At 46.0% G+C, this 72,089-nt stretch overlaps 3 protein-coding genes across 3 annotated transcripts in view; 2 read left to right on the forward strand and 1 right to left on the reverse strand.

Moving 5' to 3' along the window:
- The first annotated feature begins 16,694 nt into the window (after positions 1 to 16,694).
- LOC141129600 (histone H1.5-like) lies at positions 16,695 to 17,431 on the forward strand. Its single transcript, XM_073617698.1, has one exon. It carries the CDS (start codon positions 16,723 to 16,725, stop codon positions 17,383 to 17,385), a length of 663 nt encoding a protein of 220 aa, XP_073473799.1. The 5' UTR covers positions 16,695 to 16,722; the 3' UTR covers positions 17,386 to 17,431.
- Positions 17,432 to 18,703: 1,272 nt separating this feature from the next.
- On the reverse strand, positions 18,704 to 19,178 carry LOC141129601 (histone H3). Its single transcript, XM_073617700.1, has one exon. It carries the CDS (start codon positions 19,150 to 19,152, stop codon positions 18,742 to 18,744), a length of 411 nt encoding a protein of 136 aa, XP_073473801.1. The 5' UTR covers positions 19,153 to 19,178; the 3' UTR covers positions 18,704 to 18,741.
- Positions 19,179 to 72,032: 52,854 nt separating this feature from the next.
- The window catches only part of LOC141129602 (histone H1.5-like), a 923-nt gene continuing 866 nt past the window's right edge, over positions 72,033 to 72,089 (forward strand). Inside the window, exon 1 of the mRNA XM_073617701.1 lies at positions 72,033 to 72,089. This exon is cut by the window's right edge and continues 866 nt beyond it. Within this exon, the coding sequence (XP_073473802.1) occupies positions 72,061 to 72,089 (29 nt within the window). The 5' untranslated portion in view covers positions 72,033 to 72,060.

Raw genomic sequence — 72,089 nt, forward strand, 5'->3', positions numbered from 1 at the left:
CAGCATGGTCAGCTTCTGCATTATAGAGATATTAGCTGGGGGTGGCAAATATACTCCCACCACCACCATGTCTACCGTGTCTATGTTAGCATGTATCAACACATACCTCCCCTCCGGGTCCGTGACCACATCCAACAATTCAAAGCTAGGGGTTTTATGTACCAGGACACTAACTCCTCTAGAATAGCCGGAGTAAGTGGCATGGTAGTGACGGCTCACCCAGGGTCTCTTTAACCCCATCACTTTCCCACCAGATGCGTCTCTTGAAGGATGCAGATCTGAGGGGCATATTTTTTTTGAGGTATTCAAAGACCAGGGAGCGCTTAATTTTGTGGTTTAAACCCCTAACATTCCAGGACACAATTTTAATAGGGGCCATCATGGAGTATAATGGAGTGGATTATCGGAGGGTCCTGGAGGAGAGAATACCCCACACATCCCAGGGTTTAACAGAGATATCCATATGTCTACAGTTACCAATCCCAAAGTCAGCAACCACTGAAAGCAATCATAGCAGACGTAGTAAAACAGTATCATAAAGTATAAGGCATAAAGGTAGGCAATTAAAGAAAAAATTATATAAAACTGGGGCGTGGCCTGGCCGCGGAAGATGATGGCCGCTTGATTACTGAGCTCTGCTCCTCCACGATCCTCCTCAGCCTCACCAGCCACAGCACAGCCTCCATCTGCCCTCCAAGTAGGAGGGGGACATACAGGACATCATACGGACTATGTCCAAAGTGAAACCGAAGCTCAGGGGTCCCTGCAGACTGCTCGATTTCTACATGCAGCCCTTGCAGAAGAATCAAAATGGCGCCGGCCGGGAGTGTGGAGACTCGGAGCGCCCGCCGGATTATACAGCGGCAACAGAGAATTCCTCCATTGACATGGAGGACCCAGCAGATCTCCTCTCTGAGCAGCTACCTTCACCAGGGGATAGAGGTAAGCGGATTGCCGATTCCTCTGCACACTCCCCTGACAAGCAGCCCCCTTTGAAGAAGCAACATGGCGCTGGGACCTGTAGTCCCACAGCAGAATGTCCAGTCACTCTTCCCCTAGCTGCCTACCCCACCTCTGACAACCCAGCTTCTGAACACTCCATCAAAGCTATGCTGCTCTCCCTTCAGGCAGATCTCCACCGTGAACTGAAAGTGTCCATTAACCAGCTGCAGGACAAAGTCACCTGCCTAGAAGACCGTACCACCCATATTGAGCAGCATTTATCTGAGGCCACTAAAGCTCATAACACAGTAGTGCACACACAAGATGACCACTCTGCGACTATTCAGATGCTCCGCCTAAAAGTCGCAGACCTAGAGGATAGGTCGCGACGTAATAACATTAAAATCAGGGGGGTTCCTGAGTCTCTGGCACCCCCTGAAATAGTCCCATATCTGCATCAGCTATTTCGCAAACTCATTCCATAACTGACGACGAATGATGTGCTGATCGACCGTGCACACAGGATACACAAGCCACAGCATCTACCGGCTTCAGTCCCCAGAGACATATTGGCGCGCATTCACTTCTTTCACATTAAGGAAAACATCATGCGTACAGCAAGATCTCTGCGCACCCTCCCGGAGCCCTTTGCTAAAATCTCGCTGTACAATGACATATCGGCAGCTACTTCCCAAGCACGCAAATCCTTTGCTCCAGTAACCTCAATACTCAATGAGCATAAGCTACCATATAAATGGGGTTATCCTACCAAGCTACTGGTCACGTACCATAATCAGCAAGCTTCCATACACACCCCCAAAGATGGGCTCAAGCAACTGAATAACTGGGGCATTCTATCTCGTGATCTCCCATCTACTCCAAAATCAGGGCCACCATCCAGAATCTCCAACCCCTGGGCATCGAAAGCTCCGCCATAATGGTAACAAGTCTTGATCCAACAACCTCCATAGAGGAGGGATCTTTCTCAGGCTGGTTTATACTGTCGCTCAACAGATTTTACTAGTGGAGGAGTAGAACCACGTTTGGAACTCTCTCCACGCTTCCCAGTTTTAGTGTGTTAGGCACACTTATTTGCCACACTCATACAGTTTTGTATTAACAGTTTTATAAGTTACCTGTTTATAAATATGTCTAATCTTCACTGTTATTGAATAGTTGAATTGGATCTTCTGTATTTTACAGACTCCAATCCAGACTATTTCTATTGTATCAACTCTTTGCGTATCCACAGTAAACTTTCCTTGACCTCTTTCCCCCCTTCCTATCACCCTTGCTTTAGACAGAGACAGTTCACCTCGGTACCAACAAGACATAAGCGTCTAGTCTCTCACTATGTCACTGACAATTACCTCCTTGAATGCGAAGGGGCTTAATAGCCCTTTTAAGCGCTCACTATTATGGCAAGAGGCTATATCACAAAAAGCAGATTTACTCTGTGTTCAGGAGACACATTTCTCAGAGGATAAGTCTCCCCAATGCTCCCACAAATTGTTCCCTCACTGCTTCCATGCACGTGCTGATAAGAAAAAAAGAGGAGTCATGATAGCAATTCGATCCTCCATAGCATTTACCCTCAATCATCTCGATCAAGACCCTTCGGGGAGAAACCTAATCTTATCTGCCTCTTTCAATAATCAACACCTTATTATTGTAAATATATACGCTCCAAATATCCGACAAAGGTCCTTTTACAAATCTATAATCCAAAAAATCCAACACTATCCCAGAGACCGAATTATAATATGTGGAGACTTCAACGAAGTCATAGACCCCCAGTTGGACTCCTCCAATATCAAACGTAGAAAATCCACGGCCCTGTCATCTCTAATCTCCCTTGAAGACCATTTTTACGACCCCTGGAGATGTCAACATGGTACGGAGAGGGACTACTCTTTCTTCTCAAACACCCAAAACTCATACTCCAGGATAGACTTGTTCCTGACCTCCAAGGCACTATTACAAAAAATCTCTCGATCTAGGATCGGAGTCATTACCTGGTCAGACCATGCCCCGGTATCCATTACTTTGTCCATACCCCCAGAACATTTGGACACACTCCATGGCGCTTGAATGCATCATTACTTGGTGCCGCGGAGACTCTGGAACAGGTACGTTCTGAGATTTCTGCCTTCTTTAACTCTAACACAGGGTCCGTTTCCAACCCTGCGACCCTTTGGAATGCCCATAAATCAGTATTAAGAGGTATATTCCTAAAGTTGGGTGCCCAGGAAAAAAAGAAAAAAAACTATGACCGTTAACTCTCTCCTTGACCGTATCAAAACACTTGAAGCCCTGAACAAACAAAACCCTACACAAAACACCATAGACAAAGTCAGGAAAGTTAGAAACGAATTATGCTCCTACGTACAAAGAGGCTATGATTTCTATCTTAGGCGCCTTCGCCTCTCTTGGTACTCCCAAGGTAATAAACCCGGTAAATTTCTAGCACAGCAATACAAACGTAGGGTTGCACAAACCAGAATTCAGTTCCTTTTAGACGAACAGGGACGTAAAATGACAAACCCAAAAGACATAGCTGACGGCTTTAGCTCATTCTATTCTAGGTTATACAACCTCTCGCAGTCCGCATCCGAGCCCAATCCTACCTCCCAACAAATCAATGATTTCCTAACCCCTCTCCAACTCCCTACCATTACCCCGACACAGCTTAAATACCTTTCCCAACCATTCTCACATCAAGAAATCTCTAAAGCTATCAAAGATCTCCCCTTTCATAAAGCACCAGGACCAGATGGCTTTATAAATGAATATTACAAATCCTTCCAAGACCAATTAGTACCCCATCTATGTAATACCTTTAATAAATTTCTAACAACCGGAGAAATACCATCAGAATCTCTTGAAGCGGTGATAACTACCATACATAAACCTGGTAAACCCTTCCAAGATCCAGCTAACTATAGGCCCATTTCACTTCTAAACACCGACCTCAAAATTTACACCAAGTTATTAGCCACGCGTCTTGCTGAGTATATGCCCACCCTCATCCACCCAGATCAGGTGGGATTTATTCCCTGTAGACAAGCCTCCGATGCCACTCGTAGGTTCATAGACCTCATACATTGGGCAGAGCATCGTCGGACGCCTTCTCTGCTGATCTCTTTAGATGCAGAGAAGGCGTTTGATCGAGTTAACTGGCTATATCTAGATTTGGTCCTTCAGAAATTTGGCATACAGGGCCCCTTTCTCCAAGCAATATTAGGCCTCTATTCTACACCTAGAGCGAAGGTATTGACTTCTGGCATGCTTTCCACCCCTTTCCCTATTACTAATGGGACTAGGCAAGGGTGTCCCTTATCGCCCCTAATATTTGCACTTATCATTGAGCCGCTAGCTCACGCCATACGAGCACACCCCCGCATCTTTGGATTACCAATCGGCCAACACTCACATAAGATCGGCCTATATGCCGATGATATAATCATATGGCTCACAGACCCTTTGAAATCTCTTCCACCTCTTTGTGATCTCCTACACCAGTTTAGTCAGGTCTCCATGTATAAATTGAACAAATCTAAGTCAGCTATGTTGGGTGTTTCTTTACCGCCACATCTCAAGAAGGCTATCACCACAGTCTCTCCCTTTTCCTGGGCCCCCAACTCATCCATGCCGTATCTGGGTATACAATTAACATCCCCTTCAAGTGTACTTCTATGCACCAATCTCTCTATCCTGATCCAGAAACTCCAGGATATATCCAAATCACTACTCAATGTCTGTACCTCTTGGGCAGGACGCATAGCCCTGTCCAAGATGTTTCTACTACCCCACATTCTGTATTTCTTCAGGACGCTTCCATTACCTATACTTCAATCGGATGTAGCCAACCTACAAAGGATCATTAATCACTTCATCTGGGCAGCCCGTAAGCCCCGCATTAAATCCTCCTTACTACAAATCCCCAAAACATATGCTGGACCGGGAGTACCAGACCTCAGATCCTACTACAAGGCAACTATACTCGACCAGACCAAAAAACTCTGGGACTCTACATCTACACAGCTCTGGACTCAAATTGAAGCTTTAGCCCTGACCCAAAGCCCTTCATTGATACTAGCAGCCACGTGGATTGGATACCATCCACCTCGCTCCTTTTTGCCAACTGTTAATGCTACAATATCCACGTGGAAAGCAATCATCCAAACGTCTTTGGGGCTGCATACTCAAGCACTGCATCAGCTGCCGTTAACTTCCTTGTCTCTCCTCTCAACGGACTTGCCTCTGCACAGATGGGTCTCACTAGGTATCCAAAAAATAGGTGACCTATACCAGAACTCTCAGCTTATATCCTTCCAACAACTTAAAGAGAGCTTTGCTCTCCCCAATAAGGATTTCTACATCTACCTAAGAATCCGCCACATCCTTGCACCTATCTTGACTTCACTCAACACTCTGACCAAGGACCTCTTATCCTTTTTCAACCTAACCAATAACAAAACGCGTGGTATCTCATACCTCTATAGACTGCTTATAAAGCCTAAACAGGATGAAAGGTCCTCAGCTATGTCTTTCTGGGAATCCACCCTCAGATGTGACCTTCCTCCCTCTCTCTGGTATCAAGCTATAAGAACCCCCAGCATATATTCCAGAAACATTTCTCATTGGGAGACCCTATTAAAAATCCTCTACTGCTGGTATTATACCCCAGTGAAATTAGCCCGAATGTTCACATCCCATTCGAGGAAATGTTGGAGAAACTGTGATATGGACGGACATATCTTTCATATTTGGTGGGAATGCCCGTCCATTACTATCTTCTGGACGGACGTCTCCAACCTCATTAAAGATATAACTAATGTATCTATCACATTAACTTCGCGGATGGCTCTCTTCGGACTGGGACTATCGAACTGGCACCCAAAATTTCACCCCATTATCACACATATCCTAATTGCTGCTCGCCTCTCCATTGCTAGGTTCTGGAAACAGGCCAGTGCACCCACTCTGAACCATACCACTTACATCCTAAATGATCATCTCTCTATGGAACTCCTATTTGCCAAATCACAGATGAAAGTGAATACATTTTATGATCACTGGCAATATTGGCTGTCAGATCCCCGAGCTGCACTGTGTTCTTAATAACTTGCATAGCCACCAGTTCCTTTTTATTATCTGATGGCCCTCCCTATAGAGGGTCATCTATCTGCCTATTCGCCCATCATGAATTGAGTCATCCGGGAAGGACCACTGCTTACTGTACACTGTAGAACATAAGATGATACTGCTAAAATTTCTACACACTGTCTCACTCTTTTCCATTACCACTTTCCTGATCTCCTTCTTTCCCCTCCCCTATCCCTATTACCCCTCCCGTTAAAGGAAAACAAAAAAAAAATTACCCTACATATTAGACCCTTACTATTTTGGGTCAGACCTGATATTGTCAATCTCCTTGTATTTTTTTGCAACTTCTCCGCTACAATTGTTGTACCATAACTAAGTGTCTCAATAAAGATTACTTGCAAAAAAAAAAAAAAAAAAATATATAAAACTGAAACAAACCAAACCCCCCCCCCCCCCCCAACCCACCCCACACCTCCAATTGTAACTCATGGGGTGTTTGTATACCCAAACCGAACTTGTTAAACATTTTAGATAGGAGAAATCTCCCTTGGGGGGTGGTGCGTAATACTAAGCGCACCAAGGACCTAGAGCCCCAGCCGGAGCTAGGGAGCCCCGCCCAGAACCGGTCATAAAGACCACTACCACCAAGGGAGCCCGCACAGAATTATCTGTCCAGGAGTCCCCGGCGGCAGTTTCACCTAAACTATCTAGGGGCACATTCTTAATAATCTATATAAACACATCGTTCACAGTCACCTAGGGTCATATGGAGAGCTATGGTCCACCCCTCCATCCCCATACCAAAATCAACTTCCGCTTCTGTTAGACAGTCTAAGGGCACAATCTTAGTTACAAATACATCCTTCACCCCTATTTACAGGGAGAGAAAGAGGCATGGACCACAACCCAACCTAAGTACCCATATCTTCCCTCCATTTCACCCATAGCTGGCAGAGGGTACAGTCTGAGAAATGTATAAATCATACCTAACCACCCACAGGGAGAGAAAGAGCTACTGCTCACAATTCAACTTAACTTAAGTATAATAATCCCTTCTCCGCTTCACTTAGAACAAGCTAAGGGCACATTCTTAGTTACATCCCTCCCCCACGACCAGAACCAGCCACGGGCACATTGTTATTCATTTATAACCCTCAAACTCCTCTTTAAGTGGAGAGAGGGCCAGAAGTATTACGTCAGCCAGACATGGGGGACTGTCTTTCCCGTTGTTAGTTCAAGACCTGAGTTCTCCAAGACAGAATAATAAGGCCCTTTTTAGTCCCTTCTATGATTGCCAGGAGAAATATGTCAGCCGGACAGTTCAATCTTGATAGCCTTGGGGAGGGGACCCGAGCCGTCAAATTCCGGTCACATAAGTACACCCCTCCTTGAGAACAAACATATATCTCACCCCGAAAAGTCGTCTCCAGAGGGAAATATTAAAACATTTCAGAGAAAGAGTACGTACCCGTGAGGAGGAGAGGCGAAGAAGCCTCCAGTAGTAGATGTTGTGAGTACCTAGGGGTGGTCCATATTTCAATCTTGAGAGGAAAATTATCTGGCTGCCATATGGATATGAGCTCAGGTACCTCCAGACTTAGGGGTATGCACCCCCTCCCTCCCGCCCCCACAACAAACAATGTGCCCTTCAGAATAGGCCTCAGGGGAAGCCTGTGTGTTAAGCAGCCAACAGGATAAATTTGTAGAGGAGCAAGCACTCCACTTGTAACTGCGCATTTCACTGGAAACTTCCAAAGCATTCAAAAAAACAAACAAACGGTAAGCAGCTTAGCGCTGCCTAGGAAGGGTATCAAACCATCTGGAAGCCTCCTCTGGAGAAACAAAAAACTTGGTGGTCTCGCCATCAATCACTCTGAGGCGCGCTGGAAACATCATGCTGTACTTGAGACCTTTGCTCCTTAGTTGGGCCTTGATCTGGTCGAACGATCTGCGTTGTCGTTGTGTTTCAATGGAGAAATCCGGAAATAACATAATCTTCACATTTTCATGTCGTAGTTCTCCGATCTTCTAGCCTCTCTGAGAACGAGATCCCGGTCTCTAAAATTCAAAAGGCGGAAAATAAATGTACGTGGCGGAGCTCCAGGCGGGCCTGGAGCCGACGGCTTTCTGTGAGCCCGCTCGACTGCAAAGTGAGGGGAGAATGGCGCCTGCGGGAGGAGCGTACGCAGCAACTGCTCTGCATAGGTCTCTCCTTTCAGCCCCCTCCAGGAGACCCACCATGCGTAAATTGTTCCGCCCGTTCCTATTTTCCTGATCTTCTGCTCGGGATTTGATCGCCTTCATTTTAACCTGTAACGTGCGGAGGGAGGCAGAATGCTCCCTGACCGTGTCTTCTGTCTCCCCCACTCTCCGCTCCGCTTCATTTAATCTATCCCGGTGCTTATCCATGTCCCGCCTAATTAGGCCCATTTCAAGCTGCATCTGCTCGATCTTAGTGGTCAGTGTTGTTTGGCAGCCCGTGATAGCTTGCATGAGCGCCTGGAACTGATCGACTCCCAGCTGGGGAGACTCAGCCTGCTCCGTCTGGGACGCCATGTTGGTGTAGGCCGTCCCGCACGCACCTCTGGTTGTTGGCGGGGTCCTAGGAGCCTGCTGCCTCTTCCTTTGGGAACCGGAGCTTCCCCTTCTCATACCCGCCTGCTTTCTCTACCTCCCGGTAGTGTTAGAGCGAGGATATGTCCCCTATAAACGGATGAATTGTCGGCTGAGAACGGAGCTCCCTTCCCACACGTCCTATCTGGTCGCCATCTTGACCACGCCCCCGGCTGCTACAGTATTTACAATTAGTGTACTGTGTCCTCTGCACAGTGTGCACCTAAAGCTACCTGAAGACAATTGCTGGTGTTCTCATACTAATAATACTACAGGCAGGCAGTTGATTCTGCTAGCTGCAGTATCAGTATATATATATATGCATCCCAGCTTTGTGCAGCTACATCTCACTGCAGGCCATTAGTATGTCTGGAAGGCCAACAAAGAGAGGCAGACTGTCACAAGCCAATAAAAGAGGGCAAGCAGGCTCTGTGTCTAGAGGCAACAGTGCTGGTCGTGGAGACGGTACATCCTCATCAGCACGTGGCCGTGGGACACGCGTGTCCTTTTTTTCAGCAGCTGGCCGTATTAAGCCGCAACACGCGGAAGACTTGGTAAAGTGGATGACCAAGCTGTCCTCATCCTCCTCATCCTCTCTCACCCAGGCTCAGAGTACTTTGTCTGGCAAAGCAGCTGCCAATGCGGCCTCTTCCCTTGGCTCAATGGCATCAGTCACTCCTTCTCTAGCCCCACCATGTCCTCCTGAGGAGTCCCCCGAACTGTTTGACCACAGTGTTGGGTACATGCTCCAGGAGGATGCCCAGCATTTTGAAGGCTCCAATGATGGTACCCAGCTAGAGGAAGGCAGTAACGTGAGCCCAGAGAGAGGGGGTGCCCAAGAAGGACAGCAATCTGCCAGTCATGTTCCCCCAGCTGCAGCATACTGCCAGCTTTGCTCCAGTGATGAGGAGGGAGGGGATGATGAGGTCACTGACTCCACATGGGTGCCTGATAGGAGAGAGGAGGAGGAGGAGGAAGCACATCACCAACAAGGCAGGATGCCCTCCAGGGGCCAGCTTAAGGGCAGCACACTGACTGCATCACACTGCAGAGCTCCACATGTGCAGGGCGCTGCTGTCTCTGCGCGTTATTCCAAAAGTTCTTTGGTGTGGGCCTTTTTTGAGACGAGTGCATCAGATCCCACCGCTGCTATTTGCAACATATGTCTCAAGCGTATCTCTCGTGGCCAAAACATCTCCCGCTTGGGCACCACATGCTTGACCAGACATATGTTGACCTGCCATGCAGTTTGTTGGCAAGCGTACCAAAAGACCCACACCAAAGAACAAAGAGGACCTCTCCTTGCTCCTCATCAGCTGGGATCTCCAACCCCACTATACCTTCAGTCCTCTCTGAGTCCTGCACTGAGAGAAATGAAGGTGTAGAATTAGGTGTGTCACAGCCAAGTACTTGGGGGCAATCTGCTATTGGTACACCAACGTCAGATTGTACCAGGCAAATTTCCCTGCCCCAGCTGCTGCACCACAGAAAGAAGTTTGCTCCCAGCCATCCACATGCCCAGCGGTTGAATGCTAGCTTGGCTAAATTGCTAGCACTTCAACTGCTGCCTTTTCAGTTGGTAGACTCTGCCCCCTTCCGTGAGTTTGTGGAATGTGCGGTTCCTCAGTGGCAGGTTCCCAAACACCACTTTTTCTCACGGAAGGTGATTCCAGCTCTCTACCGGCATGTGGAAGGCAATGTCTTGGCCTCGCTGGGCAGGGCGGTCAGCGGTATGGTGCATATTACCGCTGACGCATGGTCCAGCAGGCATGGACAGGGACGTTACCTATCTTTCACCGTGCACTGGGTGACTCTTCTGGCAGCTGGGAAGGATGCAGGACAGGGTGCAGTAGTGTTGGAGGTTGTTCTGCCACCACGCCTCCAAAATACTACTAGTAGTGATTCTGCCACACCTCTCTCCTCCACCCCCACCTCTTCTTCTTCCTACATGGCATCTTCCTGTGATTTGACTTCGGAACCAGCGGTGCTCCGTAGGCGTTCAAGGGGCTACGCAAGCACGCAGGCCAAAAGATGCCATGCGGTGCTTGAGCTGGTGTGCTTGGGGGACAGGAGCCACACTGTGGCAGAGATCCTGTCAGCTCTGCAGGGGCAGGTTCAGAGGTGGTTGACGCCACACCAGCTTAAGCCAGGAATGGTGGTTTGCGACAATGGCACCAACCTCCTCTCTGCCCTCCGACAGGGACAACTGACCCATGTGCCCTGTTTGGCTCACGTCCTTAACTTGGTGGTACAGCGGTTCTTGGGCAGGTACCCGGGCTTACAGGATGTCCTGAGGCAGGCCAGGAAAGTCTGTGTGCATTTCCGCAGGTCATATAATGCCAGTGCTCGGCTGGCTAACCTCCAAAAGGAATTTAACCTGCCCAAGAACCGCCTAATCTGTGACATGCCCACCAGGTGGAACTCAACGTTGGCCATGTTGCAGCGGCTGCACACGCAGCAGAGGGCCATCAATGAGTACCTGTGTGACTATGGCACCAGGACAGGGTCAGGGGAGCTTGTTTTTTTTTTTTCCCATGCCAGTGGGCCATGATCAGGGATGCATGCACTGTCCTGTCACCATTTGAGGAGGCCACGAGGATGGTGAGCAGTGACAGTGCATGCATTAGTGACACTGTCCCCCTTGTCCACCTGTTGGAGCACACACTGCATGGAATAATGGACAGGGCACTTGAGGCAGAACAGAGGCAGGAAGAGGAGGACTTTCTTAGCTCTCAAGGTCCCCTTTGTCCAGACAGTGTTCCTGCGTGCCCGCCGATCACACAGGAAGAGGAGGAGGAGGAGGAGGAAGAGATGGATTGTGTCAGCATGGGGGTGGAGCCTGGCACTTAGCATCAGCAGCAGTCTTTAAGGGATCATTTACAGTCCCAAGAAACCCATGGAATTGTACATGGCTGGGAGGAGGTGGCTGCGGATCATGTCGTCCTTAGTGACCCAGAGGACTCCGGACCGAATGCCTCAGCAAACCTACGCTGCATGGCCTCCCTGATCCTGCAAAGCCTGTGGAAGGATCCTCGTATTTGTGGTATCAAGGAGAGGTATCAATACTGGCTGGCAACCCTCCTTGATCCACGTTACAAGGGTAAGGTTGCGGACCTTATCTTGCCGTTGCAGAGGGAGCAGAGGATGAAACATCTTTGGGAGGCCTTGCAGAAAGGTCTGTGCAACGTGTTCCCAGAGACTGGGAGGTTACAAACTCCTGTTCCTGGACAACGTGTTGCTGAGGCTTCGGTCAGTCAAAGAAGGAGCGGTGGAGAAGGTGGCCGTCTGACCGATGCATTCAGACAATTTTTTAGTCCTCAGCCCCAAGGTATGATCGGTTCCAGCAACCATCACCAGCGTCTGTTTTACATGGTGCAGGAATATCTAGGGGCAAGATCTGACTTGGACACTTTTCCCACCAAAAATCCTCTGGGTTACTGGGTCTTGAGGATGGATCACTGGCCAGAGCTTGCACAGTATGCAATTGAGCTACCGGCCTGTCCTGCATCCAGCGTTCTTTCGGTACGCACATTCAGTGCTGCTGGAGGTTTTGTAACCGATCACAGGGTGTGCCTGTCCACCGACCCGGTCGATCGACTGACCTTCATAAAAATGAATCAGTCTTGGATCACCACCAGCTACCAAGCACCTGATGCTGATGTAACCCAATATATATATATATATATATATATATATATATATATATATATATATATATATATATATTTTTTTTTTTTTTTTTTTTCTTTGATTAGTCAGATCCCTTCAAGACTGCATATTCTGATGCTGAGTGACAATCCTGTTATGCTGAGTGACTATCCTCTTCCTCCTCAATGATCATGCTGATAGCTTGTAAGAATATTTTTGGTTCTGGGCGCCACCACCAGTGGCTAAGGCCCAATTTTTCAGCCCCTGTTTAACAGGGGCATGTAATTACAATTTTTGATGCAATACTTTGCAGCAGGGCTCGTTCCTGCGCTCCAACTAGAGTATCTGTGAGGGGTTGCAGTGTTGTGGCACCAGCATCAGTGCCTCTTCCTCCTCAATGATCATGCTGATAGCTTGTAAGAATATTTTTGGTTCTGGGCGCCGCCACCAGTGGCTAAGGGCCAATTTTTCATCCCCTGTTTAACAGAGGCTTGTAATTACAAATGTTGATGCAATATTTTACAGGAGGGCTCATTCCTAGAGTATCTGTGAGGGGTTGCAGTGTTGTGGCACCAGTGCCTAAGGCCCAATTTTTCTGCCAATTTTTAATATTTTGCAGCTGCCCATTTCTGCGCCCACCAAGAGTAACTGTGAGGACTTACAGTATTGTGACACCAGCACCACCGCCACCAAAGGCCCAATTTTTCTGACCCTGTTCAACAGGGACATGTAATTACAATTCTTCATCTAATATTTCACAGCAGAGCCCGTTCCTGCGCCCACCAAGAGTAACTGTGAGGGCTTACAGTGTTGTGGCAACACCAACACCTAAGGCCGCAATTTCTGCAGAGTATATAGGGCAGGCCCCTACTTTCATACATCCAACTTACAAACGACTCCTACTTGCAAACGGAAGGAGACAACAGAAAGTGAGATGAAATCTACCCCTAGGATAGGAAATTCTCTCCTGTAAGAGTTAATATGGGAAAAACATGTCTCCTCTCCACTGATGCTTTATCACCAATCCTTGTTTAACTAAAACCCCCAAATTGTCACAAAACATTTGTCATTGGGACAGAAAGTGAGGTAAAATCTTCTGAAGAGGTGCACAGACAGCAAAACAAATGTCACAGGGGTGATAACCCTTCCCTATGTTTTACAAAAAGCTAAAAAATAGATTTTTAGTCTGGAGCTACACTTTAAAAATGCACCTGTTCAAAATTACAAACAGATTCTACTTAACAACAAACCTACAGTCCCTGTCTTGTTTGCACCATCTGCATACTGCTGTTCAGAAGGCCTGGGGCCTCACACCTTTCCTTTTTTTTTAATTGGGTGCGGGGTTCCCCTTAATATCCATACAAGAACCCAAGGGCCTGGTAATGGACTGGGGGGTACCCATGCCTTTTATCTCACTGATTTTCATCCATATTACTGGGACCGGACAATACATTAAAGCCGTAAGCAGTTTTAAATGACTTTTATTCCTTTAAAAATGTCATTTTGTGCTGGGACTGTACTAATCACGGGAAACACGCGCCACTTTACAGGCATACTATAGACACCCCCCAGGTACAATATTTAAAGGAATAGTTCACTTTTTTTTTCACTTTAAGTATCATTAAAATCACTGTTCCCGAAAAATCGTCCGTTTTTAAAACTTTTTTTTGCATTGATACATGTCCCCTGGGGCAGGACCCGGGTCCCCAAACCCTTTTTAGGACAATACCGTGCAAATTAACCTTTAAAATTAGCACTTTTGATTTTGAACGTTCGAGTCCCATAGACGTCAATGGGGTTCTAACGTTTGTGCAAATTTTCGGTCCGTTCGAAGGTTCTGGTGCGAACCAAATCGGGGGTGTTCGGCTCATCCCTAATGGAGAGGTGTGTGGTCATTATCACATTGTTCTCCCATAGAGATCAAACTTTCTGTTATCTATATTTACAATCAGATCTCCCGATAACAATGTATGTGGGGCTCTTTGTATGGAGAAGTGGATGTCTTTGTGTTGTATAGTGGAAATGAGCCACCCACATACCACACATCAGAGCTGTGACTGCATTCTAACCATGTACAAAATGATTCTGGATTATTCGATGGGCTTTGCTAGCCAGGTACATCTACCCCCCCCCCAAAAAAAAAAAACAAAAAAAAAAAAACACAAAAAAAAACAAAATAACAAACAAAAACAAAAACAAACTAACAAAAAAAAAAATGTCAAGTATCTAGATGGCCGCTTGTGTTTCCAATTCACTACTAGATCCCCAGACATTGTTCTGGTTCAGCTACAAAAGTCTACATTGTAAAACACAATTTGGGAATTAGGAAGGAAAACATTACAACGAATCACATTGTATCTCTTCCCAGATCTCAGTACAGATGCCATGTATCTTGTGACCGCCAGGTGTCAGTGTTGCACCTTCATTTGGAATAGAGTGGGATCCATTTTTTTATTGCTTTTTATTGAATATTGTCAGTGATCAGAGTAAATCTCCAGAGGGTCACTTCCAGGTCCCTCCCTGGTATAAAACAACTTACAGGATTTACATAACATCAACATGGTTCATGTGTGGTATTTGTGTACCGCAAGTATGGAAAATAGAGCAACTCCTCCAGTCCACGAACTAAGGGGTGCCCCAGTTGGATGGACAGGTCCTCTTTATGGATATATTGGTGGTCTTTTCAGTCCCAGTGTCTCCCATCCCCCTATGTGATAGTATTGGTCAGGTGACAGGTCCTCTTTATGGGGATATTGGTGGAGTCGTGCTAATTAGGATACAGTGGAGAAGTGCTATTCAGGATATAGAGGAGCGATGCTTTTGTACATACGGTGGTCCGGTGCTATTAATGATAGGAAGGAGAGGTGTGCTATATATTGAGTATAAATTAGAATAAAGTTGGGGGAGGAGGCGGACATCATGTGTAAAGTTTATGGGGATCGATCTATCTATCTATCTATCTATCTATCTATCTATCTATCTATCTATCTTTTTCCTTTCTTCCTTTCTTTACAATAATCTAGTAGTTATTTAGAATTCATATCTTGGTCTCTGGAGATGTATTGTATTATGAGATACATGTACTTTCCATGTGATTGGGATCATTGGATCAGTGAAAGTTTTTAGCGCTGTATATTTTCAGAATTAGCCGGAATTCATCCACACTAGTAGATCGGGGCTCTGGGGGATACAGAGGAGAGGAGATATTGAGGATACAGAGAAGAGATGCTATCTAGGGAAAGGAGGAGCGGACCTAACTGGGATACAGAGGGGAGATGATAAATGTGTAAAGGGGGTCTAATATTTAAATCTCTAAGTTCAATTCTTTTGGTGAATTCCCTTTACTTTTAGTTTTCTTTGGATCTGAGAGGAAGGGAACACCCTGAAATCTTGTCCTGGAGAATGTTAACAGAATAAAATACGTTTTGTGGTCAGTATGCATGTTTTTATTTTAGTAGCCTAGAAATAAATCCACCCCTCACTAACCTACAAATAGCCAATATTTACTATCACGATTCACCTAAAGCTACACTATATTAGGATTTTCAGCAAAATTCTTGTTACTGAAATGATCTCTTGGGGGATCCAATGCTGATGGATTGACTCTTTGATCACCAAAACAATAAACTTATATTCAAGATAGAAGGATTAAAAGCAAGCATTGCACCCGCGTAGGATATATAGCTGTGTAGTAAAAGAGATCGATAAACATACTCAAAGTATCTGGATAACAATAGATGTATCATGATGACCAGATAATGATACATAGCACATCAAACATGACATTGTGTAATCAGCTGAGACATTTGTATGTATAACAATATCTGCCATCACATCACACAAGGATCTCATGTCACCGGCTGATGTTTTTGTTCCAGGCTCCTTCTACTCAGCTATAGATGAGCAGAGTTGTGTATTAGGGGGAAATGTTTCCTGATGGTCACTCTTCACTCATCTAATGTGAAGATCATTCTAGTGGGAGATGTGAGAAGATTGTTTTCTGGGTAGAATTTGTGTAGAAAACAAGATAGAAGGAAGAATGGGACACACACTCAGGAGGATGGCTGTGTTTGCAGCCTCTGTGTTCAGCCTCCTCAGCAGCTCCTGACAGCTGTAAGTGACCCCCCGATAAGTGACAGTCCAGTGAGCAGATCGGGTCCCCGATGAAGATCGGACATCGTTCTATTCCAGAATAAAATCATTTTTCTCTCTGCCCGGAAAACACAACAAGAGAGAGAAGATTCCCTATTACTGAAGTAAGAGTGGGTGGGCGTGTCTAATGTGTAACCAATAGGAGTGCAGACAGCGTGTTGTGTACCAACCAATAGAAATGACGATCGTACTGTATAAAGGCAGAGCGCTCGGATCATCGTATTATGAACGTTTTGTAAACCTTCTTGAAGAGGAATCATGACGGAGACTGAGAGCGCCCCAGCCGCCGCTCCTCCAGCGGAGCCCGCCGCCAAGAAGAAGCCGGCCAAGAAGGCGGCAGCCGGAGGAGCCAAGAAAGGCAGCAAGAAGCCGTCCGGTCCCAGCGTGTCCGAGCTCCTCGTCAAAGCCGTGGCCGCTTCCAAAGAGCGCAGCGGGGTCTCCCTGTCCGCCCTCAAGAAGGTCCTGTCCGCCGGAGGATACGATGTGGACAAGAACAACAGCCGCCTCAAGATCGCCATCAGGGGGCTGGTGACTAAGGGGACCCTCGTCCAGGTCAAAGGACATGGAGCCTCCGGATCCTTCAAGATCAACAAGAAGCAGGAGGACAAGGCGGCAGGCGCCAAGAAAAGCACCAAGAAGCCATCGGCTGCGGCCAAGTCCCCCAAGAAGCCGGCCGCCAAGAAGCCAGCCAAGTCCCCCAAGAAGAAGACCACCACCAAAGCCCCCACCGCAGCCAAGAGCCCCAAGAAGGCCGCCAAGAAACCCGCAAAAAAGCCTGCAGCTGCCAAGAAGGTGACAAAGAGCCCCAAGAAGCCCAAAGCTGCAGCCAAGCCGAAAAAAGTCGCCAAGAGTCCGGCTAAGAAGGCGGCTAAACCCAAGACAGCAGCCAAGCCCAAGAAGGCCGCTCCAAAGAAGAAATAATCCCCACCGGAGAGACCTCCTTTCATCTACACCCCCCAAAGGCTTTTCTCAGAGCCACCCACCTCCTCCTGACAGAGCTCTACATACACACAGCGACCAGGGGGGGCCGCATTAGAAGTCCTCCATACAGAGCAATGTGACCACCTTACCCAATCCCCTCTATAGAATAATATAGAATACAGCGGGAGATCCGATCACAGGACTCTTCACATGACATCCGTCATTGATACAAAGGATAGCTTCAGGTATCCCCCCCCCCCCAATATATATATACATATACACTTCTGTGGTGCGGATTGGAGACAATTTTCGCACTGGGAGATCTCCCCAGGGAGGTGGAGTAAGAATGATCAGCGACAAGATCATTGTGTTATGTGGGCAATGTACTCTTTACTAAATAAATATCCAGTTACAGATTTACCATCCCCAGGTCGCCGATATCACATTCGGAGGGAAACGGATACATTTCAGGTTCCATGTCAGAAATTTCATTATAAAACGCTCTCATTGGTTGACAGATGAAGCACAGGCGGTTATGATTGGCGGAGTTGGAAATTTTCAAACTGCCCGCCATAATTTCAGTTTTCCATTATGCAACAATTAGCCCCCCCCCCCATCCATGGGCGGTAGAGAATAATGGAACAAAAAAGGGAGTTCCCCGGATTTTTTCACACAATACTGGATGAATTGTTCCTTCTAGTCTCTCCATTTGTGATGGATTGATGGAAATAATTGTATCAATAAATGACAATCTAACACCGCACTCAAAGATAATTCTCTTATTCTCATGAGCCCCCACTGTACAAATATGGTCCCCCCGGCCAAACATTCATAATCCCTTCAGATAAACCATAAAGTAGAAGAAATGTTCACCGATTTAAGGCGGTAGTGTTGAAAGTAGAAGAAATGTTCACCGATATAAGGCGGTAGTGTTGAAATAAAATGAGAAAAGGGACTTGGCAGTTTTTTTTCCTAGTCAGCCTTCATATTTCCAGACGGGTCTCTGGAGAGATGAGAAGTGATGGATAGGGAAAGAGGGGGGCGGAGTGTCCCGGGGGGGCCTTGGCTGGACTGACAGGATTATTGTACAAGTGACTTAAGTTCTATCACAGCATGGAGCAGTCCAGAGGAAAAGATTAAAGAAAAATGAGTAGTGTAAAACATAATCGGTATGTAGTGGGTGTAGATGTCTATTGAGGAAGGAGGTGGGGAGATGTGTGGATGTCTTGTAGGGATTTCCCTGTCATGTAGTCGGTGTGATGATGGAGTATATAGATCTGTTTGTATAGGAGGATGTGGTGGCTCTGAAAAGAGCCTTTGTGTTGGGATTAGTAGTAGTTCGGAGTGTGTCTCTCTCTATGCCCTCTCCCCGCGGATGCGGCGTGCCAGCTGGATGTCTTTGGGCATGATGGTGACCCTCTTGGCGTGGATGGCGCAGAGGTTGGTGTCCTCGAAGAGTCCGACGAGGTAAGCCTCAGAGGCCTCCTGCAGAGCCATGACGGCGGAGCTCTGGAAGCGCAGGTCGGTCTTGAAGTCCTGGGCGATCTCTCGGACGAGGCGCTGGAAGGGCAGCTTGCGGATGAGCAGCTCGGTGGATTTCTGGTAGCGGCGAATCTCTCGGAGAGCCACGGTGCCGGGCCTGTAGCGGTGAGGCTTCTTGACTCCGCCGGTGGCCGGGGCGCTCTTGCGGGCGGCTTTGGTGGCCAGCTGCTTGCGGGGAGCTTTGCCTCCGGTGGACTTACGGGCTGTCTGCTTGGTTCTTGCCATGACTGTTCAGTGCTTCGCTGATACAAGGAACGTGAGCTTATGCCGCTCTGCAGCGCTATTTATACACATCTCCAGCCCTCTGATTGGACAATGAGAGCACACTCCTCCTCCTCATTGAAAAGCGCCTTTTTTTTTTCTTTTTTCAAATTGCCCGCCTAGATCTGCACGTTCTATTTTTGCAATAAATCGCTATTTTGTTTTCCCAAATCCAAAGTAAAATCTCCGCACATCACACAATACTCGGAGATCTCTGAACTCCTTCAATGTGGATTATTAATTAGAATAGAAAGTGTGAGCGGGGATTCCACACGGAGCAGCTGTTGTCTGTTCTGCCAAATACACAGCACAGGGATCAGGGGGATCCGTCCATGCTCACTTCTTATAGGTCACCGATCACGGTATACATCTGACTTATAAAGAAGACTTTTCATGTCCCCTATAATGGGGATCAGGGGGGATTGTGGGGGGCTGAGGCTCTCTGCTCTCCGGACTCCATCACATGTATCGTTCCACTCTGCCACCTAGAGGTCATTCCGGGAACATCTCCGCCTTCACTGTCTTCTGTGGACATCTCCACTATAGAGCCCATAGGATGTCTGTCACTGAAATCCTCTCTATGTTATGATGACTAAATGACACAATAAAGGTGGATGGAGGAGTACCCTGAGGTGTCCCTCGTGAGCTTTCGAGGCTGTGGCCGGGAGGGAACGTTGTTTCTCACCTGGAAGACTTTTGGGTGAGAGTGCACACCTTAATGTACTCGGTAACAATGGTTAACATTCCCTAAAAAAAAAGCTCAACTAGGTCTCCTAATTTACAAACCGGTTGACAGCAACCCTAAACATTAGGGATGAGCCGAACACCCCCCGGTTCGGTTCGCACCAGAACCCGCGAACGGACCGAAAGTTCGCACGAACGTTAGAACCCCATTGACGTCTATGGGACTCGAACGTTCAAAATCAAAAGTGCTCATTTTAAAGGCTAATTTGCATGGTATTGTCCTAAAAAGGGTTTGGGGACCCGGGTCCTACCCCAGGGGACATGTATCAATGCAAAAAAAACTTTTAAAAACGGCCGTTTTTTCGGGAGCAGTGATTTTAATGATGCTTAAAGTAAAAAAAAAAAAAGTGAAATATTCCTTTAAATATCGTACCTGGGGGGTGTCTATAGTATGCCTGTAAAGTGACGCGTGTTTCCCGTGTTTAGAACAGTCCCTGCACCAAATGTCATTTTTAAAGGAAAAAATCTCATTTAAAACTGCTTGCGGGTTTAATGTCATGTCGGGTCCTGGCAATATGGATGAAAATCAGTGAGACAAACGGCATGGGTACCCCCCAGTCCATTACCAGGCCCTTTGAATAACGCGCAGAGACTGCAGCGCCCTGCACATGTGGAGCTTTGGGGTGTGATGCAGTCAATGTGCTGCCCTTAGGCTGGCCCCTGGAGGGCATCCTGCCTCGTTGGTGATGTGCCGCCGCCTCCTCCTCCTCCTCCTCCTCCTCCTCCTCTCTCCTATCAGGCACCCACGTTGAGTCAGTGACCTCATCATCCCCTCCCTCCTCATCACTGGAGCAAACCTGGCAGTATGCTGCAGCAGGGGGAGCATGACTGCCAGATTGCTGTCCTTCTTGGGCACCCCCTCTGTCCGTGCTCATGTTACTGCCTTCATCGAGCTCAGTATCGTCATCAGAGCCTTCCAAACGCTGGGCATCCTCCTGGAGCATGTACCCAACACTGTGGTCAAACAGTTCGAGGGAATCCTCATGAGGACATAGTGGAGCTAGGGAAGGAGTCACTGATGACATTGAGCTGAGGGAAGAGGCCGCTGCTTTGCCAGACAAAGCACCCTGGGCATGGGTGAGAGAGGATGAGGAGGATGAGGACGGCTTGGTCATCCACTCGACCAAGTCTTCAGCATGTTGCGGCTCAACACGGCCAGCTGCCGAAAAAAAGGCCAAGCGTGTCCCATGGCCACGTGCTGATGAGGATGCACCGTCTCCACGACCAGCACTAGACACAGAGCCTGCTTGCCCTCTCTTATTGGCTTGTGACTGTCTGCCTCTCCTTCTTGGCCTTCCAGACATACTAATGGCCTGTAGCTGCACTAAGCTGGGATAGAACACCTGTAATTTTCTTCAAGTAGCTTTATATACTGTAACCAGACAAGCCTGCCTGTCAGTAGGAAGATAACAGGAACGGATCTAGCTGTACACTGTGAGCAGGACGCACTGTACTAAATGTAAATAGTCTAGCTGCCTGACCGTGGTACTAATAGGATCAAATAGAACACCTGTAATTTTCTTCAGGTAGCTTTATATACTGTAACCAGACAAGCCTGCCTGTCAGTAGGAAGATAACAGGAACGGATCTAGCTGAACACTGTGAGCAGGACGCACTGTACTAAATGTAAATAGTCTAGCTGCCTGACCGTGGTACTAATAGGATCAAATAGAACACCTGTAATTTTCTTCAGGTAGCTTTATATACTGTAACCAGACAAGCCTGCCTGTCAGTAGGAATTTAACAGGAACGGATCTAGCTGAACACTGTGAGCAGGACGCACTGCACTAAATGTAAATAGTCTAGAAGATAACAGGAACGGATCTAGCTGAACACTGTGAGCAGGACGCACTGCACTAAATGTAAATAGTCTAGAAGATAACAGGAACGGATCTAGCTGAACACTGTGAGCAGGACGCACTGCACTAAATGTAAATAGTCTAGAAGATAACAGGAACGGATCTAGCTGAACACTGTGAGCAGGACGCACTGCACTAAATGTAATTAGTCTAGAAGATAACAGGAACGGATCTAGCTGAACACTGTGAGCAGGATGCACTGCACTAAATGTAAATAGCAGGAACGGATCTAGCTGAACACTGTGAGCAGGACGCACTGCACTAAATGTAAATAGTCTAGAAGATAACAGGAACGGATCTAGCTGAACACTGTGAGCAGGACGCACTGCACTAAATGTAAATAGCAGGAACGGCTCTAGCTGAACACTGTGAGCAGGACGCACTGCACTAAATGTAAATAGCAGGAACGGATCTAGCTGAACACTGTGAGCAGGACGCACTGCACTAAATGTAAATAGTCTAGAAGATAACAGGAACGGATCTAGCTGAACACTGTGAGCAGGACGCACTGCACTAAATGTAAATAGCAGGAACGGATCTAGCTGAACACTGTGAGCAGGACGCACTGCACTAAATGTAAATAGCAGGAACGGATCTAGCTGAACACTGTGAGCAGGACGCACTGCACTAAATGTAAATAGCAGGAACGGATCTAGCTGAACACTGTGAGCAGGACGCACTGCACTAAATGTAAATAACAGGAACATATCTAGCTGAACACTGTGAGCAGGACGCACTGCACTAAATGTAAATAGCAGGAACGGATCTAGCTGAACACTGTGAGCAGGACGCACTGCACTAAATGTAAATAGCAGGAACGGATCTAGCTGAACACTGTGAGCAGGACGCACTGCACTAAATGTAAATTGCAGGAACGGATCTAGCTGAACACTGTGAGCAGGACGCACTGCACTAAATGTAAATAGTCTAGAAGATAACAGGAACGGATCTAGCTGAACACTGTGAGCAGGACGCACTGCACTAAATGTAAATAGCAGGAACGGATCTAGCTGAACACTGTGAGCAGGACGCACTGCATTAAATGTAAATAGTCTAGATAGAAGATAACAGGAACGGATCTAGCTAAACTGAATACAGTGTATATATATATATGCAACACCTGGGATGCATATATATACACAATACACTGTAAGTGCAGCTAACTGACTGACTGTTCTGCCTAATCTATCTAACTCAAATCAAATGACACTGTCTCTCTCTCTCTCTCTCTATCTCTCAGCACACCGGAACACACACTACACAGGGCCGCCGTGCAGGCGGCCTTATATAGTGTGGGGTGTGTACTAAATCCCCTGAACCATAATTGGCCAAAGCCACCCTGGCTTTGGCCAATTACAGCTCTCTCTACTGACGGCGCTGTGATTGGCCAAGCATGCGGGTCATAGTGCATGCTTGGCCAATCATCAGCCAGCAATGCACTGCGATGCCGCAGTGAATTATGGGCCGTGACGCGCCACACGAATTTAGCGCGAACGGCCCATAACGTTCGCAATTCGGCGAACGATCGAACAGCCGATGTTCGAGTCGAACATGGGTTCGACTCGAACACGAAGCTCATCCCTACTAAACATACACAGAATCCTAAATGTTATGTTTTTGGGCAGCTAAAATATCTATAGGTACTGCTTAGAAGACACCTAGGTCGATCTAGAGCAGTGGTTCTCAACCTTGCTAGTGCTGTGACCCCTTGATAAAATTTCCCAAGTTGTGGGGACCCCAAAAGTAAAATTATTTTTGTAGCATAGGTGGTCAGCACCCAAGGCAAGACAAGTAATTTGCGCCCCTAATGGACATTCAGCGCTCCCTGAGTTCCTTCCACTCGTACAGTATTGAAACCCCTTATGGTACATTTTAGGACGTGCCACTCTTTCTCTTTGTTTCCCTTTCTTTCTCCATCCTAATTTCTTATTTTTTTTCCCCATTCCTCTCTCTAGCCGTCTTTTCTCTTTGTCTTTCTCTCCCTTTTTCTTTGTTCCTCCCCCTCTTTTCCTCTCCCTTCCATGTATTCTCTATTTTTATTCCTTCTCTTACTCCTTGGTGAGGAGTGGGGGGAATGGGATGAGTGGCAGTGCTGGTGGGTAGTTGGGATAAGTGGCAGTGCTGGTGGGGAGTTCTGATCAGCCAACTTAGGTGCTCTTGATCAAGGTCATCTGCTGATCTGAGAACTGTAGTGGGCACTTTTAATGGCAACCATAATCACAGGTTACTCACTGTGTCTCTGACTTTGTGGTGTCTCGTAACAGTGGCACCTATGTCGAAATCAGGAGATAGGGTCTCCTCCAGCCCCTCCTACTTCACATTCCTCACCAGTCAGCTGACCTCTAGCCTCTAGTCTCTGTCCCCCAGCCATGCCGTGAACTGAATGGGCGGCTGCGAATAGGCTAAGTGGGCGGCCACGGGCTCCAGGGACAGCCCAGCTGGGTAGCCGCAAAAAGGCTGGGAGAGCAGTGCGGGCTTCAGGAACAGCCCAGGATTCGGTGACCCCCTGGCAAATTATCATTCGACCCCTGAGGGGGTCCTGACCCCCAGGTTGAGAACCACTGATCTAGTAGAAGGGATACAAGGTGATCAGAGAGCCGTCATTCTGCACTGGGAGGATTGTGGAGAAATGATACAACGTATTACAAGGAATCTGTTCCGGGACTCTCGGAGATACTTTACTGCTGAGAGATAATTGGAGATTAGAGATGTTGCAATACATTGGTGTAGTGTATGGCCTAAAGGAACACACACCGGAGCATCATTGTGGGGACTTTATCCCCTTCCCGCCGACCGTACGCAGATATGCGTACTTGGCTTTCCGGGGTTATACCGGGATGATGCCTGCAACTGCAGGCATCATCCCGGTACCGTTGTTTCGAGCGGGCGATCGGCTATCTGTATATAACAACCATGCGGCTAAAAGCCGCTCGGCTGTTATACCGGCGGAGCGGGAGGGGACATCCCCCCTCCCGCTGCCTCCCACCGCTCTTACCGGGCCTCCCGTGCGATCGGGAGGCCCGGTGTCCAATCGGGTGCCTCCGGCGGCTGTGGGCGGGCTGGAGCGAAGCTGTCGGCGGCTTCGTTCCAGCCTTCTCAATGTAAACGCGGAAGTAACGTCTTGACGTCACTTCCCGTTTACTCGGCTGCCAATGGTGCCAAATTTAAAAAAAAATATACAGTATTCAGAATCGCCATTTTCGGCGATCTGAATACTTTGAAGTGTAAAGGAGGGATGGGGGGTCTTTTAGACCCCCCATCCCTCCATAAAGAGTACCTGTCACAACCTATAAAAATAAAAATAAAATAAAAATAAATAAAATACATAAAAAAAAAATTTAAAGCGCCCCCGTCCCCGCGAGCTCGCGCAGCGAAGAAAATGCATACGAAAGTTGCGCACGCATATGTAAACAGTGTTCAAATCACACATGTGAGGTATCCCCGCGATCGTCAGAGCGAGAGTAATAATTCTAGTCCTAGACCTCCTCTGTAGCTCTAACCTGGTAACCATAAAAAAAAAAAAAAAAAAAAAAAAAATTAAAGCGTCGCCTATGGAAATTCATAGCTACCATAGTTTGTCGCCATTCCACGAGTGCGCGCAATTATAAAGCGTGACATGTTTGGTATCTATTTACTCGGCGTAACATAGTCTTTCACATTATACAAAAAAATTGGGGTAACTTTACTGTTTGGATTTTTTAAAATTCATGGAAGTGTCCCTTTTCCAAAAATTTGCGTTTAAAACACCGCTGCACAAATACCGTGTGATATAAAATATTGCAACAATCTCCATTTTATTCTCTAGATTCTCTGCTAAAAAAAATATATATATATAATATTTGGGGGTTCTAAGTAATTTTCTAACAAAAAATATGGATTTTAACTTGTAAACACCAAATTTCAAAAATAGGCTTAGTCATGAAAGGGTTATATAGTAACTGGAATAGAAAAGTGCAGTGGCGGCACCCCTATTATAATGTATAACCAGGAGGAATGACTGAAAGGGGAACATTAAATACTGCAATTTTGTCATCATTTCTTTATTCAATCCATGGATTAATTCATGGATTCATGAGCCTCGACTATCCTCTGGAATTCCCTACCCCAATCTGTCAGACTGTCTCCAAATGTATCCACTTTTAGGCAATCCCTAAAAACTTTCCTCTTCAGAGAAACCTATCCTGCCTCCATCTAACAACTGCACTATTTTCTCCATTAGCTCATCCCCCACAGCTATTACCCTTTTGTATAAGTTGACCCTCCCTCCTAGATTGTAGGCTCTAACGAGCAGGGCTCTCTGATTTCTCCTGTATTGAATTGTATTGTAATTGTACTGTCTGCCCTAATGTTGTAAAGCGCTGCGTAAACTGTCGGCGCTATATAAATCCTGTATAATAATAATAATAATAATAATAATTAACCAAGAAATACGTTGGAAATATTAATTTCAGATTGTTTTGTTCTTTGATTGGACTTCAGAATACAGACTCCGCCCTGCTATAGAGATCAATAGGAAGTCTACTGAGCAAGTATTTTCTGGGCTGAAAACATAGAGAGATCTCGCAATACATTTCTTTGGTGTCCTCAAAAGAAGGCAGTATTACTGGATGATGAAGGAAACGCCCACAGCTGTGATTGGTTCAGATTTAAAATTGCTGTTTTCAAAATGTGCCCGCCGGAATTATGTAGATCGTTACAGATATATATTCATCTCTCTTATACCGCCAAATCCGACACCGAGGAGATGATCGGATGAGACATTTATCGGAGAAATATGATTAACACTGTCATGTCATTAGTCCGGAATGATTAGGAAAGGAATCTGTTTGTTACTGAACCATGAGAAAACACTTCTATATGTTCTCAGAACCCAGGATCTCACCACTGCTACACACAGAATATGATGTTCATGTCACTGACTGATATTGTTTTGTATTTCTTTCTGGACATTTATCAGTTAAGATCGTCCTCATATCACAACCTGGATATGTCTAAAAAGAAATGTGCAATTCATGTTAGTAACCATGACACAGATAAAAATGCACAATGAATGAAGTAAAGATTTCATGTCTGAAGAACCAGATCGGTTTCCCCCTCGGTAACATGCAATCTGCCACATATTTACAAGGTTCTAAGAATGTGAAATTCTCTGCAGAAAACCAACGTGCTGTGGCCCCGCCCCTTTTCCATTAGTCTCCTATCAGGTCCGCTCGGGCTTAAAACAGGGGGGAAAAAACAAGGGGTTATCTGTATATCGTTTTCCTTTTCAGAGTACTATTTTATAAATATGACATTATTATTGACAATAGTATCTGGTGATTGGGGTTTCTGTTATCAGGAGTCCAAAAATGTATATTTTCAGTATAATCTCTGAAGAATACCTAGAAAATCATTAAGAAGCAAGAATAGATTTCACATCTCTAGATGGATTTCTCTTGCCATCATTTTCAAAACAGCAGAATGTTTAGGAGCCTTACAAATGGAAAAACAAATCTATTCTGTGTAATGAATGGGTGTGACTCCGCCTTTTCTCAGGATGGTTTCCATCAGGTCCGCACAGTCTCTATAAAAGGAGGGCGGGCGGGCGGGCGAATCAGTCAATTTCAGTTCTTCTTAGTAACAGAGAAGAGTCGCCATGTCTGGTCGCGGTAAAGGAGGGAAGGGTCTGGGGAAAGGAGGCGCTAAGCGGCACAGGAAGGTGCTCCGGGACAACATCCAAGGCATCACCAAACCCGCCATCCGACGTTTGGCCCGCAGAGGGGGTGTCAAGCGCATCTCCGGACTCATCTATGAGGAGACCCGCGGAGTGCTCAAAGTCTTCCTGGAGAATGTCATCCGCGATGCCGTCACCTACACCGAGCACGCCAAGAGGAAGACCGTCACCGCCATGGATGTCGTCTATGCTCTCAAACGCCAGGGCCGCACTCTCTACGGATTCGGAGGCTAAACCCTCATAGACCTACTACTCACTTCATCTACACAAAGGCCCTTCTCAGGGCCACCCACCTTCTCATCCAAAGGGCTGTCTATAGATTTCTTCTGTAATGATACATTTTTGCTGTGTGTGTGTAAGGAAGTTCCTTTTAACTAAACATACACTATGCAATCCGATTGTATGATTTCCTTTAGATGCAACACAACAGATCTGTCTTACAATATCGTTATCTCACTTTTATTATTTTTTCAGGTACGTTGTTCACCAATGAACACCACGTTCCTTAGTCACTAAAAACGAATTGCTGTTGCCTGTGGTTCTCATCTTTTCCACATTTCTGTCACCCGGAGTTATTATTGGGACCCCCCCCCATGTCTGTATGAAAGGGTGGGGGTGGGTTGCAAAGGGGCGGGGCCGCAACAATGTATTCTGCAGAAAATGTCACATATTAGAATCTAAACAGGAAACCGACCTGATTTATCAGACCTGAAAAATGTGTTTTGTGAAATGAAAATCGGTCAGTGACATATGTCATTATGAATGCTTTCTTTTCCGTCATAAAGGAAGATAAACGTTGTGTGTGTAGTAGTGGATTCCGAGCACTTGGAATAAAATAGAACATATAGAAATGTTTTTGTATTTAGTCATTCCCGTCTAACCTCTGGCGGTAGAAAAGGGATGGATTTTTGTCTGTGATCTTCACAATTCTGGCGGGCAAAAATTGAGCTCTTTGCCCCACAACCAGCAGTGTTTTTTTTGGTAGAGAGTCTGCGCTGTCTACTCTGCAGAACAAAAAAATCCCGGACTTTACCATTTCCAGCGTATGTATTACTGTTGGGGAATTAAATTGTGTGAAAAGAAGGGGGTCTAATATTGTGATTGTGAGATGATGGGAACAATCCATAGAATTTCGGCGGGAGATTCCTTTGGATGGTAAAACGTATATTTCCTTGTGGGGGTGTGAAGAAGGGGATGAGATCTGTGGGCTCCTTTCCAGTTGGGGGGGAATGATTTGCCATCATCATAACTACTAGAAAGGATGGAGGAGAATGAAGTCCCTGTAATGAGATCACATTACTATATCAAATATTTCACCATTTCTTATTACGGACACATTGTTCTCCCGTCGGGATCACATCTTATAGTTTCAGAGGAACCATTTTATGATCAACATATAAAAGAAAATCCTGTATTTTTTTACAATCAGATCCCCGATAACAATGTATGTGTGTCTTTGTATGGAGAGGTATAATGGGGCCGAATCTTCCTACTTTACTACTGACCTGTAAGAAGTGTGAAGAAGAATATAACGTGTTTGCTTTTAGGGTGAACTATGAATCACATTAGACACATCGGAGACTAGGCAACAAAACAATGTATGTCGGGCTCTTTGTATGGAGAGGTGGGTGGCTCTGAAAAGAGCCGTTGTGTTGGGTAATAGAGGTGGAGGAATTGTCGGGATGATTACTTGGATTTGGCGGCCTTGTGGCTCTCGGTCTTCTTGGGCAGCAGCACGGCCTGGATGTTGGGCAGGACTCCTCCCTGGGCGATGGTGACTCCGCCCAGCAGCTTGTTGAGCTCCTCGTCGTTGCGGACAGCCAGCTGGAGGTGTCGGGGGATGATGCGGGTCTTCTTGTTGTCGCGGGCGGCGTTGCCGGCCAGCTCCAGGATCTCAGCCGTCAGATACTCGAGCACGGCGGCCAGATAGACGGGAGCTCCGGCCCCGACCCGCTCGGCATAGTTGCCCTTCCTGAGCAGGCGGTGAACACGACCGACTGGGAACTGCAGACCAGCACGGGATGATCGGGTCTTGGCCTTAGCCCGAACCTTGCCTCCTTGTTTGCCGCGTCCTGACATTGTCACCGAATGATCGAGACTAGAGAATGTCACCCCACAGCCACTCCCCTTTCTTTTATACACTCAGTGTTCTGACGTCACACGCTGTGATTGGTCCTGTTTCAATCCAGCCAATACTGTCCTGACTTGTCTCTAAACCAATCTGTAAAGGAGAAAAGAAAGCATGACGTCACTCCCCATCACATGATTGAATCCTCCAATAGAAGAGTGATTAGGGATGAGGCTCATTTGCATAGGACGCCTATATAAGCAGCACATGAGGGCGGCTCCAGCACATTTTCCCTTCACAGAGCGGAGAAGATATCGTTAACCCTTATCATGCCTGAACCAGCCAAGTCAGCCCCGGCGCCCAAGAAGGGCTCCAAGAAAGCCGTGACCAAGAGCCAGAAGAAGGACGGCAAGAAGCGGAGGAAGAGCAGGAAGGAGAGTTATGCCATCTACGTGTACAAGGTGCTCAAGCAGGTGCACCCCGACACCGGCATCTCGTCCAAGGCCATGGGCATCATGAACTCCTTCGTCAATGACATCTTCGAGCGCATCGCCGGCGAAGCTTCCCGCCTGGCTCATTACAACAAGCGCCGCACCATCACCTCCCGGGAGATCCAGACCGCCGTCCGCCTCCTCCTGCCCGGAGAGCTGGCCAAGCACGCCGTCTCCGAGGGCACCAAGGCCGTCACCAAGTACACCAGCGCCAAGTAATCCCCCCATCATCATCATCATTACCCCAACACAAGACACAAAGGCTCTTCTAAGAGCCACCCACCATTTCCATCAATGAGCTGTCATCACATTTTATCACAATTCTTAACCCGTTATCAATGAAGAATTAACAGATTATCTATACAATGAGGTTTGTACAATCGGATGGCAAGTTATTGATTTGAGGATGTATTATAGTGAGAATAAATCCATCCGAATATCAGCTAGTTTTCTACATTCCCTTTATTTGTGAATTCTTCACTTATTTCCGTTTAGACCCATCCATTCTAGTCGGCTAGTGGGAACAAACCATCCAATCACATTGTATGTCTTCCCAGATCCCCGTACAGAAGACATGTATTTTTTGAACCACTAGGTGTCAGTGTTGCTCCTCAGACAATACATGGGAGCTTTATACCGTAATCTGAAAGTGGACTTTTCTGTATACAAGGATTACACATATATAATGTCTTGTATACATCATTTTTGACCTACACTTCCGATCTTTTCATTTTATAATATATTTCTGGTGAATATGTTATCATTTGGTAGTAAGGAAACTGATAGAAAGGAGCCTCGGCCATCCAATACTCTGCAGAGAATTTCATTTACTTTGTAACTAGAAACCAGCAAAATGTTATCCATGTTTCTAAGAGGGGACAGATCTGATTCTTCAGACATGAAATATTTGTTTTATTCATTCATTGTACAAATGTCAATGTCATGATTTCTGCCAGTCCTTTCACCTTTTTATTTATTATTCTAGTTTTACTATATGGGGGGAAATCTGTAAATGGTACATATCTGATAGAGGTCAGTTCCATGATCCTATACAGATCTAATGATGAAACGTGGAATACTTAATTTCCCATCATCATATAGAAAGGTAGAGATCTATGAGAGAAGTCATCTCACTATCATGTTCTGCATTCGGAGGACTTGAAATAGAAGAGAACATACAGAAATGTTTTACATTATTCAGTGATCTTCAGAATCCATTCTTATTCATTTCAGACATAAAGCATTGATCATATTTCTCGGATACATGTCTCATCTGATGATTTCAGGTCTCAGTGTCGGATTTGGCGGTATAATAGGGGCTGATTATTTGTCTGTAACGTTCTTCACTATTCAAGCGGGAAAATTTGAAACCAGGAATTTGAAATCTGAGCCAATCAGAGCAGTGGGAGTTTAATAATCCTAATAACAAGGATCTTTAGATGAGGAGTAGGTCGGTCAGATTGGGAGGGGGATGAATAAACCTTCCTTCTATTCCCATCCTGATTCTCTATGGATTGCGGAGATCATCTCCACTTTCTGGCTGTATACATTCCTCTATTCATCGCCTTGTACTGCACCCCCCAGTGTTCTACCAGAAATCACCACAAGGTGGCAGAGCTGAATAAACACTTATGCCGCACTCACACATTGTTACAATCAAAGATCTCCCACAATCTCCCGCCTTACATTGTTACTTTATCTGAAAAGACAAGTTAAGAAAATCGTTGTGTTCTTAAACCACAACACAATGGAGGAAAGAAGCAAGAAAACGAAACATTGTATCTACTCTATCAGCCCAGTCAAATCTTCCTCTATTTGTATCTATTTCAATCATCAACAGCAGATCAATGTACAAAGATAAAGCCATAAGCTACCTGATAGGTAAATGACACAAATAAACACAAAGTATCAGCTACATACAAATCTGATGACAAGATCACCTCGGACAGCACACAGTCCTTTATAGAAAGTAGAGGTAGAACATTGTCCCTAGGGCATTGGACATGTTTATCACCTTTACTAATATCTACACATTTATAGGTGAACTTACACATGATCGCCAATCCTGGAAACCATTTTATTCCCATCATTCCCCCATTGTCTGAAAGCTTTTATAATTGTATTATCATCATTAGGGGGATTAAAAACGTAAAGTGTTAGTGTTAAAAAGAGGTTCAATTGAGTAAAAAAAAAAAAAAAAAAACAAGATGTGCATATTGCAATCAAAGTGAATGTTCAGCCCAAACATTTTTTGTTTTTTGTTTTTGTTTTTGTTTTTTTTTAACCACTTATGGACCAAGCCTCTTTTTGAGATTTGTTGTTTACAAGCTAAAAACATAATTTATTTATTTTTTGCTAGAAAATTACTTAGGAAAAAATGTATAATGTTTGGGGGTTCTAACTCCCTAGCGAATAAAATGGCGGCCATTGCAATACTTTCTGTCACACTGTATTTGTGCAGCGGTCTTACAAGTGCACTTTTTAAAAATAAAAATACACTTTTTTGAATTAAAAAATAAGAAAAAAATAAAGTAAAGTTAGCCCATTTTTTTTTTTTTTTTTTTTAATATTGTGAAAGATAATGTTACGCTGAGTAAATTGATACCCAACATGTCATGCTTAAATATTGTGCCCGCTCGTGGAATGGTGACAAACTTTTACCCTTAAAAATCTTCATAGGCGATGTTTAAAAAATTCTACAGGTTGCATGTTTTAAGAGCAGATACCTCACATGTGTCGTTTGAACACTGTTTTCATATGCGGGTGCTACTCATGTATGAGTTTGCTTTTGCACGCGAGCTCATCGGGACTGGGCATGTTTTATTTATTTATTTATTTTTGTATTATTTATTTTACCTTAAAGACCCCTTGTAATAGAAAAAAGTATGACAGGGCCTCTTAAATATCAGACCTCCAATCTCATATTTAGACTAAAATGCAATTAAAAAAAAAAAAAAAAATTGTAATAAAAAAAAAAAAAAAAAAGCCATTTAAGTGCTGTGGGCGGAAGTGACGTTTTGGCCCCTCTCGATAAAAGTGAGCTTGTGGCGAATTTTCCACAGAGACCACTTTTATCTTGTAGTGGAAGGCCCGCTGAAGATGGGGACACTGGGGTTATGGCAGCTAACTGTTGCCATAACAACGATATCCTCCTTCAAACAGCCGCTGTATAACAAGGACGGGCAGTCCGTAAGTGGTTAAAGTTTTGTATTACCAAGAGGAAAGGTTACAACCTCTGTCAGGCTTTTACTACTTCAAAACATTCCATATAGAGGTGTGGGGCTTTAGTGGTAAACTTGCAAACCACAATGTGTGCACCCCATACACTCTGCAATCTGATTTCCTCCACTAGCAATTACATAGAGCATCAGTTGCTTGGTAGCTGGTGATCCAAGACTGATTCATTTTTATGAAGGTGAGCCGATCAACCAAGTCTGTGGACAGGCACACTCTGTGATCGGTTACAAAGCCTCCAGCAGCACTGAATGTGCGTTCAGATAGAACGCTGGATGCAGGAAAGGCCAGTAGCTCAATTGCATACATTGCAAGCTCTGGCCAGTGATCCATCCTCAAGGCCCAATAACTTTTTCCCATTTTTAGGTCTTTAACCACTTGACGACCGCCTCACGCCGATGTACGTCGGCAAGGTGGCATGGACAGGCAAAATCACGTACATATATGTGATTTGCCTTCCGCGGGTGGGGGGTCCGATCGGACACCCCCCCGGTGCCCGAGGCGGTCGTCTTTTGTCCCCCGGCGATCGGAGGTGAGGGGGAGGCCATCCGTTCGTGGCCCCCCCCCTCGCGATCGCCGCCGGCCAATGGGAACATTCCTTTGCTGCTTTATGCTAAACAGCAGCAAAGGAAATGATGCCATCTCTCCTCGGCTCGGTAATTTCATTTCCGGCCCGAGGAGAGAAGACAGGTATGTGAGTGCACAAACACTACACACACAGTAGAACATGCCAGGCACACAAAACCCCGATCCCCCCCCCCTTCCCCGATCCCCCCCCAATCCCCCCCCCCCTGTCACAAACTGACACCAGCAGTTTTTTTTTTTTTTTTCTGATTACTGCATTGGTGTCAGTTTGTGACAGTTACAGTGTTGGGACAGTGAGTGGTAGCCCCCTGTAGGTCTAGGATACACGCCTAACCCCCCCTAATAAAGTTTTAACCCCTTGATCACCCCCTGTCACCAGTGTCGCTAAGCGATCATTTTTATGATCGCTGTATTAGTGTCGCTGGTGACGATAGTTAGGGACCTAAATATTTAGGTTCGCCGTCAGCGTTTTATAGCGTCAGGGACCCCCATATACTACCGAATAAATGTTTTAACCCCTTGATGGCCCCCTAGTTAACCCTTTCACCACTGATCACCGTATAACTGTTACGGGTGACGCTGGTTAGTTTGTTTATTTTTTATAGTGTCAGGGCACCCGCCGTTTATTACCGAATAAAGGTTTAGACCCCTGATCGCCCGGCGGTGATATGTGTCGCCCCAGGCAGCGTCAGATTAGCGCCAGTACCACTAACACCCACGCACGCAGCATAGGCCTCCCTTAGTGGTATAGTATCTGATCGGATCAATATCTGATCCGATCAGATCTATACTAGCGTCCCCAGCAGTTTAGGGTTCCCAAAAACGCAGTGTTAGCGGGATCAGCCCAGATACCTGCTAGCACCTGCATTTTGCCCCTCTGCCCAGCCCACCCAAGTGCAGTATCGATCAATCACTGTCACTTACAAAACACTAAACACATAACTGCAGCGTTCGCAGAGTCAGGCCTGATCCCTGCGATCGCTAACAGTTTTTTTGGTAGCATTTTGGTGAACTGGCAAGCACCAGCCCCAGGCAGCGTCAGGTTAGCGCCAGTAGCGCTAACACCCACGCACGCACCATACAGCTCCCTTAGTGGTATAGTATCTGAACGGATCAATATCTGGTCCGATCAGATCTATACTAGCGTCCCCAGCAGTTTAGGGTTCCCAAAAACACAGTGTTAGCGGGATCAGCCCAGATACCTGCTAGCACCTGCGTTTTGCCCCTCCGCCCGGCCCAGCCCAGCCCACCCAAGTGCAGTATCGATCGATCACTGACACTTACAAAACACTAAATGCATAACTGCAGCGTTCGCAGAGTCAGGCCTGATCCCTGCGATCGCGAACAGTTTTTTTGGTAGTATTTTGGTGAACTGGCAAGCACCAGCCCCAAGCAGCGTCAGATTAGCGCCAGTACCGCTAACACCCACGCACGCAGCATACGCCTCCTTTAGTGGTATAGTATCTGAACGGATCAATATCTGATCCGATCAGATCTATACTGGCGTCCCCAGCAGTTTAGGGTTCCCAAAAACGCAGTGTTAGCGAGATCAGCCCAGATACCTGCTAGCACCTGCATTTTGCCCCTCCGCCCGGCCCAGCCCACCCAAGTGCAGTATCGATCGATCACTGTCACTTACAAAACACTTAACGCATAACTGCAGCGTTCGCAGAGTCAGGCCTGATCCCTGCGATCGCTAACAGTTTTTTTTGGTAGCGTTTTGGTGAACTGGCAAGCACCAGTGACCTAGTACACCCCGGTCGTAGTCAAACCAGCACTGCAGTAACACTTGGTGACGTGGCAAGTCCCATAAGTGCAGTTCAAGCTGGTGAGGTGGCAAGCACAAGTAGTGTCCCGCTGCCACCAAAAAGACAAACACAGGCCCGTCGTGTCCATAATGCCCTTCCTGCTGCATTCGCCAATCCTAATTGGGAACCCACCACTTCTGCAGCGCCCGTACTTCCCCCATTCACATCCCCAACCAAATGCAGTCGGCTGCATGAGAGGCATTTTCTTTATGTCCTCCCGAGTACCCCTACCCAACGAACCCCCCCAAAAAAGATGTTGTGTCTGCAGCAAGCGCGGATATAGGCGTGACACCCGCTATTATTGTCCCTTCTGTCCTGACAATCCTGGTCTTTGCATTGGTGAATGTTTTGAACGCTACCATACACTAGTTGAGTATTAGCGTAGGGTACAGCATTGCACAGACTAGGCACACTTTCACAGGGTCTCCCAAGATGCCATCGCATTTTGAGAGACCCGAACCTGGAACCGGTTACCGTTATAAAAGTTAGTTACAAAAAAAGTGTAAAAAAAAAAAAATATATATATAAAATAAAAAAATAAATAGTTGTTGTTTCATTGTTCTCTCTCTCTCTATTCTCTCTCTCTATTGTTCTGCTTTTTTTTACTGTATTCTATTCTGCAATGTTTTATTGTTATTATGTTTTATCATGTTTGCTTTTCAGGTATGCAATTTTTTATACTTTACCGTTTACTGTGCTTTATTGTTAACCATTTTTTTGTCTTCAGGTACGCCATTCACGACTTTGAATGGTTATACCAGAATGATGCCTGCAGGTTTAGGTATCATCTTGGTATCATTCTTTTCAGCCAGCGGTCAGCTTTCATGTAAAAGCATTCCCTCCCACGGCTTGTAAAAGAAGTCTAGAGGCTAAATAGCTTGGGGTGTCTACTTTCCAAAATGGGGTCATTTGGGGGGGGGGGGGTTGTGCCACCTGGGCATTCCATGGCCTCCGAAACTGTGATAGGCAGTGAAGAGTGAAATCAAAAATTTACACCCTTAGAAATCCTGAAGGCAGTGATTGGTTTTCGGGGCCCCGTACGCGGCTAAGCTCCCAAAAAGTCCCACACATGTAGTATCCCCATACTCAGGAGAAGCAGCTGAATGTATTTTGGGGTGCAATTCCACATAGGCCCATGGCCTGTGTGAGCAATATATCATTTAGTGACAACTTTTTGTAAATTTTTTTTTTTTTTTTTTTGTCATTATTCAATCACTTGGGACAAAAAAAATAAATATTCAATGGGTTCAACATGCCTCTCAGCAATTTCCTTGGGGTGTCTACTTTCCAAAATGGGGTCATTTGGGGGGGGTTTGTACTGGCCTGCCATTTTAGCACCTCAAGAAATGACATAGGCAGTCATAAACTAAAAGCTGTGTAAATTACAGAAAATGTACCCTAGTTTGTAGACGCTATAACTTTTGCGCAAACCAATAAATATACGCTTATTGACATTTTTTTTACCAAAGACATGTGGCCGAATACATTTTGGCCTAAATGTATGACTAAAATTTAGCTTATTGGATTTTTTTTATAACAAAAAGTAGAAAATATCATTTTTTTTCAAAATTTTCGGTCTTTTTCCGTTAATAGCGCAAAAAATAAAAACTGCAGAGGTGATCAAATACCATCAAAAGAAAGCTCTATTTGTGGGAAGAAAAGGACGCAAATTTCGTTTGGGTACAGCATTGCATGACTGCGCAATTAGCAGTTAAAGTGACGCAGTGCCAAATTGGAAAAAGACCTCTGGTCCTTAGGCAGCATAATGGTCCGGGGCTCAAGTGGTTAATCGCCAGCATGAGTTCAGAGGAATCTATGGGACTTTCAAGTTGAGTAATATCCTTTGCCCTGAGGGAAGGGAGGCCTGAATCCCTCAGAAATTCTTGTATCATCTGGAGCCTATTATCCGGTAAGTCTGGTGGTCTGTGTTGAGTTGGGAGATTGTAGAGATTGGTATAACACTTGTGAAAATGTTGCACTATTTTGTCAGTTGTCCTGTCAATTTTGCCCCCTTTGTTCTGGTTTCCTGTAATGTTCTGTGTGGCCATGGTGGTTTTTAGGGCCCTAGCCAGCAGGTGGCCAGGCTTGTCTCCCTGTTCATAGTAAATTATTTTTCCAAAAGAAAAGGAATAGTTTAGTTTTTGATTCTAAGATCTACTTGTGTTTCTTTCTGGCCTCAAGAAGGTTTGTTGCGGATTGGGTTGTCAAGGACTGTTTATGGAGGGTTTCTAGGGTGCAAATATTCTCTGTAGAGGTGTGGGGATTCAGTGGTAAACTTGCAAACCACAATGTGTGCACCCCATACACTCTACAATCTGATTTCCTCCACTAACAATTACATAGAGCAGCTTACCACACAGACCTGATATGCTGGAAAGTCAAATAGTGCTTTGGTCTCTTGATAAGCTCCTTCAGCTGAGACTAGAACAGTCTCCACCAGACATGTGAAAACCACAACTCCTTTCCACTATCAGTTGCTCCATCATAAAATGTGTCTGCATTTCTTTGTTTTTCTTTTATTATTTGATCCCTTCACTTAAACCAATTGGTTTGCTTTCATTCCCCTGTGGCCCCTTAGATTCTTTTAGGACAACTTCTGAAATTATATTTGAGCTCAACAGCATATTGTGTTTATCAATATTGCCCTTCCTGTTAATTCCTGATGAAGAGCTCTCAGAGATCCTCTGAGAAAGACATTGAGAATTACCCTGCACCATGGTCACCACCAGATACAATCCCTCTTGTATGAGGATTATAACCATCTCATTTATGAAAGCATTGCAACTTGTGGTTTAAAGTGCAGAGGTGTATATAAATGCATGTACAATACACATATACTGAAGTTCTATAGGATTGGATCAATGTCATAATACACATGGATGAGCTATTATATCCATGTTTGATTTGTGATGAGTTCCTCAAACCCTGCATGAAATCTGCAAAATCCAATCTCACAATCAAACCCTAGCATCTTCTCTCCCAACCCCAAGAACCTTTTCACAGCCATTATCTTTTTATGGGAAACTACATAATGTTCTGACCCTGACCCTATTCTCCAGTCCTTATATCTACTATATGATTTTTTTTTTTTCATCCCCACAACAAGAATACAGAGCTCCTTTACTGCTAGGAAGAGGATCTCCAACAATCATTCTCTTATGATCAATTTAAGAAAAGTCTCACATCCTTTTCCCAAATCCTTGATTTGCTCCAAATACTAGGGGAACAATTGCAAAATATTTACAGGATGGTATAGGATCCCCCATATCACCCTTCACAATCACAAATATCACCCCAATGTCCTTGATTGATTTCTGGAGATGTCATTCACAAAAGGGTTACCATGTTCCTTGTATTATGAACCTGTCTAAAAATGCTTTCCTTCTAGTGAAAAGTCAGGACCATTTCTCAACAATTGCCAGACTATGTACCACAGGAAGATCCGTCTCTCTTCCTTTTCTACATTCCTATGAGAAGACATAAGAGATCAATCATTTGTCACCTCTTTATTGCAGCAAAAGCCTGCATGCCCTGAAGTGGAAGAGCCCCTCACCAGTGGTGGCCGCTGATGCAGGGTGCAGGGACCCCCCCCCCCCCCCCAATCCATGCGTCCGGCCCCTAATCCACATGCAGGGTGCCGCACGCATGGATTTCATTTTTTTTAAGCACATGATTAGAGCCTAAGCCCGGTTTCACACATGTGCAGTGAAAATTGAAGCTCAGGTTTCACTGGGGAGATAAAAATCTCCTGTTCAAAGGAATCACTGCGTTTTAGCTCAGGATCAGTGAACAGAGAGAGGAGGAGGGGGAGGTGTAGTGAGGAGAAGTAGAAAATCCATGTTCAGAACGCAATGAATCTGCACCGCAATGCCCAGAAAACGCACACATTTTTTGTGCAATGCGCAGTGCGAATGCAACGCACATATGTGAACCAGATGCATTCATATGAATGTATTTTAAAAATGTCCTGCAAATTAGATGCGTCTAATTCGCATAGGTGTGAACCCGGGCTTAAGGTTCTAACTGGCTTAAAAAAAAGGTGGGCTTGAGGAACAGAGCATTGCAACCTGAGCCCACCCAGTTGTGTGACATTAGCAAATTAATATTTGCTAATGTCTTCCTGTTTCTCCTCCCGGCCAATCAGGAAGCCGGTACTGAGACCCTATTGGCCAGGGAGACTGAGGACCAATCAGGTCTTAGGACCCACTTCCTGTTCAGCCGGGAGTAGACGCAACTCCTGTTTGGACTGATCGCCGCCTTCCTGTCCGATCATCACCTTCCCGTCTGTCTCCTGTGGTGGGGGAGGGGGTGTGTGTGTGATGGCAGATGTGCGAGTGAGGGGGGCAGGTTTGTTATCCGCCCCCCCAAAAAAAATATTGAGCACCAGCCGCCATTGACCTAGAAGGTATCAGTTAGGCGGATGAACCAAATCCATCCTCTCAAGACAAATATGAAACTTTTTTGTGAAACATAATATTAATGGATGGCCTTTACTTTCTTGGAAGAAGGGAAGCCCCAACTAGGAAGGAACATCCTCTCGAGCCATGGGATGTTGATCAACCAGTAAAGGCAGTAGAGGCTTATTTTGTTATTTATTTATCTATCTCTTTTTTTGCTCTCACAAGGGATTATTAATATCCCTTGTGATTGCATGGGCAGTGACATCTTCTCTGTCAACCCTCTATCTCTCTTTACTGAGACATCTGGGTTTTTTTTTAGAAATTGGAAGTTACAACATACTTGGTGCTTCTGGTCTCTTAGGCCATAGAGATGATCAGGGACATTCTGGTCATTGATTGTCTCTATGGTCAGCCAACGGAACCGGCAGCTTCATTTCAGTAGGACAGGAGAGCCCAGGAAGACACTAAGGTCTCTTTTACATTCAAGCCCATTGCTAGCTGCAAAAAAAAAAAAAAGATACCGGGATGATACCTGTAGATGCAGGCATCATCCCAGTATAACCACTTCAATCATAGGATGAACGGGTACCTCCTTTTAGAGGAAGTGATTAAACTGCGGGTCTTCTACCCCTGGCTAAAAGGCCAGGTTGCCAATGATAGTAAAGGGGGATGGGGAGATATTTCCCTCTGTAAAGAGTTTCCTGCATATTGCACACATGCTACTGATTGTGGGGTGGTCTTTAACTAGGGATGGGCCGAACAGACCCCTGTTCGGTTCGCACCAGAACTTCCGAATACCGTGAAAGTTTCAACCCAAATAACAAATCCTATAAAAGTCAATGGGACCCTAACGTCAAAAATCAAAAGTGCCCATTTTAAAGGCTTATATGCAAGTAATTGCCTTGGGCATACAGTGGTTATAGGGGTCCGGGTTCTGCCCTGGGGGATATTTATCAATAAAAAAAAAAAAAAAAGTTTGTGAAAAACATCATTTTGTAAATGAGCATTGATTTTTTTTATTTTTTTTTTTAAAAGTGAAAGTCTAAAAATGGAAAAAAAAAAAATCCTTCCAAAATAGTGCCTGGGGGGTCCACTTAGTCTACTTGTAAAGTGGCAGAAATGTACCATGTCTAGAATCTGCTGCAGCAATAACTGCATTTATAAACCCCCAAAAAAAAGACATTTTCCCTCAAGCTGCCTTTATTTTGCTCAGCAACAGCTGGGGAGCCAGTGTGTATGATGATTCCAGAATGTAGTGCACTGGGAACACGATTGAAGATTTTTTTGGATACATTCTGGTGTCACTTTGACTTTGTATAGAAGTAACGGGTGCATACAAATTGTTTTTTGTGTGTCGGTGGGTGGTGCCTTCCCACCATAACCCTATAGAGGTATTCTTGATGAAAGCAAGAATTGGCCTTGCTTTAAAAAATTACAGTGATAGGCACCTGTCAAACAGGTGCAGAAAAAATACTCTTTGGTGTCGGGGGCATCTTCCCACCGTAACCCTATACAGGTGCTCTTGATGAAGGCAACAAAAATTGCAATGATATGCATATGGTTGGTGTTTTTGCCACGTTTGATGTGCCTGAGACACAGTTTGCAGATAGCAACAGTGTGATCTGCTGCAGATGTGCTGAAAAAAGCCCAGACAGCTGAGCTTTGGGGAGTGGGCCAGGAGATAACAGCTGCAGAATGTGATGGGTAGGGATGAGTCAAAACCCCCCCTGTTCGGTTTGCACCAGAACATGAAAGCAGGCAAAAAATTTGTTCAAACACGCCAACACCGTTAAAGTTTATGGGACTAATCAAAAGTGCTAATTTTAAAGGCTTATATGCAAGTTATTGTCATAAAAAGTGTTTGGGGACCTGGGTTCTGCCCAAGGGGACATGGATCAATGCAAAAAAAGTTTTAAAAACTGTCGTTTTTTCGGGAGCAGTGATTTTATTTCAATAGTTTTTATTGAGTTTTTATAGAGAAGGGTACAAACAAATACAAATGTGATACAGTCTGTACAGTACATCTTTTGTGAAAAGATCACACACAGTATACCATGCTAAATAAAGTAACATAAACTTGAACTGTGGAGGTAACAACAATACTGATCTTACAGTTGAAGCACTGCCACCTATCCTGGGCACCCCATCTGGGAACAAACTGTGTCCAGGTAAGAGTGGAAGTACCGTCAACTACGATCAGTGTCACAACGATATTGAAGTAACTTGAGGTGGTAAAGGATCAAGACTGGAAACAGGGTAGTTGGATACATTGGTTGGTACACAATCCACATACTGGTGTAATCTGTAATGGGAGGCACCAGTTTTCCTGTACAGAGGGTAAATGACTTAAATGTTGATATGATTAGGCAAGATAAGCTTGCCAAGATGAAAAAGGAAAGGGGAATAAAATTAAAAAAAAAAAAAAAAAAAAAAAAAGGGGGGGGGGGGGGGGGTTAGGGATAGGGCGGGCCAGTCACCATAAGATAAGGACTTTCAAATTTTGACTGTGCATTTAGGGTTTGATAACCAGGGTTCCCATTTATCGCTAAATACTGTGAGACTGAGGTTTGTGATTGCCAGTAATTTCTCCATCTCGCATTGGCAGCTCAGGGTGAGGATGGCATCACTAGGATTAGGTGGATCAATGGTATTCCACTTCCTTGTAATAGTTATTTTTGCTGCTAATAAAAATTGTATGATTACTACTCGGAACTTGGGAAGAAATTTGTGAATGTTCAGGTGCAAGATGGCTAGTTCTGGATGAGGTACAATGGGTCGGCTACAAATATCAGACATTATGGAAAAAATCTTGTTCCAGTATGACCGTAGTGATATACAAGACCATAATATATGGCATAGAGTTCCAGATTCTCCACATTTTCTCCAGCACAAGGCCGATTGAGATGGGTAGAATTTGGAAAGTTTGTACGGGGTAAGGTACCAAGAATGTATTACCTTTTGGTAATGTTCCCAATGGTTAATGCACTTGGATGAGGTATAAGTGGTAGATAGAGCTTTCACCCAATAGGTATCTGTGAAGGTTTTTCCCAAAGCCTCTTCCCATTTTAGCATGGTAGTGGTCTTTGAGAAGGGATCTTGAGTGTTGTAGATATTATAAAAGAGGGAAATACCCCTTAGAGGGGATGTTGGTTCAAGGAAGAAAGTATACATGGAGACTGGAATTTCTAAGTGTAGAGGTAGAGGATGTTTATGGAGGAAGGAGCGTACTTGTAAATAGGTAAATTGCGCGGGTTGCGGAAGGTCAAAGCGGGTAGATAAGGTTTCATATGTGTGGTGAGAGACGCATCCTGGTATAGGTCTCTCAAAAGAAGAAGGCCTTTATTTTTCCAGAGTTTAAGGTCAATGCAGGCTATAAAGTGTTGGAGCACTGAGAGTGGGGTAGGGATTTTAAAAAGTGATCCCTTGGGTGAAGATAAGAGGGGAATTTCTGACCATAATTTGATGGAGATTTGTACAGTTGGGATATTAGAGATGGGTAGTGGAGCTCCCATTCTACTAGCGATAAGAATCGATTGGTAATTTTTATGTGGAAGCGCATTGGATTCCATAAATGCCCACTTTTTATGTTTAGGGGGGTTCCACCAGTGTCTAAGTTGATCTAATACGCATGCTTTATAATACGCCATAATATTGGGTACTCCCATTCCACCATTCTTTCTATGCCTTAACATAATATTGAGGGAGCATCTTGGGGGTTTGTGGTTCCAAATAAATTGAGTGAAGAGCTTTTGGGTGGCGGAAAGGAAAGTTTGTGGTAAGGGGAATATTAAGGTGCGAAAGAGATAAAGGAGTTTTGGTAAGAGCAGCATTTTTAAGGTCGCTATTCTTCCAGCCCTTGAAAGTTCCTGAGTCCTCAGAAGGGATAGTTGTCGAGGCAGTGATTCCAAGAAGGGCTTAAAGTTATGTTCATATAGCAGTGAGGTGTGTGCAGTTAATTGAATTCCTAAGAATGTCAAAAAGTGGGGGGGACCACTCAAAAGGGAATCTATTAGTTAGGTAAATTTGCATGGAGGGTGGAACATTAAAACCTAAAATTTGGGGCTTTGTGGCGTTTAATTTATAGTAGGATATGGCACTAAATTCTTCCAGCAATTTCTGTGTCTCATGTAGTGATGTTTTGGGGTTAGAGAGCATGAGCAGGACATCATCCGCAAATAGGCTAATTTTATGTTCAGTATCGCCAATAGTGATGCCTGTAATGTTGGGATGAGATCGGAAACTTTCCGCCAATGGTTCCATAAGGAGCGTAAAAATAATGGGCGATAGGGGACATCCTTGCCTAGTTCCGTTAGTTATTCGGATCGGTTTGGAGGTAAGTCCTGAGGAGACCCCAGAGGTATCTAGCGTAACAAACATATTATATAAGGTAGACATCGTTTTGGTCTGATCAGGGGATTTAAGCATTCTCTCCACCGGTGACATCTCCAGTGAGATTGAGGAGGGGAATTGGGATCGATAGGCATGTCGTAATTGGATAAACCTGAAAAACATGTGGTTCGGGAGGTCACGGTGGAGCTTTAGTGCATCAAATGTAATCAACTGCCCCTGAGACATTATGTCCCTCAATGCTGTAACTCCATACCTGGCCCACACAATAGGATCAGGGATGGAGCGGAAATGTGGTAAGCGAGGATTCCCCCACAATGGGGTCTCAGGGGACCATATCCCAGATCCACCCACCTGTCTGGCCACCGACTCCCACACCTTCAGGGTCGTAGTCATAGGAAAGGTGACCCGAGAGTTAGACCTAGGGCCCCTATGGATCAAGTTTCTAAGCTCCGCATATGAACCCAGCAACGCCGCCTCTAATGAAGAGGCAGGGTTAGCCGGCTCCCCTGACAGCCACCACTTGACTGTCACCAGGACTGCTGCCCAGTAATATTTCAATAGGCACGGTAGTGCCAGGCCACCAAGCAATGTGGGCAGCTGCAGCTTTACTTTGGCCACCCTGGGAGCCCTCCCGTTCCAGACAAAAGATACCAGAATGCTATCCAACCTCTGAAAAAAAACTATTTGGTATAGGTACAGGAGTCTGGCGGGAAAAGGTAAGTGAACTTAGGAAGGATCGACATTTTAATTAGGTTAACTCTTCCAACCGGTGTCAGGGGGAGAGATCTCCATCTGGCACAGCTCTGGGATATCCGCTGAACCACCGGATTGAGATTCAGAGGGATAAACTGCCTTAAGGCTGGGTTCACACTGCTGCGGTGCGGGAACGCAGCAAATTTACTGCGGGTTCCCGCATCGCACCAACTCGCACGGCAGTTCACACTGCCATATGCGAACTGCTGGGGAGTGTCATACAATGTTAATGACACCCCCAGTTCAGCCCGCATATCGCAATGCGAACTGACAATTCGGACATTTTCAGATCGCATAGGTGTGAACACCCATGCGATCCGATTTTGGTCCGAACAAAAAAAAGGTTCCTGTGGGAGTTTGGACCGAATGCGGTGCGATATCAGCCATACTATCTGTATGGCTGATATCGCACAGCACAGACATTGCATGTGATGTGAACAGCAGTGCGCTGCGAATCACATGCGATTTCTGCCACCGCAGCAGTGTGAACCCAGCCTCAGTCCCGATGTATCTCAACTCCTAGGTACCGAAACTGGGGAACCCTCTGCAGCTGTCCGTCCATCTGCTGGCTTCCCGTCCCAGAATGTAGGGGAAATATCACTGACTTCCCCCAATTCACTCGGATTCCTGAGAATTGCCCAAAGTTATCTATAAGTGACAGAGCCATCTGTAGTGAGCACCCATCATCCCTCAGATATAGCAGGGTGTCATCTGCATATAAGGACACTTTTTCTTGCAGTGGACCTCTAACAATCCCTTTAATTTGTGTTGAAGCCCAAAGAAGCGCCGCCATAGGTTCAATTGCTAGTGCAAAAAGTCCCGGGGATAGGGGGCACTCCTGCCATGTTCCCCTGCCCAAAACAAAGGGTGAGGACAAGACTGTTCCGGTACGCACCCTGGCCTTCGGTGCCTTGTATATCAACCTAACCCAGGAGATGAAGGATGGAGCAAATCCGAATTTACGGAGGACCTCCCAGAGATAGCCCCACTCTACGGAGTCAAAGGCCTCTCCGCGTCAAGAGAGGCCACCATTTCATCAGCCCCTCCCTCACCTCCAGAGGCCAGGATTGCATACAGCCTTCGCAGATTAATATCGGTTGCCTTGCCAGGCATAAATCCTGACTGATCCTCATGGATCAGGGTAAGTATAACTTCATTTAGTCGCCTGGCAAGAATTTTGGTAAGCACTTTGGCGTCAGAGTTGAGCAGGGAGATGGGCCGGTATGAAGAGCACAACTGGGGGTCTTTCCCAGGTTTGGGTATTACCACTATGATGGCCTGGGACATGGATGGTGGAAGGTCTTTGGCCTGTAGGGATTTTGTAAACATGTCGTGCATTTTGATAGTTAGGTCCTCTAGGTACTGTTTGTAGAATTCAGGAGGGATCCCATCTTCCCCTGGAGTCTTCCCTGTCTGCATAGAACTCAATGCTACCCGCACCTCCGGCATTGTAATCGGGGCGTCTAGATTTTCCCTTGCATCGTCAGAGAGAATTGGGAGCGTCACCCCCTCTAGAAAATTGTGTAACTCATCTGGGGAGTAGTTTGCCCTAGTGGAGTATAAAGCCTCGTACAATTCTGTAAAGCATCGATTGAAATTCATTGGGTCTGTCACCTTAGTCCCATCCTCCCTACGCAGGCCTGCAATGGTGGAAATTGGGGATTGCTCCTTGGAAATCCAAGCCAGCAATCTACCTGGTTTGTCACCTTGTTCGAAAATCTGTTGCGTTTGAGTAAGCTGACGTTTATGAACCTTGGCCATCCTAAGTAACATCACCTCCCAATATGCTACCTTCATATCCTGAGCCGTGACAGGATTGGAAGTCATGGCGAACCTAGACTCTAGTTCCTGCGCTCTGGCCTCCGCCTCCTCCAGTGTAATTTTATCATTGTTCCTTTCCTGTGTAATAGATGATAAATAGCACCCTCGTATATAGGCTTTAAACGTATCCCAGACCATCGCCATCCCTGTGGAATCGGCATTAGTCAACCAAAAACCTCTTATCTCTTTGGCCACCTCTATTTCTATGGTTGGATGTTCAATCCAGAATCTAGAGAGTCGCCAAAGTCTATCCGCTTGGGGAGTATGAGTTTGTATTGTACATAGTAGGGGGGAATGATCCGAGATACCCAGTGGAAGTATCTCGATTGCAATAACCTTGGGGAGCATTGCGCTACTAGCATAGATCAGGTCAATACGGGACAGGGTGTTGTATGAAGAGGAGTGGCAGGTGTAAGCGCGTTCTGATGGATTCTTCCATCGCCATATGTCCACCAGCCCGTACACATCTGCCCATTTAGACAGCGTTGAGTCCCTAGCGGGGATAATTTATCCATGCAAGGATTTGGAGGATTTGGAGGTATATTAAAATCTCCCGCTATGACCACATTGTCAGTCTGGAATTGGGCAATCAGCATGGTCAGCTTCTGCATTATAGAGATATTAGCTGGGGGTGGCAAATATACTCCCACCACCACCATGTCTACCGTGTCTATGTTAGCATGTATCAACACATACCTCCCCTCCGGGTCCGTGACCACATCCAACAATTCAAAGCTAGGGGTTTTATGTACCAGGACACTAACTCCTCTAGAATAGCCGGAGTAAGTGGCATGGTAGTGACGGCTCACCCAGGGTCTCTTTAACCCCATCACTTTCCCACCAGATGCGTCTCTTGAAGGATGCAGATCTGAGGGGCATATTTTTTTTGAGGTATTCAAAGACCAGGGAGCGCTTAATTTTGTGGTTTAAACCCCTAACATTCCAGGACACAATTTTAATAGGGGCCATCATGGAGTATAATGGAGTGGATTATCGGAGGGACCTGGAGGAGAGAATACCCCACACATCCCAGGGTTTAACAGAGATATCCATATGTCTACAGTTACCAATCCCAAAGTCAGCAACCACTGAAAGCAATCATAGCAGACGTAGTAAAACAGTATCATAAAGTATAAGGCATAAAGGTAGGCAATTAAAGAAAAAATTATATAAAACTGGGGCGTGGCCTGGCCGCGGAAGATGATGGCCGCTTGATTACTGAGCTCTGCTCCTCCACGATCCTCCTCAGCCTCACCAGCCACAGCACAGCCTCCATCTGCCCTCCAAGTAGGAGGGGGACATACAGGACATCATACGGACTATGTCCAAAGTGAAACCGAAGCTCAGGGGTCCCTGCAGACTGCTCGATTTCTACATGCAGCCCTTGCAGAAGAATCAAAATGGCGCCGGCCGGGAGTGTGGAGACTCGGAGCGCCCGCCGGATTATACAGCGGCAACAGAGAATTCCTCCATTGACATGGAGGACCCAGCAGATCTCCTCTCTGAGCAGCTACCTTCACCAGGGGATAGAGGTAAGCGGATTGCCGATTCCTCTGCACACTCCCCTGACAAGCAGCCCCCTTTGAAGAAGCAACATGGCGCTGGGACCTGTAGTCCCACAGCAGAATGTCCAGTCACTCTTCCCCTAGCTGCCTACCCCACCTCTGACAACCCAGCTTCTGAACACTCCATCAAAGCTATGCTGCTCTCCCTTCAGGCAGATCTCCACCGTGAACTGAAAGTGTCCATTAACCAGCTGCAGGACAAAGTCACCTGCCTAGAAGACCGTACCACCCATATTGAGCAGCATTTATCTGAGGCCACTAAAGCTCATAACACAGTAGTGCACACACAAGATGACCACTCTGCGACTATTCAGATGCTCCGCCTAAAAGTCGCAGACCTAGAGGATAGGTCGCGACGTAATAACATTAAAATCAGGGGGGTTCCTGAGTCTCTGGCACCCCCTGAAATAGTCCCATATCTGCATCAGCTATTTCGCAAACTCATTCCATAACTGACGACGAATGATGTGCTGATCGACCGTGCACACAGGATACACAAGCCACAGCATCTACCGGCTTCAGTCCCCAGAGACATATTGGCGCGCATTCACTTCTTTCACATTAAGGAAAACATCATGCGTACAGCAAGATCTCTGCGCACCCTCCCGGAGCCCTTTGCTAAAATCTCGCTGTACAATGACATATCGGCAGCTACTTCCCAAGCACGCAAATCCTTTGCTCCAGTAACCTCAATACTCAATGAGCATAAGCTACCATATAAATGGGGTTATCCTACCAAGCTACTGGTCACGTACCATAATCAGCAAGCTTCCATACACACCCCCAAAGATGGGCTCAAGCAACTGAATAACTGGGGCATTCTATCTCGTGATCTCCCATCTACTCCAAAATCAGGGCCACCATCCAGAATCTCCAACCCCTGGGCATCGAAAGCTCCGCCATAATGGTAACAAGTCTTGATCCAACAACCTCCATAGAGGAGGGATCTTTCTCAGGCTGGTTTATACTGTCGCTCAACAGATTTTACTAGTGGAGGAGTAGAACCACGTTTGGAACTCTCTCCACGCTTCCCAGTTTTAGTGTGTTAGGCACACTTATTTGCCACACTCATACAGTTTTGTATTAACAGTTTTATAAGTTACCTGTTTATAAATATGTCTAATCTTCACTGTTATTGAATAGTTGAATTGGATCTTCTGTATTTTACAGACTCCAATCCAGACTATTTCTATTGTATCAACTCTTTGCGTATCCACAGTAAACTTTCCTTGACCTCTTTCCCCCCTTCCTATCACCCTTGCTTTAGACAGAGACAGTTCACCTCGGTACCAACAAGACATAAGCGTCTAGTCTCTCACTATGTCACTGACAATTACCTCCTTGAATGCGAAGGGGCTTAATAGCCCTTTTAAGCGCTCACTATTATGGCAAGAGGCTATATCACAAAAAGCAGATTTACTCTGTGTTCAGGAGACACATTTCTCAGAGGATAAGTCTCCCCAATGCTCCCACAAATTGTTCCCTCACTGCTTCCATGCACGTGCTGATAAGAAAAAAAGAGGAGTCATGATAGCAATTCGATCCTCCATAGCATTTACCCTCAATCATCTCGATCAAGACCCTTCGGGGAGAAACCTAATCTTATCTGCCTCTTTCAATAATCAACACCTTATTATTGTAAATATATACGCTCCAAATATCCGACAAAGGTCCTTTTACAAATCTATAATCCAAAAAATCCAACACTATCCCAGAGACCGAATTATAATATGTGGAGACTTCAACAAAGTCATAGACCCCCAGTTGGACTCCTCCAATATCAAACGTAGAAAATCCACGGCCCTGTCATCTCTAATCTCCCTTGAAGACCATTTTTACGACCCCTGGAGATGTCAACATGGTACGGAGAGGGACTACTCTTTCTTCTCAAACACCCAAAACTCATACTCCAGGATAGACTTGTTCCTGACCTCCAAGGCACTATTACAAAAAATCTCTCGATCTAGGATCGGAGTCATTACCTGGTCAGACCATGCCCCGGTATCCATTACTTTGTCCATACCCCCAGAACATTTGGACACACTCCATGGCGCTTGAATGCATCATTACTTGGTGCCGCGGAGACTCTGGAACAGGTACGTTCTGAGATTTCTGCCTTCTTTAACTCTAACACAGGGTCCGTTTCCAACCCTGCGACCCTTTGGAATGCCCATAAATCAGTATTAAGAGGTATATTCCTAAAGTTGGGTGCCCAGGAAAAAAAGAAAAAAAACTATGACCGTTAACTCTCTCCTTGACCGTATCAAAACACTTGAAGCCCTGAACAAACAAAACCCTACACAAAACACCATAGACAAAGTCAGGAAAGTTAGAAACGAATTATGCTCCTACGTACAAAGAGGCTATGATTTCTATCTTAGGCGCCTTCGCCTCTCTTGGTACTCCCAAGGTAATAAACCCGGTAAATTTCTAGCACAGCAATACAAACGTAGGGTTGCACAAACCAGAATTCAGTTCCTTTTAGACGAACAGGGACGTAAAATGACAAACCCAAAAGACATAGCTGACGGCTTTAGCTCATTCTATTCTAGGTTATACAACCTCTCGCAGTCCGCATCCGAGCCCAATCCTACCTCCCAACAAATCAATGATTTCCTAACCCCTCTCCAACTCCCTACCATTACCCCGACACAGCTTAAATACCTTTCCCAACCATTCTCACATCAAGAAATCTCTAAAGCTATCAAAGATCTCCCCTTTCATAAAGCACCAGGACCAGATGGCTTTATAAATGAATATTACAAATCCTTCCAAGACCAATTAGTACCCCATCTATGTAATACCTTTAATAAATTTCTAACAACCGGAGAAATACCATCAGAATCTCTTGAAGCGGTGATAACTACCATACATAAACCTGGTAAACCCTTCCAAGATCCAGCTAACTATAGGCCCATTTCACTTCTAAACACCGACCTCAAAATTTACACCAAGTTATTAGCCACGCGTCTTGCTGAGTATATGCCCACCCTCATCCACCCAGATCAGGTGGGATTTATTCCCTGTAGACAAGCCTCCGATGCCACTCGTAGGTTCATAGACCTCATACATTGGGCAGAGCATCGTCGGACGCCTTCTCTGCTGATCTCTTTAGATGCAGAGAAGGCGTTTGATCGAGTTAACTGGCTATATCTAGATTTGGTCCTTCAGAAATTTGGCATACAGGGCCCCTTTCTCCAAGCAATATTAGGCCTCTATTCTACACCTAGAGCGAAGGTATTGACTTCTGGCATGCTTTCCACCCCTTTCCCTATTACTAATGGGACTAGGCAAGGGTGTCCCTTATCGCCCCTAATATTTGCACTTATCATTGAGCCGCTAGCTCACGCCATACGAGCACACCCCCGCATCTTTGGATTACCAATCGGCCAACACTCACATAAGATCGGCCTATATGCCGATGATATAATCATATGGCTCACAGACCCTTTGAAATCTCTTCCACCTCTTTGTGATCTCCTACACCAGTTTAGTCAGGTCTCCATGTATAAATTGAACAAATCTAAGTCAGCTATGTTGGGTGTTTCTTTACCGCCACATCTCAAGAAGGCTATCACCACAGTCTCTCCCTTTTCCTGGGCCCCCAACTCATCCATGCCGTATCTGGGTATACAATTAACATCCCCTTCAAGTGTACTTCTATGCACCAATCTCTCTATCCTGATCCAGAAACTCCAGGATATATCCAAATCACTACTCAATGTCTGTACCTCTTGGGCAGGACGCATAGCCCTGTCCAAGATGTTTCTACTACCCCACATTCTGTATTTCTTCAGGACGCTTCCATTACCTATACTTCAATCGGATGTAGCCAACCTACAAAGGATCATTAATCACTTCATCTGGGCAGCCCGTAAGCCCCGCATTAAATCCTCCTTACTACAAATCCCCAAAACATATGCTGGACCGGGAGTACCAGACCTCAGATCCTACTACAAGGCAACTATACTCGACCAGACCAAAAAACTCTGGGACTCTACATCTACACAGCTCTGGACTCAAATTGAAGCTTTAGCCCTGACCCAAAGCCCTTCATTGATACTAGCAGCCACGTGGATTGGATACCATCCACCTCGCTCCTTTTTGCCAACTGTTAATGCTACAATATCCACGTGGAAAGCAATCATCCAAACGTCTTTGGGGCTGCATACTCAAGCACTGCATCAGCTGCCGTTAACTTCCTTGTCTCTCCTCTCAACGGACTTGCCTCTGCACAGATGGGTCTCACTAGGTATCCAAAAAATAGGTGACCTATACCAGAACTCTCAGCTTATATCCTTCCAACAACTTAAAGAGAGCTTTGCTCTCCCCAATAAGGATTTCTACATCTACCTAAGAATCCGCCACATCCTTGCACCTATCTTGACTTCACTCAACACTCTGACCAAGGACCTCTTATCCTTTTTCAACCTAACCAATAACAAAACGCGTGGTATCTCATACCTCTATAGACTGCTTATAAAGCCTAAACAGGATGAAAGGTCCTCAGCTATGTCTTTCTGGGAATCCACCCTCAGATGTGACCTTCCTCCCTCTCTCTGGTATCAAGCTATAAGAACCCCCAGCATATATTCCAGAAACATTTCTCATTGGGAGACCCTATTAAAAATCCTCTACTGCTGGTATTATACCCCAGTGAAATTAGCCCGAATGTTCACATCCCATTCGAGGAAATGTTGGAGAAACTGTGATATGGACGGACATATCTTTCATATTTGGTGGGAATGCCCGTCCATTACTATCTTCTGGACGGACGTCTCCAACCTCATTAAAGATGTAACTAATGTATCTATCACATTAACTTCGCGGATGGCTCTCTTCGGACTGGGACTATCGAACTGGCACCCAAAATTTCACCCCATTATCACACATATCCTAATTGCTGCTCGCCTCTCCATTGCTAGGTTCTGGAAACAGGCCAGTGCACCCACTCTGAACCATACCACTTACATCCTAAATGATCATCTCTCTATGGAACTCCTATTTGCCAAATCACAGATGAAAGTGAATACATTTTATGATCACTGGCAATATTGGCTGTCAGATCCCCGAGCTGCACTGTGTTCTTAATAACTTGCATAGCCACCAGTTCCTTTTTATTATCTGATGGCCCTCCCTATAGAGGGTCATCTATCTGCCTATTCGCCCATCATGAATTGAGTCATCCGGGAAGGACCACTGCTTACTGTACACTGTAGAACATAAGATGATACTGCTAAAATTTCTACACACTGTCTCAGTCTTTTCCATTACCACTTTCCTGATCTCCTTCTTTCCCCTCCCCTATCCCTATTACCCCTCCCGTTAAAGGAAAACAAAAAAAAAATTACCCTACATATTAGACCCTTACTATTTTGGGTCAGACCTGATATTGTCAATCTCCTTGTATTTTTTTGCAACTTCTCCGCTACAATTGTTGTACCATAACTAAGTGTCTCAATAAAGATTACTTGCAAAAAAAAAAAAAAAAAAATATATAAAACTGAAACAAACCAAACCCACCCCACACCTCCAATTGTAACTCATGGGGTGTTTGTATACCCAAACCGAACTTGTTAAACATTTTAGATAGGAGAAATCTCCCTTGGGGGGTGGTGCGTAATACTAAGCGCACCAAGGACCTAGAGCCCCAGCCGGAGCTAGGGAGCCCCGCCCAGAACCGGTCATAAAGACCACTACCACCAAGGGAGCCCGCACAGAATTATCTGTCCAGGAGTCCCCGGCGGCAGTTTCACCTAAACTATCTAGGGGCACATTCTTAATAATCTATATAAACACATCGTTCACAGTCACCTAGGGTCATATGGAGAGCTATGGTCCACCCCTCCATCCCCATACCAAAATCAACTTCCGCTTCTCTTAGACAGTCTAAGGGCACAATCTTAGTTACAAATACATCCTTCACCCCTATTTACAGGGAGAGAAAGAGGCATGGACCACAACCCAACCTAAGTACCCATATCTTCCCTCCATTTCACCCATAGCTGGCAGAGGGTACAGTCTGAGAAATGTATAAATCATACCTAACCACCCACAGGGAGAGAAAGAGCTACTGCTCACAATTCAACTTAACTTAAGTATAATAATCCCTTCTCCGCTTCACTTAGAACAAGCTAAGGGCACATTCTTAGTTACATCCCTCCCCCACGACCAGAACCAGCCACGGGCACATTGTTATTCATTTATAACCCTCAAACTCCTCTTTAAGTGGAGAGAGGGCCAGAAGTATTACGTCAGCCAGACATGGGGGACTGTCTTTCCCGTTGTTAGTTCAAGACCTGAGTTCTCCAAGACAGAATAATAAGGCCCTTTTTAGTCCCTTCTATGATTGCCAGGAGAAATATGTCAGCCGGACAGTTCAATCTTGATAGCCTTGGGGAGGGGACCCGAGCCGTCAAATTCCGGTCACATAAGTACACCCCTCCTTGAGAACAAACATATATCTCACCCCGAAAAGTCGTCTCCAGAGGGAAATATTAAAACATTTCAGAGAAAGAGTACGTACCCGTGAGGAGGAGAGGCGAAGAAGCCTCCAGTAGTAGATGTTGTGAGTACCTAGGGGTGGTCCATATTTCAATCTTGAGAGGAAAATTATCTGGCTGCCATATGGATATGAGCTCAGGTACCTCCAGACTTAGGGGTATGCACCCCCTCCCTCCCGCCCCCACAACAAACAATGTGCCCTTCAGAATAGGCCTCAGGGGAAGCCTGTGTGTTAAGCAGCCAACAGGATAAATTTGTAGAGGAGCAAGCACTCCACTTGTAACTGCGCATTTCACTGGAAACTTCCAAAGCATTCAAAAAAACAAACAAACGGTAAGCAGCTTAGCGCTGCCTAGGAAGGGTATCAAACCATCTGGAAGCCTCCTCTGGAGAAACAAAAAACTTGGTGGTCTCGCCGTCAATCACTCTGAGGCGCGCTGGAAACATCATGCTGTACTTGAGACCTTTGCTCCTTAGTTGGGCCTTGATCTGGTCGAACGATCTGCGTTGTCGTTGTGTTTCAATGGAGAAATCCGGAAATAACATAATCTTCACATTTTCATGTCGTAGTTCTCCGATCTTCTAGCCTCTCTGAGAACGAGATCCCGGTCTCTAAAATTCAAAAGGCGGAAAATAAATGTACGTGGCGGAGCTCCAGGCGGGCCTGGAGCCGACGGCTTTCTGTGAGCCCGCTCGACTGCAAAGTGAGGGGAGAATGGCGCCTGCGGGAGGAGCGTACGCAGCAACTGCTCTGCATAGGTCTCTCCTTTCAGCCCCCTCCGGGAGACCCACCATGCGTAAATTGTTCCGCCCGTTCCTATTTTCCTGATCTTCTGCTCGGGATTTGATCGCCTTCATTTTAACCTGTAACGTGCGGAGGGAGGCAGAATGCTCCCTGACCGTGTCTTCTGTCTCCCCCACTCTCCGCTCCGCTTCATTTAATCTATCCCGGTGCTTATCCATGTCCCGCCTAATTAGGCCCATTTCAAGCTGCATCTGCTCGATCTTAGTGGTCAGTGTTGTTTGGCAGCCCGTGATAGCTTGCATGAGCGCCTGGAACTGATCGACTCCCAGCTGGGGAGACTCAGCCTGCTCCGTCTGGGACGCCATGTTGGTGTAGGCCGTCCCGCACGCACCTCTGGTTGTTGGCGGGGTCCTAGGAGCCTGCTGCCTCTTCCTTTGGGAACCGGAGCTTCCCCTTCTCATACCCGCCTGCTTTCTCTACCTCCCGGTAGTGTTAGAGCGAGGATATGTCCCCTATAAACGGATGAATTGTCGGCTGAGAACGGAGCTCCCTTCCCACACGTCCTATCTGGTCGCCATCTTGACCACGCCCCCGGCTGCTACAGTATTTACAATTAGTGTACTGTGTCCTCTGCACAGTGTGCACCTAAAGCTACCTGAAGACAATTGCTGGTGTTCTCATACTAATAATACTACAGGCAGGCAGTTGATTCTGCTAGCTGCAGTATCAGTATATATATATATGCATCCCAGCTTTGTGCAGCTACATCTCACTGCAGGCCATTAGTATGTCTGGAAGGCCAACAAAGAGAGGCAGACTGTCACAAGCCAATAAAAGAGGGCAAGCAGGGGGCGTGGCCTGACCTGACATGGAGACGGCTGCTTAATCCTGTAGCTCCTGCTATCCATCGACCTGCTATCAGTCTACCGGAGGTTTAAAATCCTCGCACACGGCAGAGTACATGGGGACGGCATCGCGGAACACCTCGACCTCCCGGTCCCGATCACCGAGGGAACAACCGGGCTCCACAAGTCACAATATACCCGAAATGTTTCGAACGGGCCGAGGCAACATGGCGCCTTCCCGCCACAGAAACTCTGAGGCCTCAGCTCCCTCACAACCGGGGACATCACCCCCTCCTCTCCCGCCCAGCCAGACGAGTGGCACAGTAACGGAGGGCCATCCCCCACCGCAACTCAACATCCAGGACCTGCAGATGATAGCAGCGGACATCAAGGACGCTCTTGCGGCGGCCATTTCTGAACTACGCATTGACTTCAGAACCCTCTCTGATAGAGTCCAGGCGGCAGAACAAATGGTGGATCGCCAAGATCTACAGATCCGGAAAACTACCAGGCATGTCGACACACACACACTTCAGATGAGGGAAATGCAGAGACACCTCGAAGATCTCGACAACCGTGGCAGACGCCATAACCTGAGGGTCAGAGGATTGCCTGAGATTATAGAGGGAGCCCAGGTTGCTCAATCTGTCACTGCTCTATTCAACGGCCTGCTCCATAGACCACTGCAAACACCAATAGAGCTTGAAAGAATCCACCGCGCTCTAAGACCAAAAGGCAAAGATACAGACCCACCGAGGGATGTCATCTGCTGCTTGACGGACTTTAAGCTGAAGGAAGAGATACTCAGGCAGGCCAGAGGAGTCCCACAAATAATCCACGAAGGGAAACACATCCAAATATTCCAGGATCTGTCAGGCATCACCCTGCAACACCGAAGGGATTTGAAACCTCTGCTGGACACACTCCGCTCGAAAAACATCACTTACAAGTGGAAATTCCCTTTCTGCTTAGCCGCCACCTCGCAGGGTCGCACGGCCTACCTGAAAGTTCCTGAGGATCTCCCCCTCTTTTGTGATACCCTACACATTCCGAGGGTGGAGGTCCCCAACTGGTATGCGGACTTTCGCCGCTCTGCAGTGCGCAGAGATAACCCACCTGAAGAACCAATGGAGGCTTCACATACAAGGCAGAGGAGAAGGCGATCCCCGTCGGTCACACCTAACGGCACGCATCGCTCGACACGCAACGACCCCAGCCCTCACTCTCCCAACTATAGGAGAGCCAGAAGGGACCGCTGACAACCTTTACCGCTACCTACTATGTGTGACCATTGCACCACCGTCAAGTGCCTAATTAGGCCCCCGCACACATAGGCGCAGATGTTGTTTTACTTTGTTGGAGTTTTTATTTTTATTTCATTTTATCGTTCACTGTTTTCCTGGCTTATACCCTCAGCAACGCCTCTGAGACTGGCGTTTGAATACCCCCGGCTGCCCAGAATGTATGACGATGAGTACACAATATCGTGGTATGTAGCAGAAGCTTTTTAATGGCCGCCACATCACTGTATAAGACTTCTACCTCTGATCCCTGCGCACTACAATACCCAAGATGCTCTACGACGACGACACGGTATGACGCACCGTGACTCTGAGAACCCACAGCCAATCCAAGGACCTCCCCTCCAGAGTCATAGACGCTGCGCCAACTACGGAAATATGCTGCAGGTCCACGCACCAATACTACAGGTTCCCTCACCCTGTCGTTTCACATAATCTACCCCAAGACAAGCCGGGAACTTCTGCACCTCCAAAGATGCTTCTCTGTATGGCTATACTGCCCATCACCGCTGCCTCCATCGCAGGACACTCACCGTTGCGAACACCTATATGGCCCCCCCGACCTTTGCTGGGGCGGGCATCGTCCGGATATCCCCTGACGCAACGACTTCTGGTCTCTTTTTTCAGGCTTGCATCCTACGTTTCGGAACTTTACCCTTCTGGGACCGGAGACCAGCTCACGAGCCAAGCAACAGGATCATCCATTAGCGCTACGGACAGCATAGCGAAATTCAGGAGGCACGGAATATCAGAGACGTAGGAACTATCGCTCTTCAGACCCGTCCATGCATGACACTGGTGGAAACGTGTTTAAAACGACATCCGCATCCCGGTGGTACAATGCACTAAATTGCCCGCCGCTCTCAGAACTGCCTGGAGCCTCACTTCACAGCCAACAAATGCAGACCCGGGGGTCAGAACTCGACAGAACTCTACTGAAGAGCAATCTTACTTAGTATACTTCTACCAGTACAATAGTTCATATTCTACAGGTACCTAGTTTAGTTTTGTTGTTAATTGCTTAGCACTGCCTCCCCTGAAGATTGCGCGGTTCTCATGGCTCTGTCATGAAACGGCACAACGTATTTCACTTACTTAAGGTGCTCAAACAGGGTCAGGTGAAGAGACCTCCCGCCCACCTAGAGTGACATACGATGTTCCATACTTGTCTCAATCTCTGGACCCACCGTTGCAGCCTCAAGGGGTCGTGGCGGTGACTTCGGATGCTCAAACATAGCACTGTGTGGGCTTGGCATGGCACATGTACGCCGGGCCACGCACACACAGACAGGTTTTATACAGTTTGATATGGTTCTATATTATATTGTTATGCTGATGATTTTCATACTCATCTCTCCTCCGGTGCTCTTCCTTAATGCTTGCGACCTATCTCCGGGTCACCATCCTCCCCTACCCATCATAAGCAACATGGACCTCTAAGCCGAAAGCCTTTACCATCACTCTCAAGCCTCCACACACCATGCTCCATAGTCACAGGATAGTAGGTGACTGATTTATTCCCAACCTCTCACATCACAACCTTTCTCGTGACAGGTCTTGTCCAACCCCCACACAGCGGCAGTGCAGTACACCAGTCCGGACACCACGGGCTGGAGGCTATAACTGCACTGTACACTACCGATTTTTATCTCCCAAAGAGACAGCTAGACTAACCAGTCTTATAGCTGCCTCATCGGTTCCACCTCCCCCCTTTTTTTTTTTTTTTTTTTTTTTTTTTTAAAAGAAAAGAAAAAAAAAAAAAAAAAGAAAAAAACACCCCACTCCTGCACTTCGACAAATCTCACTGGGACACACCTCTCCCATACCCGAGTTCCTGGCACATTACCACACCCCGACGGAGGTCATGGATCACGTTAAATCACCCAATGCTCAGAACACACCATTCTCAACACTCAATATTCGCTCATTGAATATACGCGGCCTAAACACCCCCGAAAAACGCTCCCTTCTACTCGAGTCTCTGCACAAATCTAAAACCCACATCGCGCTCATCCAAGAAACACACTTTAGAACTGATGCGATTCCCAACCTACAGAACAAAAACTTCCCGAAAGTATACCATGCCACTAATAAAGAAGCTAAATCGAAAGGGGTTAGCATCCTCATTTCGAAACACTGCCCCTTTGCAGTGTCGGACGTACAACGGGACCCTATGGGTAGATTTCTTTTCATCAAAGGTACTCTACACAATACCACTTTCACCATTGCAAACCTATACGCTCCGAATACACAACAAGTGTCCTTCTTCCGTACTACACTTCAACTACTCTTGAATTTCAGCATGGGCACATTGATAGTCGGGGGCGACTTCAATGTCCCTCTCAATCCCTCCCTTGATACCTCCAATGGTACCTCATCCTCTGCCTTTCGGGCCCTGCGTGCGATCAAAACACAACTCCGCAACCTACTTCTACACGATACATGGCGCACGCTTCATCCGAATGGTAAAGATTTCACTTTCTTCTCCCCAATACACTTCAAATACTCAAGAATAGACTACCTTTTTCTCTCCCAAAATGACCTGACCCTACTTCAAAAATCCACGATTGAACCAATGATTCTCTCGGACCACAACCCCATTACCATGACCCTACATGTCCCCACGGTGCGGTCCCGTTCTCGCATCTGGCGCCTAGACAACTCCCTCCTCACTGACGCAGGAATCGCACACACCGTATCCCAAAACCTAAACACCTACTTTGCAGAAAACGGACAGGGCGAATCCCCCCCTGAAATAGTCTGGGCCGCGCATAAATGCGTCATAAGAGGTACTTTTCTGTCGCAAGCCGCGATCAGAAACAGAATACTCAGAGCTGAAATGGAGAGACTGACTGAACGCATCTCTAAACTGGAACGAACACATAAGGCTTCTTTGGCCTCTGACACCTTGGCTGAACTGACACAACTAAGAAATGAACTCTTGGAGGTTTTGCACAAAAACATTAAGCGTAAATTTATACTCACTCAAAAATGTTTCTACGAGTTCGGTAATAAGTCAGGGAAACTGTTGGCCAGGGCGCTACAGGCCAAAAAAGCAGCCCACACTATACACTCAATCATAGACCCTTCGGGTAAAACACTAGCTAAGTCGGAAGACATAGCAAAACAATTTGTTCGTTACTTTACAGATCTCTACAACCTCCGCACCCCCCAAACACCGCAAGACCCAGAGGTCAGGAAAGCAGCAATTCATGCCTTTCTTGCGAGATACTCACCTCCTCCTCTTACGACGGACGAGGCTACATCTCTAGATGCCCCTCTGACGAAAGAAGAGATATTGCTAGCACTACAGCACATGAAACCGGGCAAAAGCCCTGGTCCCGACGGACTGACGGTCGGCTACTACAAGGCCTTCCCTGAAATACTTACGCCACACCTAGTCGAGGCATTTAACAGTTTCGTGTACACCAACACAGCTTCCAAAGACATTTTAGAGGCCCACATCACCCTCATTCCTAAATCTGGGAAAGATGACAAGATAATCTCTAACTACCGTCCCATCTCCCTACTAAATGTAGACGTCAAATTGTTCGCCAGAGCCATAGCCAACCGTTTACTGCCCTTGATTCCCACTTTAATCTCCACCGACCAGGTAGGTTTTGTTCCTGGACGCGAGGCAAGGGACAACACGACCAAAGCTCTAAATGTACATCATTGGCTAACCTCCACTTCCACTCGGGGCTTCTTTCTGTCCTTGGACGCGGAGAAGGCCTTTGACAGGGTGGCTTGGGACTTCATGGAAGCCACCCTAGGCTTTATAGGTCTTCCCCCACAGTTGATCAAAATGATTATGGCCCTCTACTCTTCCCCCTGTGCCAGGGTAAGGGTGAATGGCGGCCTGTCGGAGGCCTTCTCCGTGTCCAACGGCACTAGACAGGGCTGTCCCCTGTCCCCCCTGATTTTCATACTAACAATGGAACCCATGCTCCGCAAACTCAAGGAGAATCCTGACATTAAAGGCATTGACATCAAACGTAAACAGTACAAAGTAGCGGCATACGCGGATGACGTTCTCCTCTTCCTCTCCGAACCCATCACTACCATCCCGAATTTACTGAAAGACTTCGCACTCTTCAAATCTTTATCAAATTTACAAATTAACTTTTCCAAGTCCAAAGCTCTCAACATATCACTGTCCGATGACACCGTAGCACAGTGCAAACAAAATTTTCCCTTTGCTTGGGAAACTCAAGCAATAACCTACCTCGGCATTAAAATTCCCACCAAACTGGCGGACTTATTTAGGCTAAACTTCCTTCCAATCCTCCAAACCATTCAGACCGACCTGCAGAAGTGGCAAGTAGGACCGTTCTCTTGGTTCGGTAGGATTGCTATACTGAAAATGAATGTACTACCCAGGCTACTCTATCTCCTTCAATCCATCCCCATACTCCTTCCACCCTCCTTCTTTTCTTCCTACACGAAAATATGTAGGAAATTCATTTGGTTCACCAAACAGCCCAGGCTCAATTGGCACAGACTGACATCCCCTAAATTGAGGGGAGGCTTACAAGTACCGGACGTACAAACCTACCACCGGGTGTGCCATTTGGCCCGAATTGTAGACTGGCACTTACATGACAAAAACAAAGAATGGGTACACATTGAAAATGCATTCACCTCGATTCCGCTACAACTTCTACCCTGGCTAAACCCACAACGAGTGCCGAAAGCAGCCACCGCAAATCCCATAATTAACTCCACTCTACAGATCTTCAGAGCTGCTTGCAAAGCGCTCCAGATACGACCTACACCAGGCCCAATGACCCCCGTAGAAGACAATCCGGATTTTACGCCAGGTGTGTCTTTACGTCATCCACTGAATGACCCCCATAGACCCCGTCTTAGAGTGCAACAACTATTCCACCAAGGACACCTTATGTCACATCAAGCCATGTCAGAAAAGTTCCCAGAATTGGACATTCCTTTCTACAAATACCTCCAGATCCGTCATTTCCTTCATAGTCTCCAACACGAAACAGACATACGTAGGGACCTCACTCCTTTTGAACTCCTATGCACCAGTCCTGAACCTCAAAGACACCTCATCTCAACCATTCATACTCTTTTTTATCCACCTAACAACACCAAGGAAGACATTTTAATCAGACAATGGGAAACTGATTTAAATCTCTCCCTTACCCCCGATGAGTGGAAAAACATTCACTACCACATTCACAAAGGCTCAATCAATGTATCGATTCAAGAATGCAGATACAAAATACTCACAAAATGGTACAGGACCCCTGACAAAATTAATAAATTCATACCGAATATTTCTCCTAAATGCTGGAGATGTAACACAGCCAGAGGCACTCTCCTACATATTTGGTGGGAATGTCCCCTCATCCAACCGTATTGGTCTGAAATCCACCGCCTGATCACACAGATAACGACTTTTACCCCGGACTACACTCCGGCCCAATTTCTACTCCACCACACCTCCATTCCTCAACGTATATACAAGAAGTCGCTGGTCCTGCATCTCATCAATGCAGCAAATATGTGCATCCCAGTCCATTGGAGAAGCACGTCCCCTCCCTCGATCGCTGAATGGATCCGGAGAGTGGACAGACTGGCTGAGATAGAAAACCTCATACACCAATCTGCTGACACTCCTTCGAAATACAGGGAAACTTGGGCTTGCTGGGCCCATTTTAGAGAATCGCAACAGACCCCCACCCCCCCCAATCGACTACCCACTGATTCTGACGACAATGTAGGGCCATGCACAACTGAGCACATAAACACATGAATCAGCATGTCCCCAACCCTGACCTTCCGTCTTCCTTTTGTCTCCCTCTCTCACACAGACAACTCCTAATTGCATGTATTCATGTTGCATCATCTCATCCTTGGGAATTGCCCAGTTAGATGGGAACACTTCCTCGACAATCACACCGAACCGACATTTATAGCCAGGAGACACCTGTATACACCCTCCCTGAGCACAGATAGATCCCATTAGGGGTGCTCAGGACTGAGGGTTGAACTACCACGGTCGGCAAAACATTACATGATTCTTTTTCAATACTGACATCCTACGTTGACTAAGACTCGTATCCCCAACAAACGGGCTTTATACTTACGATCTCTCAACCTATTTGGCTTAACTAGCAACACCCGCTAACACACAAAGGATTGGTCAGAGACTTCCGTAACCCTATAACCTCCAAAATCCTTTACCCTACAGGTTGCTTGTCTATGTCTCAACTACATTTCTTATATGATACAAGTTCTGCTCCCTCGGACGATGTATGTTGAATCTGTCTAACGCATATCATTATATTACAACAGTTGATGTACTGATCTTCTTTTTTTTTTCTGTATATGTGAAAACTTAATAAAATACTTTTGGAAAAAAAAAGAGGGCAAGCAGGCTCTGTGTCTAGAGGCAACAGTGCTGGTCGTGGAGACGGTACATCCTCATCAGCACGTGGCCGTGGGACACGCGTGTCCTTTTTTTCAGCAGCTGGCCGTATTAAGCCGCAACACGCGGAAGACTTGGTAAAGTGGATGACCAAGCTGTCCTCATCCTCCTCATCCTCTCTCACCCAGGCTCAGAGTACTTTGTCTGGCAAAGCAGCTGCCAATGCGGCCTCTTCCCTTGGCTCAATGGCATCAGTCACTCCTTCTCTAGCCCCACCATGTCCTCCTGAGGAGTCCCCCGAACTGTTTGACCACAGTGTTGGGTACATGCTCCAGGAGGATGCCCAGCATTTTGAAGGCTCCAATGATGGTACCCAGCTAGAGGAAGGCAGTAACGTGAGCCCAGAGAGAGGGGGTGCCCAAGAAGGACAGCAATCTGCCAGTCATGTTCCCCCAGCTGCAGCATACTGCCAGCTTTGCTCCAGTGATGAGGAGGGAGGGGATGATGAGGTCACTGACTCCACATGGGTGCCTGATAGGAGAGAGGAGGAGGAGGAGGAAGCACATCACCAACAAGGCAGGATGCCCTCCAGGGGCCAGCTTAAGGGCAGCACACTGACTGCATCACACTGCAGAGCTCCACATGTGCAGGGCGCTGCTGTCTCTGCGCGTTATTCCAAAAGTTCTTTGGTGTGGGCCTTTTTTGAGACGAGTGCATCAGATCCCACCGCTGCTATTTGCAACATATGTCTCAAGCGTATCTCTCGTGGCCAAAACATCTCCCGCTTGGGCACCACATGCTTGACCAGACATATGTTGACCTGCCATGCAGTTTGTTGGCAAGCGTACCAAAAGACCCACACCAAAGAACAAAGAGGACCTCTCCTTGCTCCTCATCAGCTGGGATCTCCAACCCCACTATACCTTCAGTCCTCTCTGAGTCCTGCACTGAGAGAAATGAAGGTGTAGAATTAGGTGTGTCACAGCCAAGTACTTGGGGGCAATCTGCTATTGGTACACCAACGTCAGATTGTACCAGGCAAATTTCCCTGCCCCAGCTGCTGCACCACAGAAAGAAGTTTGCTCCCAGCCATCCACATGCCCAGCGGTTGAATGCTAGCTTGGCTAAATTGCTAGCACTTCAACTGCTGCCTTTTCAGTTGGTAGACTCTGCCCCCTTCCGTGAGTTTGTGGAATGTGCGGTTCCTCAGTGGCAGGTTCCCAAACACCACTTTTTCTCACGGAAGGTGATTCCAGCTCTCTACCGGCATGTGGAAGGCAATGTCTTGGCCTCGCTGGGCAGGGCGGTCAGCGGTATGGTGCATATTACCGCTGACGCATGGTCCAGCAGGCATGGACAGGGACGTTACCTATCTTTCACCGTGCACTGGGTGACTCTTCTGGCAGCTGGGAAGGATGCAGGACAGGGTGCAGTAGTGTTGGAGGTTGTTCTGCCACCACGCCTCCAAAATACTACTAGTAGTGATTCTGCCACACCTCTCTCCTCCACCCCCACCTCTTCTTCTTCCTACATGGCATCTTCCTGTGATTTGACTTCGGAACCAGCGGTGCTCCGTAGGCGTTCAAGGGGCTACGCAAGCACGCAGGCCAAAAGATGCCATGCGGTGCTTGAGCTGGTGTGCTTGGGGGACAGGAGCCACACTGTGGCAGAGATCCTGTCAGCTCTGCAGGGGCAGGTTCAGAGGTGGTTGACGCCACACCAGCTTAAGCCAGGAATGGTGGTTTGCGACAATGGCACCAACCTCCTCTCTGCCCTCCGACAGGGACAACTGACCCATGTGCCCTGTTTGGCTCACGTCCTTAACTTGGTGGTACAGCGGTTCTTGGGCAGGTACCCGGGCTTACAGGATGTCCTGAGGCAGGCCAGGAAAGTCTGTGTGCATTTCCGCAGGTCATATAATGCCAGTGCTCGGCTGGCTAACCTCCAAAAGGAATTTAACCTGCCCAAGAACCGCCTAATCTGTGACATGCCCACCAGGTGGAACTCAACGTTGGCCATGTTGCAGCGGCTGCACACGCAGCAGAGGGCCATCAATGAGTACCTGTGTGACTATGGCACCAGGACAGGGTCAGGGGAGCTTGTTTTTTTTTTTTCCCATGCCAGTGGGCCATGATCAGGGATGCATGCACTGTCCTGTCACCATTTGAGGAGGCCACGAGGATGGTGAGCAGTGACAGTGCATGCATTAGTGACACTGTCCCCCTTGTCCACCTGTTGGAGCACACACTGCATGGAATAATGGACAGGGCACTTGAGGCAGAACAGAGGCAGGAAGAGGAGGACTTTCTTAGCTCTCAAGGTCCCCTTTGTCCAGACAGTGTTCCTGCGTGCCCGCCGATCACACAGGAAGAGGAGGAGGAGGAGGAGGAAGAGATGGATTGTGTCAGCATGGGGGTGGAGCCTGGCACTTAGCATCAGCAGCAGTCTTTAAGGGATCATTTACAGTCCCAAGAAACCCATGGAATTGTACATGGCTGGGAGGAGGTGGCTGCGGATCATGTCGTCCTTAGTGACCCAGAGGACTCCGGACCGAATGCCTCAGCAAACCTACGCTGCATGGCCTCCCTGATCCTGCAAAGCCTGTGGAAGGATCCTCGTATTTGTGGTATCAAGGAGAGGTATCAATATTGGCTGGCAACCCTCCTTGATCCACGTTACAAGGGTAAGGTTGCGGACCTTATCTTGCCGTTGCAGAGGGAGCAGAGGATGAAACATCTTTGGGAGGCCTTGCAGAAAGGTCTGTGCAACGTGTTCCCAGAGACTGGGAGGTTACAAACTCCTGTTCCTGGACAACGTGTTGCTGAGGCTTCGGTCAGTCAAAGAAGGAGCGGTGGAGAAGGTGGCCGTCTGACCGATGCATTCAGACAATTTTTTAGTCCTCAGCCCCAAGGTATGATCGGTTCCAGCAACCATCACCAGCGTCTGTTTTACATGGTGCAGGAATATCTAGGGGCAAGATCTGACTTGGACACTTTTCCCACCAAAAATCCTCTGGGTTACTGGGTCTTGAGGATGGATCACTGGCCAGAGCTTGCACAGTATGCAATTGAGCTACCGGCCTGTCCTGCATCCAGCGTTCTTTCGGTACGCACATTCAGTGCTGCTGGAGGTTTTGTAACCGATCACAGGGTGTGCCTGTCCACCGACCCGGTCGATCGACTGACCTTCATAAAAATGAATCAGTCTTGGATCACCACCAGCTACCAAGCACCTGATGCTGATGTAACCCAATATATATATATATATATATATATATATATATATATATATATATATATATATATATATATATATATATATATATATATATATATATTTTTTTTTTTTTTTTTCTTTGATTAGTCAGATCCCTTCAAGACTGCATATTCTGATGCTGAGTGACAATCCTGTTATGCTGAGTGACTATCCTCTTCCTCCTCAATGATCATGCTGATAGCTTGTAAGAATATTTTTGGTTCTGGGCGCCACCACCAGTGGCTAAGGCCCAATTTTTCAGCCCCTGTTTAACAGGGGCATGTAATTACAATTTTTGATGCAATACTTTGCAGCAGGGCTCGTTCCTGCGCTCCAACTAGAGTATCTGTGAGGGGTTGCAGTGTTGTGGCACCAGCATCAGTGCCTCTTCCTCCTCAATGATCATGCTGATAGCTTGTAAGAATATTTTTGGTTCTGGGCGCCGCCACCAGTGGCTAAGGGCCAATTTTTCATCCCCTGTTTAACAGAGGCTTGTAATTACAAATGTTGATGCAATATTTTACAGGAGGGCTCATTCCTAGAGTATCTGTGAGGGGTTGCAGTGTTGTGGCACCAGTGCCTAAGGCCCAATTTTTCTGCCAATTTTTAATATTTTGCAGCTGCCCATTTCTGCGCCCACCAAGAGTAACTGTGAGGACTTACAGTATTGTGACACCAGCACCACCGCCACCAAAGGCCCAATTTTTCTGACCCTGTTCAACAGGGACATGTAATTACAATTCTTCATCTAATATTTCACAGCAGAGCCCGTTCCTGCGCCCACCAAGAGTAACTGTGAGGGCTTACAGTGTTGTGGCAACACCAACACCTAAGGCCGCAATTTCTGCAGAGTATATAGGGCAGGCCCCTACTTTCATACATCCAACTTACAAACGACTCCTACTTGCAAACGGAAGGAGACAACAGAAAGTGAGATGAAATCTACCCCTAGGATAGGAAATTCTCTCCTGTAAGAGTTAATATGGGAAAAACATGTCTCCTCTCCACTGATGCTTTATCACCAATCCTTGTTTAACTAAAACCCCCAAATTGTCACAAAACATTTGTCATTGGGACAGAAAGTGAGGTAAAATCTTCTGAAGAGGTGCACAGACAGCAAAACAAATGTCACAGGGGTGATAACCCTTCCCTATGTTTTACAAAAAGCTAAAAAATAGATTTTTAGTCTGGAGCTACACTTTAAAAATGCACCTGTTCAAAATTACAAACAGATTCTACTTAACAACAAACCTACAGTCCCTGTCTTGTTTGCACCATCTGCATACTGCTGTTCAGAAGGCCTGGGGCCTCACACCTTTCCTTTTTTTTTAATTGGGTGCGGGGTTCCCCTTAATATCCATACAAGAACCCAAGGGCCTGGTAATGGACTGGGGGGTACCCATGCCTTTTATCTCACTGATTTTCATCCATATTACTGGGACCGGACATTACATTAAAGCCGTAAGCAGTTTTAAATGACTTTTATTCCTTTAAAAATGTCATTTTGTGCTGGGACTGTACTAATCACGGGAAACACGCGCCACTTTACAGGCATACTATAGACACCCCCCAGGTACAATATTTAAAGGAATAGTTCACTTTTTTTTTCACTTTAAGTATCATTAAAATCACTGTTCCCGAAAAATCGTCCGTTTTTAAAACTTTTTTTTGCATTGATACATGTCCCCTGGGGCAGGACCCGGGTCCCCAAACCCTTTTTAGGACAATACCGTGCAAATTAACCTTTAAAATTAGCACTTTTGATTTTGAACGTTCGAGTCCCATAGACGTCAATGGGGTTCTAACGTTTGTGCAAATTTTCGGTCCGTTCGAAGGTTCTGGTGCGAACCAAATCGGGGGTGTTCGGCTCATCCCTAATGGAGAGGTGTGTGGTCATTATCACATTGTTCTCCCATAGAGATCAAACTTTCTGTTATCTATATTTACAATCAGATCTCCCGATAACAATGTATGTGGGGCTCTTTGTATGGAGAAGTGGATGTCTTTGTGTTGTATAGTGGAAATGAGCCACCCACATACCACACATCAGAGCTGTGACTGCATTCTAACCATGTACAAAATGATTCTGGATTATTCGATGGGCTTTGCTAGCCAGGTACATCTACCCCCCCCCAAAAAAAAAAAAACAAAAAAAAAAAAACACAAAAAAAAACAAAATAACAAACAAAAACAAAAACAAACTAACAAAAAAAAAAATGTCAAGTATCTAGATGGCCGCTTGTGTTTCCAATTCACTACTAGATCCCCAGACATTGTTCTGGTTCAGCTACAAAAGTCTACATTGTAAAACACAATTTGGGAATTAGGAAGGAAAACATTACAACGAATCACATTGTATCTCTTCCCAGATCTCAGTACAGATGCCATGTATCTTGTGACCGCCAGGTGTCAGTGTTGCACCTTCATTTGGAATAGAGTGGGATCCATTTTTTTATTGCTTTTTATTGAATATTGTCAGTGATCAGAGTAAATCTCCAGAGGGTCACTTCCAGGTCCCTCCCTGGTATAAAACAACTTACAGGATTTACATAACATCAACATGGTTCATGTGTGGTATTTGTGTACCGCAAGTATGGAAAATAGAGCAACTCCTCCAGTCCACGAACTAAGGGGTGCCCCAGTTGGATGGACAGGTCCTCTTTATGGATATATTGGTGGTCTTTTCAGTCCCAGTGTCTCCCATCCCCCCTATGTGGGAGTATTGGTCAGGTGACAGGTCCTCTTTATGGAGATATTGGTGGAGTCGTGCTAATTAGGATACAGTGGAGAAGTGCTATTCAGGATATAGAGGAGCGATGCTTTTGTACATACGGTGGTCCGGTGCTATTAATGATAGGAAGGAGAGGTGTGCTATATATTGAGTATAAATTAGAATAAAGTTGGGGGAGGAGGCGGACATCATGTGTAAAGTTTATGGGGATCGATCTATCTATCTATCTATCTATCTATCTATCTATCTATCTATCTATCTATCTATCTATCTATCTATCTATCTATCTTTTTCCTTTCTTCCTTTCTTTACAATAATCTAGTAGTTATTTAGAATTAATATCTTGGTCTCTGGAGATTTATTGTATTATGAGATACATGTACTTTCCATGTGATTGGGATCATTGGATCAGTGAAAGTTTTTAGCGCTGTATATTTTCAGGATTAGCCGGAATTCATCCACACTAGTAGATCGGGGCTCTGGGGGATACAGAGGAGAGGAGATATTGAGGATACAGAGAAGAGATGCTATCTAGGGAAAGGAGGAGCGGACCTAACTGGGATACAGAGGGGAGATGATAAATGTGTAAAGGGGATCTAATATTTAAATCTCTAAGTTCAATTCTTTTGGTGAATTCCCTTTACTTTTAGTTTTCTTTGGATCTGAGAGGAAGGGAACACCCTGAAATCTTGTCCTGGAGAATGTTAACAGAATAAAATACGTTTTGTGGTCAGTATGCATGTTTTTAGTTTAGTAGCCTAGAAATAAATCCACCCCTCACTAACCTACAAATAGCCAATATTTACTATCACGATTCACCTAAAGCTACACTATATTAGGATTTTCAGCAAAATTCTTGTTACTGAAATGATCTCTTGGGGGATCCAATGCTGATGGATTGACTCTTTGATCACCAAAACAATAAACTTATATTCAAGATAGAAGGATTAAAAGCAAGCATTGCACCCGCGTAGGATATATAGCTGTGTAGTAAAAGAGATCGATAAACATACTCAAAGTATCTGGATAACAATAGATGTATCATGATGACCAGATAATGATACATAGCACATCAAACATGACATTGTGTAATCAGCTGAGACATTTGTATGTATAACAATATCTGCCATCACATCACACAAGGATCTCATGTCACCGGCTGATGTTTTTGTTCCAGGCTCCTTCTACTCAGCTATAGATGAGCAGAGTTGTGTATTAGGGGGAAATGTTTCCTGATGGTCACTCTTCACTCATCTAATGTGAAGATCATTCTAGTGGGAGATGTGAGAAGATTGTTTTCTGGGTAGAATTTGTGTAGAAAACAAGATAGAAGGAAGAATGGGACACACACTCAGGAGGATGGCTGTGTTTGCAGCCTCTGTGTTCAGCCTCCTCAGCAGCTCCTGACAGCTGTAAGTGACCCCCCGATAAGTGACAGTCCAGTGAGCAGATCGGGTCCCCGATGAAGATCGGACATCGTTCTATTCCAGAATAAAATCATTTTTCTCTCTGCCCGGAAAACACAACAAGAGAGAGAAGATTCCCTATTACTGAAGTAAGAGTGGGTGGGCGTGTCTAATGTGTAACCAATAGGAGTGCAGACAGCGTGTTGTGTACCAACCAATAGAAATGACGATCGTACTGTATAAAGGCAGAGCGCTCGGATCATCGTATTATGAACGTTTTGTAAACCTTCTTGAAGAGGAATCATGACGGAGACTGAGAGCGCCCCAGCCGC

This window comes from Aquarana catesbeiana, linkage group LG02 (assembly GCF_042186555.1).
Source record: "Aquarana catesbeiana isolate 2022-GZ linkage group LG02, ASM4218655v1, whole genome shotgun sequence".
Classification (NCBI taxonomy): domain Eukaryota; kingdom Metazoa; phylum Chordata; class Amphibia; order Anura; family Ranidae; genus Aquarana; species Aquarana catesbeiana.

Bases quoted from the DNA above. Each gene is read 5' to 3' on its own strand.
- LOC141129600 (XM_073617698.1), top strand. From the start codon at position 16,723: ATGACGGAGACTGAGAGCGCCCCAGCCGCCGCTCCTCCAGCGGAGCCC.
- LOC141129601 (XM_073617700.1), bottom strand. From the start codon at position 19,152: ATGGCAAGAACCAAGCAGACAGCCCGTAAGTCCACCGGAGGCAAAGCT.